At 44.7% G+C, this 72089-nt stretch overlaps 1 long non-coding RNA gene across 1 annotated transcript; it reads right to left on the minus strand.

Annotated features, from left to right (window-relative positions):
* Window positions 1–13843: 13843 nt before the first annotated feature.
* LOC310749040 lies at window positions 13844–43602 on the minus strand. The gene is made up of 5 exons (XR_014541451.1): window positions 43410–43602; window positions 34447–34630; window positions 21832–21940; window positions 17191–17253; window positions 13844–15089 (listed from the first exon to the last, which is right to left on the minus strand). It is a non-coding gene; the product is annotated as an uncharacterized lncRNA (long non-coding RNA).
* Between the last annotated feature and the right edge of the window lie 28487 nt (window positions 43603–72089).

The following is a 72089-nucleotide window of genomic DNA, read 5'->3' on the forward strand; positions in this document are numbered from 1 at the left end:
CCTGTGAATAAACAAGAGCTGTTTGAAGAATCACTGTGTCATCTGATATGTTCACCCACAACTTAACAGTTGTCCTTCCTCAACTTTGAAGGGCTAATGGGGCTGTAGGTGGGCTGATGTTTACCAAATGTGGAGCAGGATAAAATTGTTTTCTGGAGCCGCTTGAGGAGCCTGCAACATGAGATGTGGATTTGTATAATAAATTTTAGATTACTATTGGCTGTCGGGTTTCAATTACAGAAAAAACATCATTCTCACATGTAATTACCCAAGAAATTACCATAGCAGCAGATCCATTCATTGAATTACAGGACATAACTGCTCCTTCTGATTACATCTTTGGTTTATAGGACAGCAATCACATGTGTGCGCTGAGGTCTGACAATTCAGCCTTTCAGGATTAAAGCAGATGTAAAAATGGCTGATAAGGAGCCATTGATTTCTGCGTCGCCAAGAAAAGAAATGAAAGAAGTTAATTGCAGCCTGTGCACTTTGATGAGTGGCGACTCATCCAGGCAGTTTTCATGTCGGGGATGAATTTCGGGGCCAAATGTTATAACTTTATTTCATTCGTGACAGTCTCCCTGCGGATCAGATTCCAAGTGGCCCAGAAAATTTGGAGGGCATCAGGTTAGGCAAAGCTGGAGTTGGCCCACTGAAATCACAGAGAATATTCCAGGAAGAAGGATACCAAATCCCTGCTTGGCTCATGCTCAGGGGTGGAGGGGGGGCGGTGTCATCACTGAAGGGGGTGACATTCGGCGCGCTGCTCGCCCTTGACTTCCAAGCCTAACCCGAGCTGTCGGGGGAAGAGGCAGAGCTGCGCCGCCTTGCCAGCAGCCTTCCCCCCTTCCCACTTTGTTTTGACAGCTTGGGGGAGGCTTGGGAGTTGTGGGCGGGCGGTGCACCATTGCCCCCCACTCCAGGGCTGCTTCCTGGGGGGGGGGAAGCCTCCCTCGAGCTGTCAAAAGGAAGAGGGAAGGGAGGAAGGCTGCTGGCAAAAAGGCGTGGCTCCCTCCCCCCTGCTCAGGAAGCAGCCTACCATGGGCAGCTTGATCCACCCACCATGGAGCCAGTGTGGTGTAGTGTGGTTAAGAGCGGTGGACTCATAATGTGGTGAACCGGGTTCGCATCCCCGCTCCTTCACATGCAGCCTTCAAATATCTTCTAAAGGTTGCATAGTTATTCATCTCCTTGACATTGGATGGGAGGGCGTTCCACAAGGAGGGCATCACTACTGAGAAGGCCCTCTGCTTGGTTCCCTGTAACCTCACTTCTTGCAGTGTCCAAAGGCCCTTGGTGCTGGACCTCAGTGTCTGGGCCGAACGATAGGGGTGGAGATGCTCCTTCACATATGCAGGGCCAAGGCCATTTGGGGTTTTAAAGGTCAGCACCAATGCTTTGAATTGTGCTCGGAAACGTACTATTAGGTCTTTCAGGATCAGTGTTATATGGTCCCAGTGGCCGCTCCCAGTCACCAGTCTAGCTGCCACATTCTGGATTAGTTGTCATTTCTGAGTCACCTTCAAAGGTAGTCCCATGCAGAGCGCATTGCAGTAAATCAGTTTCCTATAACACTTGAAGGGTCACCAAGCTGCTCAAGGCAGCATGCATGGCTGCCCCCCTTTATCCTGTGAGGTTTATTAGTCTGAGAGGTGGTGAATGGTCCCCAACTATGAACTTCACATCCTAATCTGACTCTAACCAGGAGGCAATGCTGCTAGTTTCTTAGTTTATGGCTCCTACTTCCAAGACTGGGCACAATGTATGGTTGGGGGGATTTCCAATATGATTTAAAAACAAATGCTGTTTCTGGATCAAACCCGGGGATACAAAACCAGAACGAAAACACCATGATACGTCAAAGAAGTGGGTTAACTTAGCAAAGAATAAAGAGATGAATTAAAAGCTAAACAATGCCTTCCCCCTTTCTTTCCTGCCCTGGATTATTTCTTCTAATAATCAACAAGTCCAGAAATCCAGAGACAGTGTTAAATTAGGTTAGGATGCAGAAACTTCCACCTTTGCATGCCTTCTGAAAAATCAGTTTCTTTTCAAAAGGCCTTGGGAGATTTCTGGTGGCAGATGTGAGAGGCATCAAGAAAATGTAGGGTGGGAAAAGAACCTTCCAGATCAGTGGAGATGAAGTTTCTGAACATCAGGCACAGGGAAGAACATTCCCCCCACTGGGTTCAGTTGCCTTAGTGGGAGCTATATGGGGAACCTAATGAGGTTCATGAATTGGTAATCCATAACAATGATCCCATGATCCATAAAAACTAAGGCACCTTCCATTTCCTTCCTCCTCCTCCTCTTCTTCATTCTCTCAAATGTAAGGGAGATGGTAATGATATCTGATTTTGAGTCTCCTGATGCTGACAGGGGGATAATGAATAAAATTGGCCTTAGTTATAAAATGAGCCCCTAGAAGAAAATTATAATCAAACTCCTAAGTGGTTGTAATCGGTAAGAAGCAGAAGAGAAAGCTATTTAAATAAAGCTCCAGCTGCAAGCATTCTGAAGGGTTTACACACATTCTGGTGCCTTTGTTTCCTTACTTTGACACCATGATGATGACAAAGTGATTTTTTTTTATTATTCAAAAAATATGACTGGAATGCGCTGTTCTGACTGCAAACAAAATAAATTGTTCTGCCTCCAAAAGTGGAAAACTTGGAAATAATCTAAAATAGGGAAGGATGTCCCATTTCTGTATTCCAATCTGAGATGCTGACACAAACCCAGGCTGGATCTAGACACATCAAAAAAGCATTTTAGGAAAACGCGTTGTAAACCTCATAGTGAGAAATCACATTGGCAAAAGATGGGACTCCACAGCGCTATCTGGTGTCACGGTGTTACAATGCTTATCAAACGCTTTTTCTTTACTAATGTAGCTGAGTCCCAAGTCTTTGCAACTTCAAGAAAACATAAGAAGATGAGATCCTGCTGCATTGGGCCAATGGCCTACCTAGTTCAGCATCCTGCCATGACAGTAGCCACTCAGATGCCTGTGGGAAACCTTCAAGCAGGATTGTGCTGGTCCCGGGGGGAAGGTTACCCTTGGCGTAGTCAAAGTCCGGTCCTGGGTCACTAGCCTGGAAACAGTTCACAAGGAGCGGGGCGAGGTCCGAAGCAGAAAGCCGGGTGGGGACAGGAACACTGGAGGGTCAGGTCTGGCAGGAACAGGAACTCAACAACGACATTGCTCCCGCAACCTGGGACCGGGCTGACTGGCCTTTATCTTCTCTGAGGCCAGGGGCGGTCCCGGCCCCCAGGAGACCCGCCTCTCCTGGCCTTAAGGCGAGCACTCCTCCTGGGAGAAACCAGTTCCCTTCGCCTCTCTGCCCTGAGCCTCTGCAGTTCAGGAGAGGCTGAAGGGTTACTGGGCCCAGGGGGAGACTCACCTGTAGGCACTGAGTCCTCAACCACCTCTGGAGCCACAGTGGATTCACCTGGTGCCTGCTCCTGAGGATCTGGCACAGGTGCAGGCGCTTCAGAATCAAGGCCCTGCCCCAGTTCAGCCGGCCCTGGAGGCGGGGACTCCTGTGCAGGCTGGGATTCCTTCGGTTCAGCCTCTGAATCGGATTCCCAGGCCATCACAAGGATAGAGCCCAAGAGCACTCTGCCTTCCTTTGGTTTCCAGTAACAGGTATTCAAAAGCACACTGCCTTTGATTGTGGAGGCAGAACACAGCCATCACAAATAATAGTAAAATTTTATTTATATCCCACCCTCCCCAGCCAAAGCCAGGCTCAGAGCGACTACCAACAACAAAAGTAAGACAGCATTCTAAAATCAATTTATTTTAAAAATCAATTCAAAATCAAATTAATGGCTAGACTTTTGTGAGGATTACCAAAGGAGGGGGTCAGACTGTGCCTTGGCCAAAGGCCTGGTGGAATAGCTCTCTCTTGCAGGCCCTGCGGAAAGATGTCAAGTCCTGCAGGGCCCTAGTGACAGAGCGTTCCACCAGATCGGGGTCACAGCCGAAAAAGCCCTGGCTCTGGTTGAGGCCAGCCTAACCTCCCTGTGGCCCGGGACCTCCAAGATGTTTTTGTTTGAAGACTGTAAGTAGCCACAGACAGCCTTATCCTCCACAAATTTGTCAAATCCCATTTTAAAGCCATCCATGTCGGTGGCCATCACCGCCTCCTGTGGGAGTGAGTTGTGTATTTTAACTATGCGCTGTCAAAATTGTGTGCTCCATGGGACCACACTCTGTGCAGATGTAACCCCATTCAATTGCAAGACAAGTGCAAATGATATTTTAAGAACATAAGAGTATTCTGCTCTCTCGTGGTGGCCAATGAGATGGCTTTTGGGAAGCCCTCATGCAAAACGTGAACACAACACACTTTCCTCTCCTGTGATTCTGAGCAACTGGTATTCAGAGGCACTCTATCAGGAGGGGAGCCTCTATTGGCGGCACCATGCCAGCTGCTGCCTGATGTCAGGAGTGCTCTGATGGTGTTTCCTGCTTGGCAGGGGGTTGGACTCGATGGCCCTTGTGGTCTCTTCCAACTCTATGATTCTATGATTCTATGATTGGGACTGACCCATGACAGGGCCTTCTTGGTGGTGGCTCCCCATTTGTGAAAAGCCCTCCTTGGTGAGGCGCATCTGTTTCCATCATTACTCACGTTCAGGAGGAACTTTAAAAGATTCAAATTTGATGGCTAAGCAGCACCTTGAAATGATTAGCTCTGAGGGTATGTGATGTTTCTAAATGTATTTGGATGTTCTGAATTGATTTTAGATGATTGAAATATGCTTTTCATTTAACTTTAATTCCACTCTTTTAACATGTCGACGTTTGGCACCGTGGCTTCCTCAAGGAAGAAGAGCAAGATAGAAATGGAATAAATAATTTTAACTTGGAATTGGGAAGTGTTCTGTGTTCATTCCGGTAACTTGCACCCAAACCTACTACATTCATAACCAGCACTTAGAACCAAACTGGTAAGCGTGTGAGGCTTTTTTTTTAACCAGTAGATTTTTTTAACTCAGCTAGGTTGCTTCTGGGAATCAATAAATGTCAAATATAAGCAGAAGTTCAATAGGTTCTGAAGCAATTTTAAGCCACTCTTTCTCTGTTGTCCCTTTGGTGAATTCTTACATAACGGCATCCCCCCCCCCCGCTCCCCTCAGAAGTTGCCTTTCAGATTTTTCATTAAAATGCATTGCTTGCAGAGACATCCTGTGGGCATAAATAATAATAGCTTTTGAAAGTGAATATATCATTCCTGGATAAGTAAGCTGCAAAATAAGAAGCAGGAAATTGATCACTTCCTCTGGAAGTTGTCATGTTTTTAGCCTGAGGGGGTCTGACCTGCTTTCCATCACCCCTCATATTTGTTTGCCCCCAACTAAATTATATATAGGGCTCATCAGTGCTGTGCATTGAAAGCAGTATTACACCACTTGAAACAGCCATAGCTTCTCCCAAAGCATTCTGGGAACTGAAGCTTGTTAAGGGTGCTGAGAGTTCTTAGGAGCCCCCCCTCCCCCTCACAGATCTGCCATTTTCACTGTTCCCCACAAAGAGGGATTTATTGTTAGACCACCCTGGGAATATCTGAACGAGTCAATAAAATAGCTCCAGTGCAGCTCTTGCCTGCCTGGATGGCTGTGTTGAGCGTGTGTAGAAACAAGCCAACCTTACAAAGGTAAATAACAATTGTTGCTCCACCCACTATTGCTTCTGGCCCCACCCACTGCTGGAATATGGCCCCTGTGAGGTAGCCTAGAAAGGAATTCGGCCCTCAGACTGAAAAAGCTTTCGCCACCCTGGGCTGGTTTCTTTAGGGCTGGAGATTGATGCAACCAAACACTTGATTTCTTTACAAGTCCATGGCTACATTATCTTCACCTTCAGATAGAGCATTAAGTGTGTGTGTTGGTGTATCTATATAGATATCTATATATATATCTATATAGATTTATCTCCTTCTACAGCTGCAGATTTAGCATGCAGAAACAATTAATTATCACCTCCTTCTAATCAAGGTAAGATGCAAATTTAGGCACTGGATGGGAGGGGGGGACATTTGCCATTATCGTGTGTTGTAAGCTAATGTTGGCTGCAGGAAGCTGTCTGAAAAAGTTGCTTTTTTGGTTAAATTCCCTACAGTTCAGTTGTCTTCACAGCAGTTAGCTTTCAGAGACTTAGGGTTGCATCCAACAACATTTTCCTCAAAGCAAACCCTTTGAGATCTATGGATCCAAGTTACTGGTGTCCATTGAGGCATCTCTGTATTAGCTGCGACTGGCAAAATTCTTGCAAGGATATTAGCAAACTGTCTCCTAACTATATCTGAGGCTACCCTTCTTGAATCCCAAAATGGTTTTCGACCTTCTAGGAGAACAGAAGACATGATTTTCACTGCTTGATAGCTTCAAGAAAAATGCAGAGAGCAAAACCAACCCCTGCAAATGGTGTTTATTGACCTGATTAAGGCCTTCGACCCTAAATCATAATGCCCTGTGGACTGTCCTTCTGAAAATCAGCTGCCCAGATAAATTTGTGAACATCCTTCGTCTCCTCCATGATAATATAATAGCAACAATCGCAGATAACAATGGCTCTCGAAGTGAACCATTCACAGTGGGATCAGGTATTAAACAGGGTTGTGTTATTGCCCCAACTCTATTTATTTTTTTCATTGCCATGATCCTACACATTGTTGAAGGGAAACTCCCCACCAGGGTAGAAATCATATATTGAACAGATGAAAAGCTCCTTAAGTTGAGTAGGCTGAAAACAAAGGGTAATGTTACCATAACTTCAGTCATAGAGTTTCAATATGCTGATGACAACGTAGTGTGTGCACATTCAGAGGATGACCTCCAAACTATCCTAAATATCTTTGTAGAAGCCCATGAAAAGCTTGGCCTTTCACTCAACATCCAAAAAAACCAAAGTGCTGCACCAACAAGCACAAAATAATCCCTCTGCAGTGCCACAAATCCAACTCGATGGTGTAACATTGGAAAGTGTCAGTCACTTCTCCTACCTGGGCAGTTATCTTTCCACAAGGATGCTGAAATCCATCATTGCCTGAGCTCAGTGAGTGCAGATTTCTCTCAACTGAAGTGCAGAGTGTTTGAGAACTGGGACATTTGCAGGGAAACCAAAATGCTTGTTTACAAAGCGATTGTACTACCAACCTTACTGTATGCTTGTGAAACATGGACCACTTATAAATGCCATCTCCAACTCCTCGAAAGATTCCATGAACGGTGTCTCCAAAAAATGTGACACATCACTTGGGAAGAGAGGCGAATTAAGAAGCAAAGATCACCATTGTCAAAGCAATGATTCTTCAACATCAACTTCATTGGACTGGTCATGTTGTTCGGATGCCTGATTATCATCTTCCAAAGCAACTACTCTATTTCAAACTTAAAAATGAAAAGTATAATGCTGGTGGTCATAAAAGAGTTTTAAAGACTATCAAGGCAAATCTAAAAAAAAATGTAGTATAAACACCGACAGCTGGGAAACACTGGCCTGCGAGCGCTCCAATTGGAGAACAGCCTTTACCAAAGGTGTCATGGGCTTTGAAGACGCTCAAACTCAGAACGAAAGTGAGAAATGTGCCAAGAGGAAGGCACATTTGGCAAACCCTCACTGTGATCACCTCCTGCCCGGAAACCTATGTCCCCACTGTGGAAGGATGTGTGGATTCAGAATTGGCCTTCACAGTCACTTATGGACTCACTGTTAAGACCGTGTTCATGGAAGGCAATCTTACTTAGCTACGAGTGATTGCCAAAGAAGAAGAAGACTCTGAGTAGAACACAACCCTGAATTCAAACGTTGTGGCGACATGGGAGCTGTCACTGGAAACCTGCTTATCCTGCATGGGATATAAAGGGTGCTTATTTAGCATAGTCTGCTAAATGGGAAAGGTTTGGACTATGAAAAAAGAACATCACAATGAAATTTAATTGAGTGAGAGAATAGGACGGTGTTCGTACCGAATAGCAAAGCTGGACTTTCTCAACTTTGGTGGGAGGTTATGATACATTTCTCTTCCCACCCTGGCCTGTGATTTAATGGTCTTGCAGTGCAAGTCTATCTGGGCCTACTCAGAAGTAAATTCTATTTGGTCCAATGGGGCTTACTCCATGGGAAGCGAGTATAGGATTGCAGCTTCAATTTACCATTTGTACAACTGAGTTGTTCTGCAGCTTGGTCTCAACTCTAATTAAATTGGAATGTAATGCCTTCAACACAACTGTAATCCTGGTGTTCTTTTTTTTTTACATCGATCCGATCCCATTCTTCTGTTGAATAGAAGTTTAATTAAAATGGAATGTTCAATGCACAGACAAAGCCAAGTCTTTTGAGTGTACTGGGATTGAAACTGAACTCATTTTTTTTTTTTAAATTGAGATGCTTTTAAAGAGCATGATGATTGGCGGTACAAACGCAGAATAATGAAAGTTTGCAGCAGCAAATGTAATTCGGTTTATGTGGCCAAACTGGTGTGGCATCACTTTATGGGGAGTAACCATACCACTTTATTCTGTATTTGTAAGACCTCGTCTGTGTTAGAAAAACCACACAGATGGAATCCAGAGAGAAAAATCCTGATAACGCTTTACTGAGCAAAACTGAACAGAAACAGACTATAATTTGGGAAGAAAGGTACAAAGAGGTTTTATCTTTCTTGGCTCAGGCCTTGTACATAGAAGGGAGATATTTAACCAAACATGTAGAGGAAATACTCCCTCAGAACTACACACCCAACTATGCCACCCTGCCTGGTTGCTAAGCAACACCATCACTCATCATCTAGGCTAACACCAACAGAATTAACCCTTAAGTTGCAAGCTGAATGGTATTTGCTGTTGCACTTCTAGCCATCTGCAGTACTGTGTCCAGTTCTTGCTCTTTAAGAAACAGAGACAAATTGGAGGGCAACAGAGATGATCAGCAGCATGGGGAAAGTCCTATGGGGGAAGGTTGCAAAAAATAGGAATGCTGAGAGGACTATCATAGCACTCTTCAAAAACCCGACGGGCTGTCATAGCCTCCACTTGTCGGAGGCAGAATGTCTCTGAGTAGCAGTTGCTGGGAACTGCAAGTGGGACGAGAGCTGTTGTAGTGAGGTCCTGCTTGTCTACTTCCAATAGGCATCTGATTGGTTACTGTGAGAATGGGATGAGACTTTGGCCTAATCAAGCAGGGATCTTCTTATGTAGCAAGGGAAAGCCCACTGCTCCTCCAGGTGACTGGCTCCTTTGTCGAACTACTCTTCCCATCCAGACGTTTCACCTCATGTTCAACTGACAGGAGTTGGAGTCCCAACAATATATTGACCACCACAGTTTCCTCACTCTTGTCACAGGCTCTGTGAGCAGAGGACCAATAAATGCATTGAGGTCAGGGTACGACCTGGGCACGATCTGGATTCCACTTCCACACTGATCTCCCCTCTGTTCAGAAAATGTGAATAAATGCCACAGCAGACCCTATTTAGTTCAGCAAGCCAATGCCTCTTGCTGTCTGTTTCTTTTTTAAAGGGAGTTTAGTCTAGCAAACAAACTTCCCATGTTTTTCCACAGAAGGAAGTGAGTGACATAGGCCAATAAATATTTTCCCAACCTCAGATTTATACATCTCTACTCTGAGAGTTTGATGCAAAGCTAGGTCTATCATGCTATGTTTATTTATATGCCACAGCATATGTACAATGCATCTGGAGAGGCAAATTAACATTATCAAAATGCCAGTTGCCATATGAGGTATATTATCTAGATGGTAGGTTTTCCTTCAACTTTAATCCCATTTACTGACATTCTAAACTTTCTTTCCTCTTCTCTTTTTAATAAGAAAAAACACATTTTTTTTAAAAAAAGTTTTGACTAAGACAGCTATCTATCAAGGCTTTGAGGCTCAGTTTACAAGGCTACCCTTTTCCATGTTGAAGCCAGATTAACTTTGCCTCCTTCTTTGAGTTCCTCTTGTGAATACATCACTTCATTGAGTTGGTTTGTATGATGCTCACCCACCAACCAGTCCAGTGTGTGGAGGGAAGAAAGTGAGCTTGGGTCCCTCCCATCCACCTGGTAGCTAGAGATTTAAGAGGGCATCACTTTTCTTTCCATCCTGGATTCGTTTTTTGCCACACTGTTTCCATTCCCCTGCAGTTCATCTTCTGCCCAAAATTACATTTTTTTTTGTTGTTATTCCATAAATTACAGTGTTGGGTCCCACCTGGAGTATTGTGCTCAGTTCTGAACACCACAGTTTAAGAAGGATATTGACAAGCCGGAACATGTGCAGAGGAGGGCAACCAAGATGATCAAGGGTCTGGAAACCAAGACTTATGAGGAACAGTTGAGGGATTTGGGTATGTTGAACCTGGAGAATACATGACTGAGAGGACTCTGACCAACCAGAGGGACGAGCTAAAGAAGAGCAGCTGCAGGTAGAGGGGCAGGAAACAGTCTTAACACCACCAGCCTCAAACCAACTACATTGATAGGATCAGCTTCTCTCACTCAGCCGCCATACAGCTGAGGGGGAGGCGGTGGGCGGACCGTATGGGGCAGCGCGGAGCCTGTAGGTGCCCAAGCCACTGCGTCGCTCCCAGGAGAGACGCGTGGCTCGGGTGCACTGCAGGCCCCGAGGTGAGTGCCTTCTAGCATTTTGCCACCCCCCTTAGTGGTGACATCAGGGTGGCCCACCCCCACTGCACCCCCTTCCTCTGCCCCTGCAAGAGGAGGAGGAGGAGGAGTTTGGATGTGATATCCCATTTATCACTACCCTAAGGGGTCTCAAAGCGGCTAACAGTCTCCTTTCCCTTCCTCCCCCACAACAAACACTCTGTGAGGTGAGTGGGGCTGAGAGACTTCAGAGAAGTGTGACTAGCCCAAGGTCACCCAGCAGCTGCATGTGGAAGAGCGGGGAATCAAACCTGGTTCACCAGATTATGAGCCCACTGCTCTGAACCACTACACCACACTGGCTCACACCGAGCTAGATGGAGCCATGTCCTGGCTTAACATATGGTGCCTTCCTGGGTCCCAGTGTTCTGCATTCACATGATTATTCTGGACGCCTAGAGCAGCCGCGGCGAAAGAATTGCCGCCGAGAATCTCCGAGTTAAAAACGGGGTTTCCCCACTTATCCTCAGTCGCTGCAGTGAAGTTGTCAACCTGTCACTCTGAAGGCGGTTCCACAGCTGTAAGGACAGCGTCTCCCTGCCATGTCTTGTAATAAGCGATCCTCTTTTGGCAGGGCGGACAGCAAGCTACGAATGACCGATGAGCCATCTGAGTGATGGCATTTCAGCGTTGCCCAAAGATAATGCAAGATGAGCAGCTGTGGCCGTGTAGGAAATCGGCAGCACTCAGAACAGCCGGGAGCAAAAAAAGCGGAAGCTCAGACAGCGGAGCTAAATCAGGGGCAGAATGCAACTCCCACCACTCCTGACCATCCACAACCATTAGACTGGGTGGAATTAGATACTACCAGACACCCAATGACTGCCTTAGCTGCCTTATGCTGAATCAGACCACTGGTCCATTGCTCAGTATTGTCTACACCAGGCATAGGCAAACTCCAGCCCTCCACATGTTTGGGACTTCAATTCCCATCATCCCTAGCTAACAGGACCAGTGTTCAGGGCTTATGGGAATTGTAGTCCCAAACATCTGGAGGGCCTATACCTGGTCTACACTCACTAGAAGGAGCTGTCCAGGGAGGAATCTCTCCTAGCCCAACTTGGAGATGCTGGGATTGAACCCGGGACCTTCTGCATGCAAGGTGTGGGCTCTACCTCTGAGTCATGACATTTCCCCAAAGCATAGGAAGCTCCTTAATACTGAGTCAGACCACTGAGCTACAATCTTCTACTGAGCTACAGTCCTGCTCCATTGTTCTTGTCCCCTGTAATGTCTAAATCAGGCTTCCTCAGCCTTGGCCTGCCAGATGTTTTTGGCCTACAACTCCCATGATTCCTAGCTAGCAAGACCAGTGCTCAGGGATGATGGGAATTGTAGTCTCAAAACCTCTCGAGGTTGAGGAAGCCTGGTCTAAATTAGCACAGCTCACTGCATGAAGTTACTGAGCCATGCTTTGCCTTGTCCCCACTTCACATCCCAGATTACCAGCAGTGGAGAGGTGGGATCGTACAGCAGGATATCATGTACAGAGCCCATGAGTGTAAATTCTAACTTCAAATAAATACCGATGCGGCCTGAACTGGGGGTGACTACCAGGAAAGGGATCCAGGGGTTTGTGGTGGTGAGCTCGATTGAAAATGTTGACCCAACATGTAGCAGCAGTGACAAAAATAAGTTCTGTGTTCAGCATTGGTTAGGAAAGAGATTGTACGATATCATGATGCCTTTTAAAAATGGAACATCTAAACATGGAATATTGTGCACAGTTCTGGTCACCTCAATAGCTCAGAAAAGACATTGTAGACTAGAAATGGTGCTTCCATCGTGCTTGATTTAGAAGCTGCAGTTAGTGCAGAATGCTGCAGCACTATTGCTGACAGGAGTGAGACTCTGTCAGGATATAAAACCTTTGCTCAGAGACCTGCACTGGTTGCCCGTTCTCTATCATGCCAAATTCAAGGTGTTACTATTAGTACTTAAAGCCCTTAACAGCATAGGACAGTTTACTCGCAAGACCACCTTACCCCATATATGCCCCCTCAACTGCTTTGATCTGCAGAAGTGGCACCATTACAGGCGACACATTACACGTTTGTTAGAAATCCATCTATTTGTGTGGTAGTGGCCACACTTGGGAACTCCCTGTTTATTGATATCAGACAGGTGCCTTCACTGTACCTGCTAAAGTCATTGTTGATCAAGAAAGCCTCTCCTGCCATGTGGAATGTTGGTGTGTGTTTTAATGTGGTTTCTAGCTGATCATTGATTTTAATCATTTTGTTTTCTATAGTTGTTTGTAACAGTTCTCTACTGATAATTTGGTATCCTGAGGTTTCCCATCTCTGCTCTTGCAAGCTCCGCCGTAATAATTTAATTGCAATGCAAACAGTTTAAAAACCAAGAACATCCATTTTCCCCACACCAGAGATATTAAGACATCTTGCTTTAAAATTAAACGTGTGATTCATAATAGAGCATGGCAAAGCAGGTAGATTATGAGCTCCTGCTAAATTGCCACATATGCTAAAGACCCTCAGCTTTGATCAGGCGCGATCAAATTTTCTTAGGCACATGAGGTGCTCATTAGGCAACATATGTGTGGGGGCTATTTCAGTCACAGCAACAGCATGTAGCATGTGGAAAAAACCGAATATGTTAATCTGGAATATGTTAATCTGGGGAATGGGATTGAGCTTTCCCATTCCCCAAAATCTCTGGGGTGAACAGAAGCCAACCCCCACACCAGCATTATTTCCTGGGGTTGTATGTGATTTCCCCACCTCCTGCCCGTATGTCAATCAATGGAGAGATCTCCAGATGGCTATGGGAAACCACTGAATGATGGTTGACTTGGGGTGGGGGCAGAAATGCAAAACCACGTGGGATGGAGAATGGGATGGAAATTGATGCTAACTGACTGGAATGCTGAACAGGAACACGGCTCACTGAAAGGCTTAGCTGCAGGTCCTATTCATACACACCTTATTTTACAGTGGTACCTCAGGTTAGGAACTTAATTCGTTCTGGAGGTCCGTTCTTAACCTGAAACTGTTCTTAACCTGAAGCACCACTTTAGCTAATGGGGCCTCCCGCTGCCGCTGGGCCGCCAGAGCATGATTTCTGTTCTCATCCTGAAGCAAAGTTCTTAACCCGAGGTACTATTTCTGGGTTAGCGGAGTCTGTAACCTGAAGTGTTTGCAACCCGAGTTGTCACTGTTTAAGTTTTTACCCTCCTGTCTTAATTCTTGCTGTTTCTAGTAAATTGGTGTGGGTTCCCCCCCGCCCCAGTGCTGCAAGGTGTTCTACCATCTCTATGGCAACTGTAGTTTCAAACCATTTTTATTTCATCTACGGAAATCGTAGGGCTACATGAAGAGAAGTAAATTTTTGTGTCGAGCTTTTGTTTTTAAGAGAGCTTTGGCAATAAAAATGCTACTGAAGAGGCCCTTAATTATTTTTTTTGTCTGAAATGACAGGAATTGGCCCATTTCTGACCCTCACTCGACACCTTCCTATCCTACAGAGCAAGATAAAAATGAGTTTCATGCTGGACTTTGTTTCCTGTTGCGCGATGTGTTTGTGTTAGGTGTGAGTCAGGATGTGCCTTGGCAAGATGGCATGTGAATAGGGAAGGGATTCCTGACTCTTTGAGGCTGTCTTAATATTAAGCGTTATATAAGTACACAGGATAAATAAATATGCCCCTTGAGGTTTTAGCTGCACGGGGCCCTGTCTCTTGAAACGAGTACAAAAAGCATCTTCCCCTAGGTACACACACTACATGCATATTGCACAAAGTCTTTGCCTAAGGTGGCATCATCCTATAAACCACCCGCCCACAGTTTGCTGCCAGGGGAGCCCTAGCCCATTGTTGTTGTTTAGTCATTTAGTCATGTCCGACTCTTCGTGACCCCATGGACCAGAGCATGCCAAGCACTCCTGTCTTCCACTGCCTCCCGCAGTTTGGTCAAACTCATGCTGGTAGCTTCAAGAACACTGTCCAACCATCTCATCCTCTGTCGTCCTCTTCTCCTTGTGCCCTCCATCTTTCCCAACATCAGGGTCTTTTCCAGGGAGTCTTCTCTTCTCATGAGGTGGCCAAAATATTGGAGCCTCAGCTTCAATCTGTCCTTCCAGTGAGCACTCAGGGCTGATTTCCTTTAGAATGGATAGGTTTGATCTTCTTGCAGTCCATGGGACTCTCAAGAGTCTCCTCCAGCACCATAATTCAAAAGCGTCAATTATTCGGTGATCAGCCTTTTTTATGGTCCAGCTCTCACTTCCATACACCACTACTGGGAAAACCATAGCTTTAACTATACGGACCTTTGTTGGCAAGGTGATGTCTCCGCTTTTTAAGATGCTGTCTAGCCCATTAGGGTCCTGTATCTCATCAATCTGACCTGCACCTTGCTACGCTTTACCTGAACAGCCCCATGTACTGTATCCTGAAATAGAAAAAATACATATACATTACTGGTTACAAAAGTGATGGGGAGCCCAGTGGCAGAGCAAGGTGGGTGCAGTCCGCCCCGGGTGTCATCCCTGAGGGGTGTGTGACATCACCACAGGCAGCACCCCCCCGGGATGTTTGCCACCGCTGGCGCACCCACCTGGGAGGCTTGCCAGTTCACCCCCGCAGGTGGCTAGCCTCGCCCAGCATGTGCACCACTCCGGGTGCCAGAGCAGCTAGCTCCACCACTGGGGGAGCTTCCAGCTGATGGGCACAATCTGGCTCCAAAGACCTCTGAATCTGGCTCTGTCACTCTCCGTTATGCCCCGCCTATTCTCTCTAAGCCGCACCCCTACTAAGCCACACCGCTTTCCCCTGCCCTGCTGAGCTACAGCAGGTGAGCACTGAAGAGGCAGATTTCAGGGAGAAGAGGCTGACAGGTACAACTATGAAGATTACTTTGTGGTCCCCAATCAAGAAAACAGGGAAAGAAGGCCACTTGTTTTGAAAACTTTTGGGAGGTACTCTTTCCCACCCCTTTGTACTTTTAAATTTCAAAATAAACCCTCCTTTGTCATAAACACAAGGGACCTGATAAGATGCAGATAGCAGAGCTGAGAAGGAAGGTGCACATCAACAGCTGTCTTTGTCGCCTCCTTGTATTCTTGCGATGTGGTCGTGAATATTCTCTTTTTGCATTTAAAATTACAGAGTTTGGCACACGAAAGCTTAAAGTCTTGTGCTCATTAATGTTATTACATGTCCTGACAGCGCATTTGCTTTTTTTATATATTAAAAACTCTTCCTTGTTATTCATTCTCTAGTTGCTATTCTAAATTATAAATGTGCGTGGTTCAGCCCTTCCCTGAATTATATTGTTTCAGTGAAAAGTAAATCTCACTACAAGGAGACACTGATTTTAGGACACAGATTCCAGAAATATTTACCATGTGTTGTGTGAAAAAAAGAGACACCTATAATGAGCAGGGAAATCAATAGAAAAACAAAAATGTTAAGTTAATATAATCCGTGCTTCATTTGAAGACTGGGTTTTTAAAAGTAATTTCCTCTAAAGATGAAAGAGTTTCTAACAACGCCTATCTACTCTCAAGTTACAGGTAGGTAGCCGTGTTGGTCTGCTGTAGTCGAAACAAACAAACAAAAATTCCTTCCAGTAGCACCTTAGAGACCAACTAAGTTTGTTATTGGTATGAGCTTTCGTGTGCAAACTTAGTTGGTCTCTAAAGTGCTACTGGAAGGAATTTTGTTTGTTTGCTTGCCTTATCTACTCTCAAGTAATTCCCATTGAGGTCTGTGAGATTTACTGCCAGGAAGTAGGTTTTTGGATTGCAAAGTAAAAGAGCAATCCTAACCCACAACCCACACTGTTTCAGTAAAGTTTCTGAATAAATTTGATTTCTCTTTCTCCAGGCTCACAACTGAGTTAACAATCCTAGACCTTATTATTTCCTTCCCTTTACCTCCAATATTCACCTCCTTTGAGGCAAGGCAATCTTCATCTTCTATCCTCTTGCCACTTACTTACATTTATTGCATTTCTGTCCCACCTTTTTCTGCAAGGAGCTCAAGCTGGCGGACAAAGTCCTCCCCATCATCATTTAATCCCCACAACAAACTTGTGAGTTTAGGTTAGGCTGAGAGGCAGTGATTGGGTCCAAGGTTACCCAGTGAGTTTTATGGCTAAATATGATAAACCAGGTGAGAGGAACAAGGCACAAACCTGAAGCTTGGATCAACAAAAGAAAACAGGAAGGAACACATCCAAATTTGGGAGGACTGTGTTAAATCAGACTTCACTGATGAGGCAGGTGCTTCAAAGCTGCAGTTCTGTGACTCACCACATGGGGCAGTGGCACATAGAGGAAGTTCACCGCTCCTGACATATTGCTTTGGAAGAGATTCTGTCCTGGAAAGAGTAATGTTCTGTTCTGCTTAGAACAGCTGTTCAACATGCATCTCCATGTCACAGAGACTCTCGGGCAGCATATATCATTTTTTCCCACAATTCTCCCCCCTCTATTATTATTATTATTATTATTATTATTATTATTATTATTATTATTTTCTTCACTTACGAGGACTTTTATCCTGCTTTTCTGTTGTGAAAGCAGCCCCCCATGGTAGCTAGCAATTATATTCTGAAAGATAAGCAAGTAACATACAGTAGAAAATCAAGGAAAAGCAGAACAAACAGAAAGAAATCTAAATGCAGCAAAAAAAGCCAAACCAAAAGAAAATAAATAAGCAGCAGAACATCTCAGCTGCTGCCTTATCCTGGTTCTTAGGAGAAGGCCACGGAGCACAGCGAGGCATGGCAACACTGCAGGTCAATCATAGCACAAGGGCCTCTCTTTTTTGTTTCCAAGTTGTAAAAGGTTCATCCTACTGTGGTTCCCCAAAGGAACACCAAAAGACACAGGCTTTAAGAGAGAAATTAGGTCTTTAGTAATACAAACCTACATAGGGTCAGCCTCCTAAAAATATATAAATAAAATCAGAGGGATGCTGCCCTTTAATGATGTCAGGCACAATCCTTTTACACATCCAACTACACAGGTGGTTACCGCTTAAGCAGTCAGACAGTTACAGCAATCTTTCCCTTTCCAGTTGCACAGTCACAACATACTGTCATCATTCTTGAACCATGCAGAAATCCTTTGGCTCTTCTGACTAGCCCATCCCATCCTTCTCATGTGGATACACAGAAGCATCTATCAGTGTCTTCATTGTCTTCTGACTAATTGCTCTGTGTATTAGTGGCCTGCCAATGTCTGCATTTATTTATGTTGATATTTTTTTTCTCTTCTTGACCTAGGAATTCGTGTAATTACTATGCTTGGCCGATCTCCTAGTGTTTTGTTCTCTGTCGACACATCTTATATGTTTGCATTCAGTGGTGCTAAGAATTGTAAGGGAACACAGGCTTGCTCATATTTAAAACAGTCTGTTTGTTCTACTAGGAAAGGTTTCTGAAGGCTCATACACAGATTTCAGACTGCAAAGCTCTATCTGCACAAAATGAATCCAAAGATGAAATAAAATGGGAAAATTCTGCTACATCTCCTGATGCACTCCCTGCCCTATTTGACTGGCAATGCAGTGGAGGAGAAACTCAGACTCAGGGGAAGATGCCTGCATAGGCCCCAACTCTTATTCTTCTGGCCCTGGTGCTAAGGGAGTGAGTTCAGTTGACTTCTGCCCTCTAGCCTCTGGTTAAGTGGACTCTTTAAAGCAGGGGTGGGCAGCCTATTGCCCTCCAGCTGTTGCTGGATTCAACATTCATCTCCCTGACCATGCTGGCTAGGTTTGATGGGAGTTGTAATCTAACAAGATCTGGAGGACAACAGCTTGCCTATCACTGCCCCAGATGGTTTGAGATCAGGTTATGAGAAGGACTGCTTGACTTGTATGAGGCTGACTGGACTCCAAAATCAGCCTCTCATCTCTGATCTCCGGCCCATCAATAAGACATACTAGTTCAGGCTTCCTCAACCTCGGCCCTCCAGATGTTTTGAGACTACAATTCCCATCATCCCTGACCACTGGTCCTGCTAGCTAGGGATCATGGGAGTTGTAGGCCAAAACATCTGGAGGGCCGAGGTTGAGGAAGTCTGTAGTAGATTGACAGATGTGCTTAGGGCTTTTTCAGTGTTGGCTCATTCTTTGTGGAATGCCCTCCCCCAGAAAGTACATTGGACGTATTGCTCCCGATTTTTACAGTAACTCTTAATATTTTTTTTTATTTCAGTATGCTGTTTTATTAATTGCTGTGTCTTGGTGGAAGATTTGCGGCACATTTTAAGGAGTCTCATGTGGATTTCACTTGATAATGTTCATATTGTTGTGTGTCGTGAGGATGCTGTTGCCATCTATGTTGTTCCTGTCTCTCTGCTAGCTCAAATCAAAACACGGGTGAGCTGGAGGTGACAGGATGGGACAGGAGCAGCTGTGTAGCATTACCCAGATGCTCACAGCAGCTGCATAAAAGGCAGGATGTTGGAATGCGAGAGAGAGGTCCCAGAGAGATAGATAGATGGAACAGACAGATATTTGATGGCTTTACAGACCATGGATGGGCTACAGAGCAAGGAAAGTGAAACTAGGAGAGAGAAAATTGGATTATAAGGAGAAATAAAGGTACAGGGAGACATAAGGAAACAAGCCCAAGTTAGTAAAGTCCAGCGGCAAGCAAGGAGAGAGAAAGGGAAAAGTTCAAGGGTGGGGAAAGGAAAACTCTACAAGAGAGAACATGAGGGGCTACAGGTAGGTGGAGCTAAACTATGGAAAACATGGTAGCTTACAGATCCACCAGTTGGTGAAGATCCTACCTGGTGGTCTTTTCCCAGGAGAAGAAGGGACTTATAAACAAAAAAATAAAAATAAAATAAAATTACTTCAATGGAAACTAGGAATTCATGGCTAATATTCATTCAATGTTAATGGAAGTTAACACAGTCTGGATGCAACTTTGGGGTTATTAAGGAAATCAGAGTTCAGTTTATAGGTAAAAAACACACAAAAAACCGATTTATCAAATCAATGAAATAGAATTTGAACACAATTTTTAGAGGTGGAAAAAGTTCAAAGCAGGAAGAATATACCTTGGTAGCTTGAAATTCTACCTGGTCTCTTGGCAGGAGGCTCTAGTTATTAGATAAGAACATACAAAGAGCCTAGCTAGATCACACCAGTGGCCCATTTAGGCCAGCATCCTGTTCTCACAGTGGCCAACCAGGTTCCTCTGGGAAACTAGTAAGCAGGATCTGAGCACACCAACACTTTCCCCACTTGTGTTTCCCAGAAACTGTTATTCTGAGGCCCTCTGCCTCCAACAGAGGAGGGAGAACACACCCATTGTGGCTAATAACCACTGATAACCTTTGCTCTCACATGAGTTACGGGAAGTGTTATACTTCAGATTCCACATGGAAAAGTCAAGTGCACTTTCCCGTGTGTATGCTGAACAGTAAGCTTCATTTCATAATGAAGCTTCAAGAATAAAACTTCCTTAACCAAGATGAAACTGCAATTTCTTCATCGCGACTTCTTATTGTGTTTGTGTGCTTGTTCAGAAGAAATATTTGGCTCCCCAGGAGGCAATTTTTGGCCTGAATATTGAAATGGGTGAACATTTCACGCAGCTCTAGTAGAGTTGTACCACTCTCTGGATTGCAGCCAAGAGCTGCTTTTGAAATACAAATACCTTGGCTATTATTGAATAGCTGCCAGAAGCTTTTGACTCCCCCTCCCCTTTTCTTTCCCTGTCTGGAAATGTTACTTTCAGCTAGACTAGAATTTTTTTTTTAGTCCTTAAAGTAGATAGCCTATCATTTTTTTCTGACAGTGAAGGGTCAGCCAGCAAGGGCAAGGGAACCAGGAGCTGACATGTGGATCCATACATTAAACAAGATCATTTATTTTCTGCTTCCCATCTGAAGTTTGTTCCAAGTCTTTGGGGGACATGATTCTTTCTCTGCAGAAGGTTTTAGGAAACGCCACCAACCCAAAAGAGTCCCAATTCTTATTCTGCAACCCTCAACTTCTCTGTCCTCAAATAGGTGTTCTAAACCCAAGAATGGGGAAAATTCAGGCTAGGGGCCAAATGAAGGCCTCTGTCTCTCTGTCTGGCCCTCAGGACTCTCCCCGGTCACTAGTCATTCTCCACACCTTCCTCCAGTTCTTTTGCTAGATGAGAACATCTTCTTGAGCTATAATAATACCTTCCTTTTGCTTGCCAAAATATAGCATACCCTCCAAAGAAACTAGGGACATCTGTTCTTATCCAAAGAAACTAGGGACATCTGTTGTTGTTGTTATACCCCACTCATCTGACTGAGTTGCCCCAGCCACTCTCGGTGGCTCCCAACATATATAAAAGCATAATAAAATGCAAACATTAAAACTTCCTTATACAGGGCTGCCTTCAGATGGCTCAGGGGTTGCATAACTCCATACCCTCCAACATTTATCTGATGACAATAGGGACGTCCTAAAGAAAAGCAGAACATTCCAGGATCAAATCAGAAACCGGGAGGTCTTCTGTAAATCCAGGACTGTCCCTGGAAAACAGGGACACTTGGAGGGTCTGAAATACTGTACAAAACTAAGAGTCCCACCCATTGTTCCACCCACCCCTGTTATATGGCCCCCAGAAGGTTTCCTGCAAGGAACTACAGCTCTTGGACTGAAAAAGTTCCGCTACCACGTCTTGTGGCAACACACTCTATAGTTTAACTAAGCAGCTGTGAAGAAGGCTTTCCTTTTATTTGTTCTAAATATCCCATCCTTCAGTTTCATTGGCTGGCCCCAAATTCTCTGTCCACTTTCTCTGCACCATACATAATTATATATGTATCCATCATACTCTACCACCCAGCTAAGGCTCTTCTTCTCTTCTGTGTTTGTGTGTCATATGCTGCCAAGGGGCTCTTACCCATGTGGAAGGAGTCTATACCTGCTGGTATCCCCTTCCTCCTAAGGAGGTGTATTTGTTAAGCTTTCTGGAGAGAGGTGTGCCAGTAATTCAAGGAAGGTGTTTCAGGAAATGGAGAGCTGTGCCCACCTCAGATTGCTGCTGCTCTAAGTGAGCTGGGGGATTTGCCTATTTAAGCACACACAAACCCCAATTTCAAATAATTGCCTCATCACTAATCATGATGTCTCTATCCCCTGACCAGAGACTGAGAGTAGGGGAATGAGAGACTTTGACAACTTACCTGGATATATTATTCAGAGGACATTGAGCATGTAATCAGCAAGGGACGCCATCTTCTCATTTTTGGCAGGCTTGGATGCAATTTCTGATTGGGAAATGCCACAAAGAATCTGTATGATAAGGAAAAAATAATTCCCATGCATTGGCAAAGGGGTTAAGCAAAGTCACGGTGGATCTGATTAAAAATGATTTCACCATGCCTTCTTTTCATTTATTTTTATAAAAAAGATGATACTGCTGTATGCTTCTGTCTTCCTGGAAAGATAATATCCAGAGGCTTTTAATTCAAAGTAGAATGTCAGACAGAAGTCATATTAATTGAGCCAGGTTAAAGGGATCCAAAACATTCCGATTAGCTCAGAGTTCTGCCTTTCTTTCTTTCTTTTTTTTTTACAAAAAATATTTTATTATAATTCAGCAAATGGTATTTCAATCAGGTCCTCAACTAATTGTCTGGGGGGGGGGGGGAAGTATTTGATCCAAAAGTAAAGAATCTAAATTAAAAAAATCATCTCACTGGCCCAATCTTCCTGATCTTTTAGAAGAGTTTTTTATTTCTTAAAAAATACATTTTATATACCCATTCTTAGAAATGTCAAATATTGCTGAGTAAGAATCTGAAATAAATAAAATAATAACCTCTGGGGAGGATTCAGAATAGAACAAAGACAATATTTCCCCTTCTCTCTGATGAGTCTCTCCACTCCACAGGAAGGGAGAGAGCTGACCACTCTGCTTTCCCCTCTCTGACATCTTGAGTCACAAGGAGAGAATTTCTACTCTCCATCCCTGGGTACCAGCCTTCCAGGTTTTCATCTGCTCCTGCTCCTTCCTCCTCCTTTTCTGTCCGGGGCTGCCCATGACACCCGGGGCAGGTTACAAAAATAATATAATTATGAAAACAAGTAAAAAAACCAGTAATTCTGAACCAAAGCAGCAAGCATAGAAGAGGTGGATTCACCCCAAAACAGGGGTCAGCAACCTTTTTCAGCCGTGGGCCGGTCCACTGTCCCTCAGACCATGTGGTGGGCCGGACTATATTTTGAAAAAAACAACAATGAACGAATTCCTATGCCCCACAAATAACCCAGAGATGCATTTTAAATAAAAGGACACATTCTACTCATGTAAAAACACGCTGATTCCTGGACCGTCTGCAGGCTGGATTGAGAAGGTGTTTGGGCCGCATCCGGCCCCTGGGCCTTAGGTTGCCTACCCCTGTCCCCAAACATCTCAACTGTTGAAGACCAGGAGTAAGTGATGTGTCTTCAGCATATGGGGAGGGGGAGAGCTATATCCTATTGGTGTTCAGGCACACATTCTAGTCAAGTATAGTCATACCTCGAGTTGAATGTACTTTGGGTTGAGCGTGTTCGAGTTGTGCTCCACGGCAACACGGAAGTAACGGAGGGCGTTATTTCTGGGTTTCGCCGCTCGGGCATGCGCAGATGCTCAAAATGACGTCACACACATGCGCGGAAGCGGCAAAACGCGACCCGCACACGTGCAGATGTGCCGTCACATCTTGCATTCTGTTCGGGGTGCGAACAGGGCTCTGGAACGGATCCCGTTCGCATCCCGAGGTAGCACTGTAAAAACAACAAAGAAGGATGTGAGACAGAGCTGGAGAGTACTGTGGTCTGGGAGACTCTAGAGGGCTGCATTTGGCCCCTGGGCCTGAATTCCCACCCTGTCCACATCTTTATAGCTATTCATTCCTGGTTATGAGCACTCTTTGGGGATAAAGGAGTGTAAGGGCAGGTATATAGACTTTGAGTACTTGAAAGCAAAAAAGGTGAGCATTCATCTCAGTCTTCACCATTCTTGTTTCCTTGAGCTATCAAAATGCTTGATACAGTGAAGGAGTTTTCTCGAGAAAAGGCGCCGCCGACACAATATTAAATCTTCTGCTTCCTGTCCCATTGTTTTGTATTTGGAGGAACCGGGCTCCCCTTAATCCCTTCATATGTGATGATTGAAAGCTAATAGATAGCTCTGGTTACTTAATGTATGATTATATAAGAAGCACTGCCGGAATTGCCTGGAGATAATAATAGGAAAGAGGCAAAACACTCTGGATTTGCTAAGCAAAAGGGCCCATTTGATGTACAGCGCAATGTTTCAGATGTTAATTGCTTTGAAAGGCAGGTGTGGAACAACCGCTGCAGAGATAGCCAAAATTCTGTTCAATGGAATCATCACACTTTACTACGTGTTTTAGAAAGAAAATGGAAGTCTTTAATGTGTCTAAAAGGGGGCCTTCACTGCACTAAAGGAGTTCTATCCTTTGAGGCAGATCCTTGGTTTCTCTTTCTCTGTTAGCTGTGCAGCCTCCTTTCTCCCCAAATAGGCCATTAACAGAATAAAAAAAAGGCCCTCAATGTCTTTACAGCCACCATCATATCTGCTTCCAGAAGATGTGATGATGGCCACCAACTTGGATGGTTTTAAAGGGGCTTAGACAAATTCATGGAAGGTAAGGCTGTCTATAACCGCTAGCCATGATGGTGATATATTCTGCTTTCAGGATCAAAGGCAATTAGGGATGGGGAGAAATTTGATTCAGTTTACATTTAAAGGCAAACTTACCTAATTTACACTTTCTGAAATAATGTGTGAACCAAAACACAACCACCCTTCAAGATTCACACTCATCTGAAAGTTTCAGTGCCCTTCTCCAACCAAAGAATGTGTACAAAAAGGCATATAAGTGTGCATATTGAATGCATACATTGGCAAAATTAACATAGGAAATGCATTCTGTTAGGGAAAATTGCTTGGCAAAAATGTGTCCTGCAATGCAGTCTATGTGGGGCTACCCTTGGACCTGGTTCAGAAGGCAGCAGCCAGATTGCTGATGGGGGCATCTGACAAAGAACATGTAGCACCATTGTTAAAACAGATGTCCTGGCTGCCCATCTACTGCCGAGCCAAGTTCAAGGTCCCTGCATTAATTATCAAAACCTTGAATGACTTAGGTCCTGAGTACCTCGGGGATCCTTATATTCCAGCTTGATTGCTGAGATCATCTGCAGAAGCGCCATTGGTCATTTCCTGAGTTGGTGAGTCTCGTTTGACAAAAACAAGAAGCTAAGTGAAATATACTCAGAGTCGAGAGTGGATTCCATGCTCTTTATTCAGCTCATAGTGGTGAGGAGGAATGGAAGTTCCCCTACAATATCTGCTTTATATACATTATTTACACAATGGGCTGCACGTGATTGGCTAATTCCGGGATTCTCCTGTCGGCCAATCAGGTTATGGATTCACTTCCACCTGGAGCTGGATTGGGTGGCTCCTGCGGACCAATCATACTGCTGCATTGTTCTAGGACCAATCAGACTGCTGCATTCTGAATCCTATTGTTCTAGGACCAATCAGACTGCTGCATTTTGGATCCTATTCAACTCAGTACATAACACTGAGCTTCTAGTGTCTTCAGCCCACTAATGAATTGAGAAGGAATTCTATTAGGCAGGGAACCTCCTCTACAGAGAAGCTGTGGCAGTGCAACCAGGAGTAACAGAGGAAATAAAACTTACGAACAGATGGGATTGATGATGACAAAGAGCATCCATGCTTGTGAGAGTAAGAGTCTCACTAGGTGGTCTCTGAAAGCAAGAGACACCCTGCATTCTGATGATCCTTCAAATTGGCAGGAAGCCAGGTTGGGTATAACAGCAGCTGGCCAGGGGTTCAGACTGCAGCCTTTAACAGTGAAAAATGTACCAATAGTGGGCTTTCTTGTCATTTTGAGATTATTTCCGTCCTTGTATGGAATCAAATGTTTGTTTTTGAATTTAAAGGCCTGCCGGTGATTGGTAAAACTGGAACAGAATAGAACAGGGGTCTGCAACCCGCGGCTCCGGAGCCGCATGTGGCTCTTTTACACCTTTGCCGTGGCTCCGGGGTGGATACTAGTGAGGGGAGGAGGCGCATGGTGCGCCCCGACACTCCCCACTGTGGCGGGCGCTGTACTGGCTGTGACGTCGCATGGGGGCAGTGTGTGCGTTAGTCACGCACCGTCCCGACGTCACCTTCCCGCCCGCTACATTGTAAGGGGCATGTACGCTGGTCACTGCATTGAAAGGGGGCATGTACGCTGGTCACTGTTTTGAAGGGGAGTGAAGAACACACACACACACACAAGGTAACTTGTTAATTTAACATTTATTTCTATGAGGAGGAGTAATTCTGAGGGGTCAAACAAAGAAATACTAAAAAAGTGACAAAAAAGTTATTTTTATAATGATGAGTTTTGCGACTCCCAGTTTTTTTTTCTTCGGAAACGGGTCCAAGTGGCTCTTTTTGTCTTAAAGGTTGCAGACCCCTGGAATAGAACATTGTCCTTGTAACCTGTGTTTCCCGATCTCAGTTTCTTCATATCTACCAAACTGTGCATAATGATTCCATTGTCTCAGATTGAAGCAGCCATGGAGATTACTTGGAGACAGATAAAATCACTACCTTCTTTGTTCAAGAGACGTTCTTAATAGAGCCCATCCTCTTTAGACACAGCCTGTATTTCAGCAGGCTCCGTATAAAAAAAACAAAAAACAAACCAGATTTAAAAGAGATAATTAATGAAATGCACCTACACAGGGAGTAGGCTTAATTCACTGATCAATACCCACTAAAAAATCAAGTAAAATGGATAATTGTGGATTTTTTTGGGTTGGTGGGTGAGTATTTTGTGAGATTTCTTTAATAACAAGAAGGACCATCACTCCCTATCCCTAACTGGCTTTTAAAAAATCTCTAGATTTTAAATCTAAAAAATAAAGAATTCAATTCACACCTATTGCAAACAGCACCAGACAGTGTGAAATAGGCAAAAATGAGGAGTCAGGGGCTCTCCACAAAATTCATCCTCAGACCTCAATAGAACAACTAGCAAGGTCCACAGTGTAAAAGGTCAAAACAAAAAAATTTTTTTCCTTCCAGTAGCACCTTAAAGACCAACTAAGTTAGTTCTTGGTATGAGCTTTCGTGTGCATGCACACTTCTTCAGATACCAAAAAGCTCATACCAAGAACTAACTTAGTTGGTCTTTAAGGTGCTACTGGAAGGAAAATTTTTTTTTTGTTTTGACTATGGCAGACCAACACGGCTACCTATCTGTAAGTGTAAAAGGTGGAAGGGTGGATGCTTAATGAAGAAGGGGAAAGAGTGAGGCAGGTAGCCCTTTAAATAGCCAGATAACTGTCTCTTCCCACATTGGACAAATCTGTCCCACATGCCACAGCATGCTCCACCCCAGACTAAACCATTTATCCTCTTTCTGTAGGGGTGGAGGGTATGGCAAATCTGCTCCCCCCCCCCAAGAGGGTAAGTGGCATTGTGAAAGTATATTTAGGCAGGCATGCCATTTATATTTCTGTTGGATTGCAAGGAACTGGGGAGCAAGGGAAACGATGAATTTAACACTTCATGCCTTCATTCTTTCCTGTTCTCATTTAGCACGTTTGTACGAAAAATTCTTGCATGGAAAGTGATTGCAATTGTTTTGTCTTCTGCTGGATTTTATATTACATATGATTTTAGTGCTTTTTGTCATTTTCTTTTGTCTGTATGTAAATTTCCCCCTCTCTTGTTACAATTTACAAATTTTAATAAAAATAGATTTTTTAAAAATAAAAAAATCAAGTAGCATTGATATAAACTGGGAAACAGAGTAACAGGCAGGCTGCTGATCCAAAGCTGTGAATATACATGCACACATATTTTTGATTAAATAATTTACTCTTAATGACAACACTTGAGTTCTGTGCCTGTGTGGGACTAGATTTCTGAAATGTGCAATAATAGCTCAGCTTGTTTTCCTTTCCTATTTCTCCTAAACAGCAGAAGACTTTCTTTGCAACTGAAAATTACTCATAATTTGACAAAATTACTGTATTTAAAGATACTTTGTGACAACACTGAAATCTACTATTGCTTTCCTATTTAAATAAGTTCATGCATGTGATGGTTGCTAGAACTGTGACCTGGTATATGGGCTCTCTACAATGTCCCTGAGAGTCCACCTATGGCTCTCTGGGAAAATCTATGCATTTCTCTGAAGGAGCTCTGGTGTTTAATAGGAATATTTCACTTCTCAGTGTTGATATAAATTGGTGGAAAGTAAGGTAAAGGACCACTGGACGGTTAAGTCCAGTCAAAGGTGACTATGGGGTTGCGGCGCTCATCTAGCTTTCAGGCTGAGGGAGCCAGTGTTTGTCCACAGACAGTTTTCCATGTCATGTGGCCAGCATGTCTAAACCGCTACTGGCACACAGAGGACCGTGACGAGTGCCAGAGCGTACGGAAATGCCTTTTACCTAGTTTAGCTAGTGGGAAATACTAGCTGCAGAAGATGGACACATTGGCTGTGTTGAGGTGTAATGCTAAACCAGAAAATATGGTGCCCTCCATATGTCAGTGCACTCCGACTCCCATCATCTCTGACCATTGGCCTTGCTAGCTTGGACTGATGAGAACTGGAGCCTGCAACCTCTGGAACGCATTGTGCTGGCTACCCCTGTAAATGGGCCCAACTTTCCCCAGGCATGTGCGAGTTTCCTTTTTTTCTTTGACATGACCATGAGGAATATGATGGAAGCTTCTGCTTCTCTTTTGAATTAATCACAATTTCACATGTCACCCAAACACTAAACTGTGGTCCATCTTGACTATGATTAATGAAAGCAAGTCAACTTTTTAAACCACAGTTTGATGCTGGCCGGTTTCCATAGTTAAAATTAACCACAGTTTGTCAAGGTCTGGGTGATCTGACAAACTGTGGTTAACCTAAAATGGAGCCCAGGGAGAGGCTAGGCTTATGCTTATGCTGCCCAGATATACCGTAACCCATGAGTCCTTTAGATTTGGCCAATGGCCTCTCCTCAGCCTCCTCACATGGCAAGTAGGCTTTGAAAAAAAGTTTCTATTTGTGTGAATGGGACATCCCCCACATTTCTGTATTGTGGGAGTGCTGAAAACAGACAGAATAAATCCACCATGATCCTCCCACCTATAACCTGGTAGGTGACTGCTGAGGAAGGATCATGGTGGATTTATTCTCTCAGCTTAGTTCCATTGCAGTGAGGGCTAGAAACTTGCCAACATGTAAACAGGAAAGATGGGATTCTCAGTTGCCTGTCAGCGATCAGGGCCAAAGGTTAGAATTTGGTGTGATTGTGAAACTATTGCTACCACGCCATGAATTTTATGTTCAAGCAACTGACAGAGCTATAAACTTGTAGATGCCCTGACAGTCACCCATGTCTTCATGAGAACACATTACTCACTAAAGTTGTAATGCAAGTTTTAGACTATTAATAGGAATTGGCTAAGGAATGGGTCCGGGGTGTGGACATTAGACACACAAGCCTTTGAAGAGAGTGGGGCATTTTATTGTTTTAAATCTTTGCACCAGCAGCAAAGAATTTCTGCTGGGAAATTTCCATACTGAAAATCAATTATCCAAAGGTCACCCTTCATTTGTTTTTGTTTTATACATACAGTGATTAAAAGACAGAAAACACAATTAGATCAATTTTAAAGCAGCCTTAAAGCTTTTCAACTGTGTTGGAACTGAACATGTTTTCTTTTCTTTTCCTTTTCTTTAAAAATAAAATCAATGAAGAAAGTCAAGCTTTGGAGGAATGCCAAGGAAAAATAATCCTGTCAGGAGGAAACCTAAATACAGTCATGTATTTTTAAAAACACACAACTTCGTTTCCCTCCCCAAAAAGACATTCTTATACCACTTCAACAGTCATTGCTTCCTGCCAAGAATCTTGGGAACTGTAGTTTTTTTTTGAGTGCTGGGAGTCATGATCGAAGAACAATCCTTGCTGAGGCAGAACCAGCATGGTTTCTGCAAGGGTGAGTCCTGTCTCACTAACATTAGAGTTTTTTGAGAGTGTCAACAGGCATATGGATAGAGATGACCCAGTTGATATCATGCACTTGGACTTTCAAAAAGCTTTCAACCAAGTACCCGAGAAAGCTTAGCAGTCCTGGACTAAGAGATCCTCTTGTGAAACAGAAGTGGCAAGTAGGAATAAATGGGCAGATTGGAAATTCCTTCCTCCTGTTAGCTCCATTGAGGGTACAAAGGGTTAGGCACCTGGGCTACTAGGAGGACAGAATGCTGGATGAGATAGCCATTGGCTTGAGTCAGGAGGCTCTTTTTACATTCTTATCAGGGAAGAGTACAGTAGCAAATGGAGGTAACAAGCATAGATGATGCAAAAATATGTATTTAAAAGCTGCTGGAGATAGCTATGTAACTGCATGTAACAAGTTGTTACACCATTGTTTTAAAACTTTCCTGGTCCCCGCCCCCCCCCCCCGCCCAATCTATTCTTGTGAATTATAATTTCAAAGGTACATCAAGTCTTGGCACTTCTGTAGAAAAAGCCATGCGTTTCCCAGTAAACCTGACATTTCCTGTTACGTTTAAGAGTCTTCATGGTGCTGCTCAGGATATGAAAGAAAAAAAATAATTCTCATTCAAACACAATCCTTTTGATAACACTTTTATCTCAACATGAGGAATGATTAGAAACACAGTACTGACATAATTATGGAATTTTTTTTTTTTTAACATTGCACAAAGGCTTTCTTTTCAGTTATTAATTTCCTATTCCTGGGTAGTTAACCTTTCTTTTTTCTTCCTTTTTTTTCTGTGTAAGATGGCAAGTGGCAATAATTCAGTGGCATCGTCCACCCAGATGAGCTTTGCAGCTGAACCCCAATTAGCAAGCCACCTTTTAAATCTGCATACATCTGCCTTTTCCTGCAAGACTTATACAGCCAGCACACTAAGGGGCAAGAACCACACTTTGTTCTCATTAGAGCTTCAGGGTTAAGGATCAGCACCTGGTATCAATAGTGAGTTGCCACGTCTCCATTAGTCAACAGCCAGAGGACCCTCTTAATTTCACCTCTCCCAACTCAGCATTGCAGGTGCCAGGTGGCTAGACCTAGCAAATCCGCTCCACTTCCCAGTGGGGAGGAGTTGCGGTGGACCACATGGCCACCCACTCCCCTCCAGGGGCAGGGAATGAAGTCTTGCATCACCCGGAGGTTCCTGGCCATGTCATTGTCCCCACTGGCTGGGGAGGTGTGGCCAGGCCCCATTTAAACTGAGGCGCAAGTTGGAGAGCTTATTCTTGGCTCGTTTCCTCAATCTCCCTCCCTAATTTCCAGGTTTTGACATTGGCCTTGCTATGGACCTCGGTTGGTCACCATTGAGGGGCCTGGTAGGAATTTCCCCACTTGTCAAATTGGCACGGGCCATTTGGCATACCTTGTAGCAATCGTCACAACTTTGTAAGGTTTGGTGGTTAGGCTTTGGTTGATCTTATGTTGGGGGAGGTGTGGCCATCACCTGCCCCTCCAAGCTTAAGGGTATTCCGTTAAAGAAATCCGGGGGTGTGGATCTTGTCCGAAGCCTGGGGCAGGGCTAGGGCCATGCCACAACCCCATCAGGAACCCCGGGGGAGCTTGAGTTGGTTTGCATCAATGGGGCTCCCCCTACTGGTGGTTGACCCTTACTGGACTCCCTGTGTGATGGGCAGGAGTCAGATATAGTCGGGTCAATTCCAATGCCTAAGCCAATACTGCTCACATTCTGTAACCAATAAAGTTGTGGCCTAAATTTGCCCAATACAGTGGTACCTCTGGTTACATACTTAATTCGTTCTGGAGGTCCGTTCTTAACCAGAAACTGTTCTTAACCTGAAGCACCACTTTAGCTAATGGGGCCTCCTGCTGCTGCCGCACTGCCGTTGTGCAATTTCTGTTCTCATCCTGAAGCAAAGTTCTTAACCTGAAGTACTATTTCTGGGTTAGCGGAGTCTGTAACCTGAAGCCTATGTAACCCGAGGTACCACTGTAACATTAACCTAATATCCATCTCCTTGTGTCTTATTCATCAACGAAGGAGTGGTTTGGGGGTCTCGACACACAACTCCCATTATCCTGGCCATTGGCCTTGCTTGCTAGGGCTGTGGGTTGTTGGTGTTCAGCAACACCTGGAAGGTTGCACCTGTTCTGCAGTGTCTGGCGATGGGAAGTGCCTCATGGAGATCCTGCATAGTGATGGTTGTTATGTATGTTCTTGAGTGTTCCCTGCTCTAAGCGAAAAAGGTCTGATTTATATACACTTCAGCCAGCGCCTGTTGACACCCATCTTGTGCCTGACCGGATGTTTTGTGTCAGGGCAGCACATCACAATGCAGGCTTCAGAAGCCTGGCCTGCATTGTTATATGGACTCAAGCCAAGAGCAGGGGGTACTTAGGAATGTGCATAACAATAGTGTTCTTTGATCTGGCCAAGTCTTCCTAGGAAATTCATCCCTTGGATTTAGAGTGCTTCTAACACAGTTAATGTTTACTGCTCATTAGAGCTTGTTACACAAGGGAGATTACAATGTGATGTTCTTCCCAGTTCAGCTTCTGAGTGTACCTAAGTTACTGGCAGCTGTCAAGTCTGCGTGGAACCAAGTCACTTATGTAGGACAATATAAATATTCATGTTATCATACAGAGAAGCACACGCATAACCTCACCCCCCCCCCACGTTGCTCTATATATTTCTATTACAGGTGTTTGTATTTTAAAGGGCTTGTTCTAACTGTAAAAAAACTAACAGGCAAACCATTATCATGTTTCTGTTCTCCTGAGTGCCCCAGGAGCAAAATACACACTTGAGGGACCTGGACAAAATTCCCATCAACTTGGTCATAGCTTGAGCAGTTTTGTGGATTGTTTGCTGGATCTGTAGTAGAAGGATCTTCCTTGAAATATCAACATTAGGATCCATTCTCATGGTAAATCTTCCAGCAATATTATTATAATGTATTGAATTTATATACTGCTCTATACCCAGAGGTCTCAAGGCAGTTCACAGGACATTAAAAATTAAGGCACACTGGAAACAGTTTCTACAATGTCCATGTTGTTTACATTTATATCTCGCCTTTTCTCAAGGAGCTCAAGATGGCGTACATGTTTCTCCCCCACTTTATGTTGTCCTCACATCAACGTTTTGAGATAGCTTAGGCTCAGAGAAGGTGACTAACCCATAGTCACCAGTAAGCTACATGGCTGAGTAGGGGAATATTGGGCTCTCTCATCCCCATGTTTTGTTTTGTTTTATGAATGAGATAAGGGCGACGAAACACTCTGCTACTGGACTGGTAATGCATTTGGGATGAACATCCATTCTGCTCATTTTTCTTCTTCTAAAGATAACCTCAATGGTCATTCATCCCCATAATGTAACCCTCCTGCCCTCCCCCCATACTGTTACATTTCTAAATTGGTTTGCCTCGTTACAAGGATCTATCATATTACAAGCAATTAAGCCCTTGATAATAAATTGTTTGTCAGTCTGCAGATGATGTACTGTAAGTGATTGCTCCTGCAGGTATTAATCAGCTGGTGCAATTGCCAGCAATATAGATCTACTCCAGGCTGATTGAATTTCTTTCCAGAAGGTGCAATGAAGCAAAAGGAACTTTTCTTTCTTTCTTAAAACACACTCAACACACCTAAATGTTAAAAGGAAACCTTTCGTTTGAGATCTACCAGTTTGAAACTGGCTCATTCCCATGACTGTGTCCCTGGCTCAGGACAGTGAAAAACAGTCTCTTAGACCCTGATGAAGTTTAATCAAAGGCAGGGGGGAGTGGCAAGTGGGAGCCTTCCATGGTCTTTTAAAAAAAAATTTAGTTAATCTGCCATAGGAACTTCCGTAGTTTTAATCTAGCAAGGAGTTTAGGGCAAAAGGACTGCCAAACATATTTGTTTATTTTATACTGGCTGGGTCCCAAGAGGGAGCTGCTAGAAGAACATAAGAAGAACTTGCAGGATCAGGCCAGTGGCCCATCTAAGTCCATAATCCCATTTTTACAGTGCCTAAGCAGATTTTCCCAGTAGTGATGTATGGAAGTGAGAGCTGGACCATAAAGAAGGCTGATCGCCGAAGAATTGATGCTTTCAAATTATGGTCCTGGAGGAGACTCTTGAGAGTCCCATGGACTGCAAGAAGATCAAACCTATCCATTCTGAAGGAAATCAGCCCTGAGTGCTCACTGGAAGGACAGATCCTGAATCTGAGGCTCCAATACTTTGGCCACCTCATGAGAAGAGAAGACTCCCTGGAAAAGACCCTGATGTTGGGAAAGATGGAGGGCACAAGGAGAAGGGGACGACAGAGGACGAGATGGTTGGACAGTGTTCTTGAAGCTACCAGCATGAGTTTGACCAAACTGCGGGAGGCAGTGGAAGACAGGAGTGCCTGGCGTGCTCTGGTCCATGGGGTCACGAAGAGTCGGACACGACTAAACGACTAAAGAACAACAAAGCAGATGCCCACCAGCACAAATCTCATACACTCCTGCATGTTGTGAATCACAAGAGAGACTCTCCAGCAAAATGTAACATCTGATCCTATCCTCACAGTAATGAGCACTCCCCTGAGCTTCCCATTACTCCTTGTATAAGATTCTTATAAACATCAGAAGAGCTTTGCTGGCCCATCTAGTCCAGCGTCCTGTTCTCAAAGTGGGCAGTCAGATACCTATGGGAAGCCTGTAACAAGGACCTGAGTGCAACATACCTTGGGATGGGGCTTATTTCAGTCACATTGGCAACTCCAGGCAGTGACACCCCCTGTATATATGATGGTCTCAGGTAGGCATCTGCAGTAGACCTTGCCAACCTGCTGGGATCACAGGAGCTGCCTGAGGGCTGGCGAATGGTGAGTAATAGGAGGCCTGATTCCAGCATTTCTTGTAGCTGGTCTGCTTTGAGAACGAGAATGCAACAGAATTCTTCTTGTATGGTGGAATTGAGGCAAGCTGTACACTTGACACCACTTGCCCAGATCTCATACAAAGACTTTCATTAGAGTGACATGCCCATGCTGCTCCTTCCACACTCAAATTACAGTGATTCTGAATGAAGTGTGAGATAATGGCTATAGTAAAAAAAAAAAAAAAGAAAAGAAAAGAAAAAAAGAAAGAAAGAAAGAAAAAAGGGAAAGGGAAAAAGGAGTCCAGAATATTATTTAAAATGGAGAACTTTGGCATCAGTTCACCCTGGGAGATATGTCCCATCTTGATAGGTTACCTTTTCATGTTTTAAAAAGCCTGGTGAAGAAATCCTCAAAGTCTTCAAAGGGAAAGAAAACCCTTCCAGGCTGAAAGTAACCAATCCAGGGTAAAAGTGAACGCAGTCTTCCTTTCCTTTAGATTCCCACCTGCCATTCCCACAGTTGTGCTCATGTGAATTCACCCAGAAGGAAGCAATTATCCATGTGTGCAATTTAATTCACTTAAAAGGCATGTAAATTAAGGGGAAGGGCCGTAGCTCAGGGGCAGAGCATCTGCTATGCAGATAGAAGGTCCCAGGTCCATTCCTTGGCATCTCCTGGTAGGAGTTGGAATACCCCCAAACAGAAGCCTTGGAAAGACTAGCCCAGGGGTCAGCAAACGTTTTCAGCAGGAGGCTGGTCCACTGTCCCTCAGACCTTGTGGGGGGCTGGACTATATATATGGGGGGGGGGGAATGGAAGAATTCCTATGCCCCACAAATAACCCAGAGATGCATTTTAAATAAAAGGACACATTCTACTTATGTAAAAATACGCTGATTTCTGGACCATCCATGGGCTGGATTGAGAAGGCTATTGGGCCTTAGTTTGCCTACACATGGACTAGCCAGTCAGTGCAGACACTATTGAACTAGATCAACTAAGGGTTTGACTCTGTGTAAAGTAGAACGTGATCCAATCACAATCCGCAGCATTCGCAACCCTCAGCACCGCATCTGCGCACGCGCGGGTCGCGATTTGGTGCTTCTGCGCATGCTCAAAGTGCGATTTAGCGCTTCTGCACATGCACGAGCGCCGAAACCCTGAAGTAACCTATTCCAGTACTTCTGGGTTCAGCGCAGTGTGCAACCCGAAAACGCACAACCTGAAGCATCTGTAACCCGAGGTATGACTGTACTTTGCACACAGAAGGTCACAAATCATCCTGCTCCAGTTCCATGGAGGAGCCTACAGTAGTAAAAGCCTGTTTCAACACCATGGAGAGCTCCAGGTGCACAAGTTGCCCCAAGAAGGATTGGATGTGAACAGAGAACTTTAAAGCCTTAGCCTCCAGGCCCCTTCTCCTAGACGGTGCCCCCCTTTTGGAGAACCATAGCCTCTTAAAAGGTAAGCCCTCTGGCCTAAAGCTGGGCACTTGGTACATTCCCTTTTCTGTTGGACTTGCAAGGTAGTAACCCAGACCCAGGGAAAAGTGTCCATGAAGGTTCTGGCTTGGGAGGCTCCTGCCTGCCAATCCTGGGTTCAATAGTCCCTGGATCAGCAGCATCAAGTTCAGAGTCAAGAAGTCTAGCTCCTTAGCTGGTGACTCTAGTCTCTGACCAGGTGTTCTTGTCACAACTAGACCCTGGGATCATCTCACAGATTCAGTCCCTAATATCTCAGTTTACTATTTTAGGAGATGAGGGAGGGTAGGGTGAGCTGCTGTCCACCAGAGTGGACAATTCAGGGCTATCATCCCTTGTTGTTTGAAGCTCAAGCTCCCTACATTACCTGATTATGGGATCCAACCAATGATGCTCACAAATTTTGAGTTTTTGTAATACCACTGCTGTTGGAAGAAGCAGGGAAGTGGGAGGTGCAGAGGCTTGTTATTTTTGTATTGTTATTGTTTTCTTTATAACAATTTTTTAAATAGAAACAAAACCCACGATGAGGTACAGCTAATGGTTTTTTGAAGTTTGCAATGATGTATCTCCAAGTGAATCTGTGATGCTCTGTAATGCAATGCCTTCTTATGTTTAATAATCATTTTACTGGCTTTTTCTGTTTGATTTTAAATGCCCTTTCCTTTACCAAGAGGGGAGAAAAAGAGAATATTATTCAATAACCAAGGCTGCTGTGGTGCTTGTGATGTGATCTGAATAGTCTTTTCATTACGGGATGTCTCAGAAATGTCCTCAGATAATGGATAACAAGAAAAGCAATTAAGGCTTTACCCCCAAGTAATATTAAAGGGCTCGGAATAATAACAGGGGATGCATAAATGCATGTTTTTATCTTGTACGTTGTTCTAAATTAATTCTCTGGGAACTGCGGGAGGCATTATTTGGGCAGAAACTCTAGCCACACTTGAGGACAAGATGTAGAATCCTGTGGACATTGTTTTTCTATTGGCTAGGACTGGACCAGAGACCTTTAAGTTTGAAGCCCTAGCCAAGAGGAGTATGGAAACCCTGGAATGGCACTAAACCTGGGGCACTGTGGGGGATTACAAAATGGCAGCCAGGCTGCTACTGCTTTCACTAGCAGTAGTGCTGATGGGGACCTTAATGAAAAAAGATGAAAGCCATGCTAGTGCAATGGCTAATGATAACTCTTGCCCTCAAGAAACCATTAGGGAATATCTCTTCCCAGGGCTGGTGTCAGTGGTGCGCCCCCATTCCCAACACATACACATTCCAATTGAGGACCTAGCTTTGCTTGTGCAGGTGGCCACCACCAACTTCCTTGACCACCACAACTGCTTGGGCAGCAGTGGCAATCACCCACCCTGTACTGAACCCCTGGAGACACCCTGCATCGGTGGACTGGTGATGATGCTTTTGAATGGGAACTAAGTTAGCTCCCATGCATGGTGGCTGTCTGCCATTTACACAAAATGCAATGCGGGTAGCCACCATGCATGGAAGCTGACTTTTGCTAGTCTTCCAAGTGGCACAGAGATGGTGGTGACTAGATATGCACCTGTGATGCATCAAGGAGGGGTCCTTCCAAGCCCCCAGAGTCCTTGGCCTGTGCCTGTCCTGGCCAAGCAGTGGTCTTTCCTCCCCCATAAAAATTAGATAAATTCCCCTGCCCCCCAAAATAAATTCTCTTTCCACAAACATCATGGAGAATGTTCTTTTTTAAAGCTTTAAAACTTTTTATTAACAATGTTGAAGTCTAAAATATACCCCCAAAGCACATTATACACCTTTAGCATATAATTACTGAGAACACAGGATAGATTCTAGTTCACATATCCTTCCGTTAAGTAAAATGAAAATGACACAGCCCAAGATTGAGAATTTTGAAGGGCCTTTGTCCCAAGTACCAGTGAACACGACCTCCAGCACTTGAGGTTCAAGTGCCTACACCAGGCAGAAGATGAAACGAAGAGAAGTTTTAATTTAAGGCACCAGAATCTCAAAGCATAATAATTACTCAGGCCAGCTTGCAAATATTGTTTCAGTTTTAATGTGTGTGTGTGTGTGTGTGTGTGTGTGTGTGTGTGAGAGAGAGAGAGAGAGAGAGAGAGAGAGAGAGAGGCGCTTGAGAAAAGGATGACTAACTTCTAAAAGAGAAGAACTCAGTGCATTTTGTCTCAAAACAACAAAAGACTTCATCAGTTCATGGCTCTTGGAGAGAATCCTAATTTCTGACATGAAGCACTTCTGACTCATGCTTCGGAACTCGGCAGATCAAGGGAGGAGCATGGAACTGGCAGCCCCCTCCCTCCAGTGGAAAGGTACAGAATGAGAAGAACTAATCATGCCCAAGTGTCATATTCTTTTGCAGTTGACTTTAAAAAAGGTAGCGAGAGATGAAGCAGATCAAAAATTCAACCTGCTTTTGTTTCTGATCTTCCTCTTTGTCAGGGAATGCTACTCTAATGTGAAAACTTTTCATGCAAAAATTCAAGCTCAAGCTAGATAATGAAATACCAGGGAAAGCTCTGGAAACAGGGTGGGGGGTGGGTCTTCTTAATAGCAGTCATCAAATAAAGTTAAGGAAGCAAATCAAAGCAGAGGTGATGGTGCCATCGACGTTCTCCTCTCATTGACACTCAGCTTTCCCATTGGGTTGTGTCCAGTGCTAGTCCTACTCAGAGTAGGCACGGTGAAATTAACAGGTATGAATAACTCAGGTCCAGTAATTTCAGTGGGTCTATGCTGAATATAATGTTCATGCCATTGTTTCTATGAAAGCTCCTTTGGTGGGGGGCGGGGGGCGGAAACAGTCAAACAAGGTGAATTGTTTTGTCACTGACACTGACCTTTTTTGGGTGGAAGCTTGAGAGAGAAATGCTACCTTTAGTGCAAGACAGGGAAATTTAAATATTCTAGGTAGTGTCCCATTTTAGAGTAGAGTCATTGAAATTGATGGGCATAAGGCTGCACTCAGACAGCACTTTATTCCACTTTTCACAGTGCCCCCTTACCTGATAATTTAAACATTTTATGTGATCTTTCGTACTATGTAAAAGCTACTTTTGGAAAACAAGCAGAAATTTAATGCTCATTTCCGTGCCCCTTCCTTCCTGCTTTCCTTATTTTCCAAGTTGGTGACTATCACTGCCTCTTGCTGGAACAGATTCCATTTTTTGTGTGTGGGGGGAAATTCGATCATTCTTTTTGTCTGATGGATTGGTCCAATGGCCCAATTAGCCAAGCATTCTGTTCTCACAGTGTCCAGCCAGATGCCTGCAAGCTGGACATGAGTGCAACAGAACTTTCCCCTTTTGTAAATTCTAGCAGGTGATATTTCGAGGCATAATGCCCCTGTCAGTGGAGGTAGAACATAGCCATTGTAGGTTTGGGCTTTGTATGTTTATCTCCATGCTTGGCAACATTTCTCTTTCCTTCTCCTTTCCTTTCCTTTTTGTTCAGCCAGAATAAGTGTTCCAAAGAGCTCAAAAAAGTTGCTGCCTCTCTACTTATTTCTGTAAAATTTGAGCCAGTCTTATAAAAGTATTTGCCCTACTACTGCTTTTGAATATTGGCAGGTTCTCCGGTTCCAACGTATCCTTTGCAGTGGGGCTCAGTAGGACAGCCAGGGCACATCACTCAGATATTTGGCATAATATCTCAGGGCGTTCTTTCAGCCGAGCCTTGAAACAGCCGTTGAATCTCAGCCAACATTCACCCTGCGTTCGATGCGAATGCCACCCACGTTGACACTGGTCTGAAGGCTGAACGTGCATGGAATCCTTGGCAAATTTATTCGCAAGACCCAGTGGCGTGTGGATCCCTGCTGCAAAGGGGGTAGGGGAAGAAGTTCGGGGGTGGAAATCTGCTTCCCATTGAACCTGCAAGATTATCAGTCAAAGGCCTGCCTACTAATTTGAGATGCTCAAGGAACAGAAGCTGACATTTAGAGAAATCTCACTGATAATTCCCCCAGGTCAGAAAAAGCACAAGGGGGATGACTCTGAGCAAATCGAAAGAGTCAATACACATCTCCTTTTCAATATTTATGATTCCCTACTTCTTGTGGAGTTCTCTGACAGACCACAGTAACAGAAATATATGCATGGAAGAAGACAAACCAGCGGCTTTACAAGCCTCTATTCATGTGCAAAATATAATGAGCTACTGGCATTTTAATGCTCCCCCCCCCCAAAAAAAAACCTTCCCACAGTGTTGCCTCCCAAAGCAAGTGTAATAAAAAGCCATTATGTGTTCACATCAGGTCTAAGGTTGCAAGTTAATGTATTTTGGTTTCACCACTCCTTGTTACAAGAGCAAACCCAGAACAATATTTAATATAAGCTAGACAATAACCTTTTCTCCCCCTCCCCCCATAACACAATCACCCATGAAGATCCAATGAAACGGAAAGGCGGAAGATTCTGGACAGCCAAAAGGAAGTACATGTGGCACATCGTTCAACCATGGAACTCAGTCCCACAGGAGACAGTGGTGGCCCACCAACCCGGATTGCTTGAAAAGAGGATTAGACAAATTCACAGAGGATAAGGCTATTGATGACTGCTAGCTGTGATGGCTCTGCCTCCACAGATGGAAGCACAAATGCTTCTGAATACCATTTGCTGGAAACCACAGGATGGGCGAGTGCTCTTGCGCTTGAATCCTGCTTGCTGGTTTCCCACAGGCACCTGGTTGGGCACGGTGAAAACAGGATGCTAGACTAGATGAGCCACTGGCCTTCTTACTCTTCTTATGTCCTTAATGTCTCATATTGCTTAACAAGAGAGGGGACAGATTTAGGAGAGCACGACTGGTTCCCCCACACAGGCTGCCTCGCTGAAGGAGTGCCTTCCTGCCTCCTTTCCAAAGTCTAGTAAGTGGGAGTAGGCATGTGCTGAGCGTGGTTTTGGGGGTCCTAATCCTGCCCACCTAGCAGTTCAAAAGCACGTCAAAGTGTAAGTAGATAAATAGGTACTGCTCTGGCGAGAAGGTAGATGGTGTTTCCGTGTGCTGCTCTGGTTCACCAGAAGTGGCTTAGTCATGCTGGCTACATGACCCGGAAGCTGTACGCCGGCTCCCTTGGCCAGTAAAGCGAGATGAGCGCCACAACCCCAGAGTCGTCCGCGGCTAGACCTAATGGTCAGGGGTCCCTTTACCTTTAATCCTGAACTGATCTGGGAATTTTGCCCCTCCTTCAGGGCAGTCAGGGCAAATGGAAACCTCCCTCCGCTCCCTTCTTCTGAGACCGACAGTTGGCAAGGTCCTGTGAAGACTATGGGAGTAAGAAATAAAAGGGTTGGTATGGATCCACTGAGAGCTGGTGCAGATTGCTGTGTAGCCATATTGATTTACTGAACCTCAGCCGAAAGCTATTACGAAGTGATCACAGGCAGGGAAAGAACTGCAAATGACATTATAGGATTTCCCCACAGGAGGGTGGGGGGGAAAAAGAGATCTTATCAGGTTTACCAACTGTTATATAATTAAAGAAGGCTGAAGAGCTGTCTTATTACTGCAGGCTGGCAAGGAAGCTGAAAGGAAGTCACCTTCTCATTTCCACCTGCTTTAAAACTGAGTTCTGGCTGGAAGTTCTGATGATTCTTTTGTCTCCCTGTACACTGAGCATGGGATGGCTAGGCAGACAGACAGACAGACAGACAAACAAACAAACAAACAAACAGGCAGATGCTACAAAGCAGGGGTGGGCAACCCTTTTCAGCCTGAAGGTCACATGGCCACAGTGGGCAGGGTCAGAGGAAAACATGGGCAGAACAATGAGTATAATTTTTACCTGTGTACAATAGCATCCTTTCTATGCACACATGACCCTCTCTAGTCTCCGTCCAGCAAGTAAGAGACACTATCGGAATTCAAGGACATGTTCCAGCCGGCATCAATTGCTGATTTGGCATAATTTGGCTGCTTGGCATTTAGTGCAGGCCAGGAAAGAAAAGAAAAGAAAAGGTTTAAATTCACTGCCACCCTGAGGCATTATAAGGGCACACTCTTGGGGTGCCTGTAGAGCCTGGTCCGTGCACCATGGTGAATGCTAGACAGCGGAGTCTGGCATCTTGGGCATCACTTAGCTGATTCCCCCAGAACAAGGAGACCTTCTCCCAGTACTTCGCTGGGGAGCAATTAACTCACTGTCTTACATGTCCAGTGGGGGTGAAGGGTGGTTCCTTTTTATGTAATCATTGATTTTCCCCAATTGTACTTAGGTATTTGGCTAATTGACAGATCCTCTCATCAGTTAAAATTTAATAAATAGAACCTTTTTTTTTACCATTGAATATGTTGTCTTGCATCTTTTTTCTGCTTGTGGGGGCGAATGAACTGGAAAACACTGCAGTTGGCAAAGCACTGGCCTTATGTGACTGCAACACCTAGTCCCAATTGCAGTTTCTGAAACATCTTCAAAGACGGGCCCATATATTGCAGCAGTCAAATTTGAAGTTTACCAGGAAATAGATTGCCAAGGCCAGGGTATCTCTATCCAGGCTGGAGCAGCAGCCTAAGCTGGTTGAATGCACCTGTCCCATTGAGGCAACCTGGACCTCCTAGGATAAAGATGGTTCAACGAACACTTTCAGATAGAGTATTTGAAACTCATCTAGTGCAATATGAACACCACTACCTAGATAAATAAGAACATAAAAATAGAAGAGGAGCTTTGGGGATTCCCATGGGCCTCTGTTTGGCTGCGGTAAGAACAGGATGTTGGACTAGATGGGCCAGCAGGGCTCATTTTATTTTCTTAAGAACCTCCCACAATGAGCAATGGGGAGTTCAGGGAGCGCAGAACTCATTACTGTGTTGACAAGATGTTAGTTTCCCTCTACCCTACTTGGAGTTGCTGGTATTGAACCTGCGACCTTCTACATGCAAGGCACATGCTCTGCCACTGAGCTATAGCCCATCCTCAAATCTTTGTTAACAAGGTTGATATAGGAACATAGGAAGCTGCCTTATACCGACTTAGGAGTGTTGGACCATCCAGTATTCTGCACTGACTATTAATGGCTCTTCAGGGTTTCAGGCAGGATTCTCTCCTGGCCTGACCTGGAGATACCAGGGATTGAACTTGGAATCTTCTGGATGCAAAGCAGATGCTCTACCACTGAGCTATAGCCTCGTCAGGGCCAAGCTAGGGCATTGGAAACAGGCTCTGAAACTGAGCCATGTCTCAAATTGAAGGATGAGATTGCCAGAGCAATATAAAATTGAGAAAAGTAACATCTGTCCAACTCTAGGGGGGGGGGCGCAGAATCCACAGGGACGTGTTCAGCAAGGGAACAATTCCTCGGGGAGAAATGTAACAAGTAAACAAGTCCTTACCATGCGGAGCAACCTTATCTTCGTCTTCATCCTCTCTCTCTCTCCCTCTTGGCAATAAGCTTTATTTAACAGAGGCAGGAAATTTGGTAGCCAGTGGACTTTGTCAGCTCAGCTTATTTAAGAACTTTGAGCACAGTGCTGAGATGCCAATGATTAAAAGCTTTGGACGCACCAGTCCTTTCCACGCTGAGGATCTTGTTATCTGAAGCCAATGTGTGAAGGACACGTCGTGGGTTCAGATATTTTAAGCAGGGCTCTAGGAATTTGAGAAGCCATCTGGGTAGGCTTTGATGTATTACTGGGGGGCGGGGGGACAAAGATCCTTTGCCAGGCAAATCTACTGTGAAAAGGATGATGCTAGCAATATGACATTTTAATTTTTTAAAAAATTCTGATTGGCAATGGTCACATCATAAGAAGGATGAAAAGAAGGTCAGGACAGCAGCCAACTCCCCTGCCTAGGGGCAGAATGATTCACTCGCTCTTTGCAGATCAAGAGAGGCAGCCTACTGTGACATAACTAGGAATGTAAAAGCTTAGTTTTCCATTCTGCTCTGCCTAGCTCACACGCAGCACTGTTTCTGTTCCACTGCACTGCTCCTTCCACCAAAAAACTATGTTCTTCATCTCACTGTCTGCTAAGTTAGTAAGGAAGCACTCTGTGGTGCTTGTAGTGCGGGCTTTGAGTCCCAGGAGTTCCCTCTCTGCTTGAGAGCCAGTGTGGTGTGGTGGTTAGACTCAGGGAGTGGGTGGTGCTGTGGTCTAAACCACTGAGCCTCTTGGGCTTGCTGATCAGAGGGTCAGCGGTTCGAATCCACACAACAGAGTGAGTTCCTGTTGCTCTTTCCCAGCTTCTGCCAACCTAGCAGTTCAAAAGCACGTCAAAGTGCAAGTAGATAAATAGGTTCCGCTGTGGCAGGAAGGGAAATGGCATTTCCGTGCGCTCTGGTTTCTGTCACAGTGTTCTGTTGTCCAGAAGCAGTTTAGTCATGCTGGCCACATGACCCGGAAAGCTGTCTCCATCGGCCTGAAGCGAGATGAGCGCTGCACCCCATAGTCGCCTTTGACTGGACTTAACTGTCCAGGGTCCTTTACCTTTCACCTTTAGTGGTTAGAGTGCTGGACTAGGACCTAGGAGATGGGGTTCGAATCCCCACCCAGCCATGAAGCTCACTGGGTGGCTTTGGGCCAGTCAGCAGCTCTCAGTTTAACCTACCTCAGAGGGTTGTTGTGAGGATAAAATGGGACGAGGGACAGAATCATATATGCCACGTTGAGCTCCTCCTCATTCCTGGTCATTCTGCTTCAGTACAGAACCCATAAGCATATATGTGAAATTCAGATGTTATGTCCCAACATACATGACTTTACACTTGTAAATCAGTGGACACATTTTGAATTTTGAGAGGGTACTGGGGGCATCAATCACAAAATAGCTACTATGGGGAGGGGGTTTGGCTTAATACAAAATTAGAGAGATAGCAACCCCTGGAACCTAAAGCTTAACATGGGAATTTGGTTTTGTCCTACTGGTCCTGACTGTGGAGATCACACAATATTGATCTTATGCACACACACACACGCACACGCACACACACACGCACACACACACAGAGTGAGAGTTGTTGTCTAGTAATAGGGGATAATGTACAAGGTAGCTACACCACGCACAATCTCACTTCACACAAAGATACCTGAACATTTTGCCCCATAATCTTCTTTCTAGGAAGGCTAGAGACTTCCTTTAAAAAAAACATCCGGGGCACCCGTGGAAGCTTTTGTGGGTACCATGTTGCTTGCAGGTGCCAGGTGGATGACCTCTGTCCTAAGCTTTCACAGACATCAGTCCACTTTGTCATATGCATAAAGCATTATCTGTTCTTCAGGCATCTGATGAAGTGGCTGTAGTTCATGAGCGCTCGCTCTATAATAAATTTGTTAGCCTTTCTGTTGCTATAAGACTTATGCTATAAATTACTGACATTCTCCCACATGCATGGAGGGAAAATATCAATTTACTTCGAAAGCTCTGCACCATTAACATTTGGATTCTTGCTCATTTTGTGGATCCCCCCTCCCCCTCTTTTTTTTTTTTAATAAGAAAATACAAACCACGGTTGATTCATTGTAGTCGTTGATTTGCGAGAATCTTAGGCACATCAGTGACAAAACAGATTGGCATCTGGCATCTAACAGCTCTCTGTTATGGATTGGGAACATCCATTAGAGTCACATTGAGTAGGCTTGACTGACACTCACTAAAAGTGATTAACCACAGAATGACATGCCAGAACCTTAGAGTGAAAAAAGAGAGTCCCCTTTGCTTGAGACCAATCATTCACTGCTTGGCAGCACAACTGCATATTTACAGCTGAATGGAGTTCATCTGCCAAACTATCAGAATAACAGCAAGGAACCATTGCCAGATCTCAAGATGGCAGGTGGCACAGGTGGAGAGAGAGAGGCAAGGGATCAAACAGTTGGGAAGGCATGCATAATCTGAACCAAACGCCCTGCGGGGATTTTTTCAGATGTGGATGTGAGTTGCTGAAGGGGAACATCGCTCGTGGCTGAAGAAACAGGTCAATTTCCCCATATTGTGAAAGGTGAGGGTCCGCCATTTGACTGAGACAAAAACAAAGTTGCTGTACAAGCTACAATGTTTGGGATCATGATCTCCGGTAGTGCAGGATAATTGGTCCCACAGAAGGCTTCATGGATGCAGAAGGCGGAATATGAGCCTAAATCACATGCCTTTCTACACATAACTGTTTACAAACAGAAGGTCTTCAGCAGAAACCTGCTGGTCCAGGGCAAAGACCTGCTGCATGTAGTACAGCATTCTGTTTAGCCACAGTGGATGACCAGATGCTTTGGGAATCCAACAAACAGAACGTTAATGCCATAGTGCTGCCTGCCTGGTACTGGGAGTCCTGTTGCATCTTATCCTGGAAGTAGCATATACAGGTGAAACTCAGAAAATTAGAATATCGTGGAAAAGTTCATTTATTTCAGTAATTCAACTTAAAAGGTGAAACTAATATATGAGATAGACTCGTGACATGCAAAGCGAGATATGTCAAGCCTTTATTTGTTATAATTGTGATGATCATGGTGTACAGCTGATGAAAACCCCAAATTAACAACCTCTGAAAATTAGAATATTAAATGAAATCAGCAAAACAAGGATTGCAAATAGAGCAATATTGGACGTCTGCGAAGTAGAAGCATGCATATGTACTCAGTACTTGTTTTTGGCCCCTTTTGCATCAATTACAGCCTCAATGCGGCATGGCGTGGATGCTGTCAGCCTGTGGCACTGCTGAGGTGTTATGGAAGACCAGGATGCTTCAATAGCAGCCTCCAGGTCTTCTGCATTGCTTGGTCTCATGTCTCTCATCTTTCTCTTGGCAATGCCCCATAGATTCTCTATGGGGTTCAGGTCAGGCGAGTTTGATGGCCAATCAAGCACAGTAATCCCATCGGCACTGAACCAGTTTTTGGTACATTTGGCAGTGTGGGCAGGTGCCAAAGTCCTGCTGGAAAGTGAAATCAGCATTCCCATAAAGCTCGTCTGCGGAAGGAAGCATGAAGTGCTCCAAAATCTGATGACTGATGACATGGCTCCCCAAATCAACACAGACTGTGGAAACGTCACACTGGACTTCAAGCATCTGGCACTGTGTGCCTCCCCATTCTTCCTCCAGACTCTGGGTCCTTAGTTTCCAAATGAGATGCAAAAGCTGCTCTCATCAGAAAAGAGATTTCGGGAGCCATGTCATCAGCTGGTGTTGTTCCACTGTGCTTCATTAAGTCCAGGGTCAACGTAGCCGTCTACCAGGAGATTTTGGAGCACTTCACGCTTCCTTCCGCAGACGAGCTTTATGGGGATGCTGACTTCATTTTCCAGCAGGACTTTGGCACCTGCCCACACTGCCAAAAGTACTAAAACCTGGTTCAATGCCCATGGGATTACTGTCCTTGGAAGTTTTTAAGCAGAGGTTGGATGGCCATCTGTCATGTATGATCTAGTTGAGATTCCTGCATTGCAGGAAGTTGGACAAGATGACACATGAAGTTCCTACCAACTCTACAATTCTATGATTCATCTTGTCTGCTCTGAATCGTCCAGTTTCATTCGTTAACAAGTTCGGGATAACAAGTTGGATAACAAGTTTTAATTCTATTACAATTTAATTACTTTGGATGATTATCTTTTTATATGCTTTTAGCTTTCTGTATTTAATCTGTCTTGTTTTTAATTTGTGTCAGCTCCCTTGAGTCCCAGTCTGGGAAAAATTATCACAAATCATAGATTACAGAATTGCAGAGTTGGAAGGGACTGTGAGGATCATCTAGTCCAACCCCTTGCAATGCAGGAATCTTTCATCCATAGTGGGGCTCAAACCCATAACCCTGAGATTAGCATCAACGACAACTACAAGACCACCACCAGCAGCAAGTGACCTAATCCATAGCTCCTAGACTGATGAAATTATTTCTCACTTTTTGTACCATTCTTGATTTTAAAAATGCAACAAAATACATTATATCATGTGTATTTTGAGAAACAATAATAAAATATGCACTTAAATGTGATTCTGCGGAAAGTTTAAGGCACAGATTAATGCAGAAATGGAATGGAATGGTTTTATGGATGAATGTCTGCAACAAAGACACAGACTGGATATAGAGTGAGTCTTTCATCCCTACAGGAGATGCAGCAGCCTTAGCAAACCAAAGAGTTGGGAAAAATGAAGGTCACTGGGAGGAAAACAAAAGACTGAAAGAGAGGGGAGAGGAAGGCTTTGGAGATGGCTTGATGATAGGGGTTGACAATGTAGGACACTGTAAATATTGCTGGACTACAGATCCTATAATCTATGACCATTGGCAGTGCTGGCTGAAGCTGATGGAAATTGGAGCCCGACAACATCTGGGAGCCCACCGGTTCCCTGCCCATAAAAAAGTGATGGTTACTCATAAATTCTAATAGTTTTTGTCCTTGCTTATTAAAATGATAATCTCTAGAGACATGCCCAAATGGAAGGATTTTCTCCTAGGGAATTCCCATCTGATGATCCAACTCCTGCACTGAAGTCTCCCATAATTAAGACTCCAGCTGCCAGATATTTCTGCTCTATATATTCCAATAAATTAGTCAAATCTCTCCAAATGCTTCCTGTTCCCAGTGAAGTCCTGCTTGAAGGCAAATATACATTAATACATATACAAAAAAATGTATGAATACAAACCAAAACCCTCCAACGTTTGTTTTGGCTTATGACAGGCAGAGCAATATGCTTGGCTGTTTTAATATCGGTGGAAACAGAAGGTGGTTCTCATGCCTTAGAACGTCAATAGAAACTGCAGTTCTTGAAGAGCGAGAGAAAAAAACTGAAATCTAGCTGTGAGCTTGGGGAAAAACTTGGGGAGCAGGGTGCTCCCATCTCAGAATGGCAACTACCACACCACCCATCCGTAGAAGGAACAGGATTTTTCTATGCACCGAAACAATGTTTGCTCATTTTTGCAAGCCGTTTCCCTAATAAAATACTTTTTGTATGTGTGCTGTTTTCACTAATATGCACTTTTGGGGCTGCAGTTGTTTTCATTTTAAAATTTTATGTCCCACTTTTCTTGCAAAGAGCCAAAGGTGGTGTACATAGTTCTCCTCCTTCCTGTTTTATTCCCACAACTACCCTGTGAGGTAGGCTGGGCTGAGAGTGATTGCCTGCTCAAGGTCGCCCAGTGAGTTACATGGCTTAGTGGGGATTTGAACTCTGGTCTCCTAGGTCTTTGCCCAACGCTCTAACCACTACACCACACTGGCTGTTGGATAACTGCAGCACAGAAGTTGGTGAAGTGCAAATTTTGAAGGATAAGCCGTAAGAGGCAGATTTGTGCTTGAGAGACATGTCTTACAGCAGTATCTTCTGCAAGAAGGAAAGGCAGCATATGACTCAGAGATCAGCCTGAGGTTCCCTTATAATAGAAAACCTTGAAGACACCTGTGTGGCTTCTTTCGCTCCATTTGCAGAGGTCTTCAGGACTTTCGTGATTGACACAATTGGATTAATAATTTACGGCTGGGGGGCAGGCAGGAAGTTTCATCTGTGTGTTCCTGGGGGAAAGGAATCTGACTCATCGGCAATGCTTCACCTTAATAATATTGAAACAAATTGGAGGAATGAGTTTGAAAGCAGAAAATGTCCTGATAAAGAGATAGGCACAGTGCTGGATTCACGTATAAGCTAAACAAGCTATAGCTTAGGGCCCCACTCTCTTGGGGGCCCCCTAAAAAATTAAAGAAAAAACAACTGGATGTACATTTCCAAAATAGAAGATAAAAAACAAATAAAATAAAACCTACATACAGCAACAGTGTTTTGTAGGCTCCTATGATGTAAGTGATGGTGAGCTCCCATTGCTCGGTCCCTGCTCTTGCCAACCTAGCAGTTCGAAGGCACACAGTGCAAGTAGATAAATAGGTACCGCTCTGGCGGGAAGGTAAACGGTGTTTCTGTGCGCTGCTCTGGTTTGCCAGAAGCGGCTTAGCCATGCTGGTCACATGACCCGGAAGCTCTACACTGACTCCCTCAGCCAGTAAAGCGAGATGAGCACCACAACCCCAGAGTCGTTCGCGACTGGACCTAATGGTCAGGAGTCCCTTTATCTTTACCTATGATGTAAGTACTGGGGTCCCCCCTGATAGCCTGCTCCCTAAAATATCACTGGTTTGCTCATTTCTATATATAGGGTGCCTACATTCTGCATGTGCAATTGGCTTTAGATACCTATTAGGTCTATAAATTACCATGTATCATATATTCAACACAAAATAACAGCAACAATTTGTTGTTGACAAAGGACAGCTGGACATATAAAGGGCCCCATTACCTCCAGTTGCTTAGGGAATCATCAAACCTAAAACTGGCCCTGGGTAGGCATCTGATGTAAGGTTATTCTCCCCTTCCCCAGTGCACAGCAATATTTTTTGGGGATGTGTGTGGCAAGAAATAAGGTCCCCACAGACTAGTGTTTGGGAGATCATTAACTGTTTTGATTTCCATTCTATTTCATTACCAAATTATAACATTCGTTTGGTTGGAGACAGGGTCAATAATATGCTATGGAACCACTGATACTTTTTCTTAATATGAGAAATAAAATTGCTTCCTGGGAGAAAGAAACAAAGCTACTTTCAGCCAGAGGTTTCTAGGCATGATCCAGTGCATTCTCTCTCTCCATTCAGGCAGTCAAGAGGCATCCATTATCATAGTTCAATAAGACACCAAAGTACTCAAGGAGGGTACGGATGAGAGCCGGGGTCCTAGGAAAGGGATGTGACCTAGGCAGAATTTCAAGATAGAGAGGTATGGAGGGCCACATGCATTGTCAACCCAGATAGCTCAGTTGGTTAGAGGGCATAGTGCTGATAATGCCAAGGTTGTAAGTTCAATCCCCGTATGGGGCAGCTGCACATTCCAAGAGGAAGACATTTCTCCCAGTCCTTGACTAGGGAGCAATACTGTGCCAACTCACATGCCCAAAGGGTGCAGGATGCACCCCTCTTATGCAATCGCTGGTTTCCCCACTTTGGCTAATTGGCAGTCTCCATTTCATTAAAATTTAACAGATTTTATTTTTAAAAACCATTTAACAAGTGATTTTATTTATTTATTTAACGGCTCTTCTTTCCAGGTGTGGGGCAAAAGTGCTCTGCAAAAATGTGTATATTAGGCAAAATTGCACATAAAATGGTGTCTATTATGAGAAATAGGCACAAAAATGCTGATAAATTGACATAAGGGTTTTTTTTTTAAAATTGAAAAATTGCAGGCTGATGTTGAAATATCGAGAACTGAAGTTGGAAGGATGAGAAATTGAACTGTTGCTGGGTGGGTAGAGGAGGTGCTGATGTTTTTACTGTCCTGAACAGGACAATGGGCATCTTTCGTTGAGTGTCCCAAAGCCTTAATATGCCTGAACAGTCCTGGTGATGTGACAGACTCTGTAATGGGCACACATCAATATTAAACGGTTTTCATTCAAATGCCATGTCTGAGGTTTCTCTCTAAATGAGGAATGAATGCTACACGGCATGCAGCATTGTGAATGTTTTCAGGCAGAGTTACAAAGATGTTTAGCTATTGTGTACATAAGAATTTCTATTTTTTGTGGCGGGGAGTGTGGGGGAAATGGCACTTAGGACTGCTGGAGAGGCAAAGTCTTCAAGGGGGAGGGAATGTCTGAAATCGGTCCTACTGGGAGGTGAAATAAAAATGAACAAGTGTCTCACACCTGAAGAGAATTGGATAAAGTGTTGGGCTCTATCCATATAACATTGCACATGGTTACATATGGGTGTGCGCAACATGCATGCACCCACTCTGCCCCATATATTTGAGCACAAGACTTGTCACATACACACCACTTGAATGGCAATGGCCCGACTGCACTGGCAGCCAATTAGTTACTGGGCCCAATTCATAGTGTTGGCTTTGACCTGTAAAGCCTTAAATGACTCAGGACCTCAATGCGTGAAGGACTGCCTCTCCCCATATAAACTGTCCCGGACTCTGCGTTCATCATCTGAGGCCCTTTTTCGTGTGCTTCCTCCATGTGAGGTCCAGAGGGCCTTTTCTGTAGTGGCTCCCCATTTGTGGAATGTTCTCCTTGTCGGAACTCCGCTCGGCCAAGCCGATAAGGCCTCATCTTCCTCCGAGCTCAGCCTTTGAAATTGCCTCCGACGTGTTTAATGACCTGAGCCTTTGATAAGGCCTCAAGCACATTCTATCCAGCAGGGTTCCCAGGGAAGAGACGAGAGGTTTGGCTACACTGTAAAGAGTTTTATTTCTAAACTACGCAGAACAGAAAAGAGAAGACATCCTCTCTCTATGAAAGCAGAGAGCAACTGAAACAAAGGAACAAAGGAGACAGGAAACCACTAACGTCACATCCCGTCTCCCTTTCCTATGAGACTGCAAGGTCTCTGGAATATAAACAGAGTCCTGTGACTCCACGCAGCTGCTCAGTGAGAAATAGAAATTAACACTTCTCAGGGAGGTTCACCTGACACCTTCATTATATATTTTAGGCACCAGGTGAAAACATTCCTCTTCAACCAGGCCTTTGGCTGATTAATATTCTAAAGCCTTTTAAATTTGTCGGGGGCGGGGCGTGTTAAGTTGTGGGTGAACATATCAGACGACACAGCGATTCTTCAAACAGCTCTTGTTTATTCACAGGCCCAGAATAGAACAGAACAGAACTGAAGGGTTCAGCCAACCTGCTTATATAGAGCTCCACTACAAGGCAACAGTAACAACTTTCTGTAACTATCCAATCACTGAACGTCACTTTCAATCCCTTATTTGCATATGTGGACCTGAGTGAAAACTATCTACAGTATCCCCCTGCTGGCCCAGGGTGAGAACTTCAGTACATAACAGGGCAGGTTATTGTTTTGCTGTTTTGTTTTTAATCTTGTATTTTATTCTGTGAACCACCCTGAGGTCTTCTGATGAGGGGAGGTATATAAATCTAACAAACAAACATTGAGGGGAGCGGCCCCCTCAAGTATTTTATGGGGGCAGGCAAAGGGACTTCGGCCTCTAGGAGTTGCCTTCTATGCTTGGCTTGAGGGATGAATGATCTGACTTGATATGAGGCAGCTCCTGATGTTCTTGCCTGTGAAAAGTGCTATTATCTTCTAAGTGAACCAGTCGTTGGATTAAACCAAACACTGTTAATAGGCCTGACTTGGATTCTCTCCTCCTCTTTGTGTTATGCTTTTAGAATCTCTAACATTTCCACCAAAATGACTAATATACAAAAAGCAGAATCTGATCTTGAGTTGTGGCAGCCCCAGCAAATAAAACAGAGATTGCCTGGCCTTTCATAAATGCTTTCAAATATGCCACTTAAAGGCTGCACACCGAATGCTCGTTATCGGAACAGATTAGATACCATGGTGATAGGAGCTTTTAAAGTACCTTTAAATGGTATACAGATTAGGTAGACAATAACCCCGACTGTAGCAAAGTCTTTAGCTTTTTTTCCTGGAGAAGGTAGGCTCTATTATTGCGAATTGCTTTAGACTGTTTCCCCCCCCTGCTTTAGGGTGGGTGTCGTATTGTACTTTGCCAACAGACTGAACCGAGTGTAAGAAGAACTACAGAAGTATTATGTGATTTCACTTTGTTGCATGTGCTCAATGAAAGGTAGGTAACAAAATGAGCAAACATTTTGAGACCTTACGGAGATACACAAACTCCCTCCCAGTGCCAGGGCTCCTGTTACAGTCAAACCTCGGTTGTCAAATGTAATCAGTTCTGGAAGCCCGTTCGGCTTCCGATTGGTTCGACAACCAAGGCACGGCTTCCGATTGGCTGCAGGAGTCTCCTACACTCAAGCTGCGTCAGACATTTGGCTTCCGAAAAATGTTTGAAAACCGGAGCGTTTACTTCCGGGTTTTCATCGTTTGGGAGCCGAAACGTTCCAAAACGGAGGTGTTTGGGAGCTGAGGTTTGACTGTATTATAAACAGAGGGACAGAACTTTGTCCATCCGCTTGGTTATATATTTGTTTCCTTTCACTACATATTAGGGGGGAAGCCCTAGCTCAGTGATAGAGCGCTGCATGCAGCCATACCTTCCAACGTTTCTCTGATGAAAATAGGGACAACCTAAGGAAAAGCAGGACGTTCCGGGATCAAATTAGAAACTGGGACCACTTCTGTAAATCCAGGACTGTCACTGGAAAATAGGGACACTTGGAGGGTCTGATGCTGCATGTCCTAGGTTCAAGCCCAGACATCTCCAGGTAAGGGCTAGGATTACCCCTGTCTGAAACCCTGGGGAGTTGCTGCCAGTCAATACTGAGCTAATTGGGCCAAGGATCTGACTCAGTGTGTGTGTGTGTGTGTGTGTGTGTGTGTGTGTGTGTGTGTGTATCTATACACACACACACACATATAATAATTTTTATTAATTTTCCATTTAAACATATATAATCACATCAATATTATCCACTTTACTTCTTTGGCTCTTTAGAGCCTGTCAACTTCCTTCCCTCCCACCTCTTGGCTTTCAAAACTAACATTTATATCACAGCATTTTATATATTTTCCAATTCTGATATAACTCATTACGAAATACCTCATAGCTTAAATATAGAAAGGAAAAAAAATTCTCATTACAAGTTTTCAGATAACCCTATTAATGTTGTTAATTGCTTACAATGATCTTTCAAATATTGTATAAATTTACTCCAGTCTTTTTGGAATACTTGATCTTGCTGGTTTCGGATTTTCCCCGTCAGCTTCGCCAGTTCCGCAAAGTCCATCATTTTCATCTGCCACTCTTCTTTTGTTGGTACTTCTTGTTGTTTCCATTTTGGGGCTAAAAGAGTTCTTGCTGCCGTTGTTGCATACATGAACAGTCTTTTATCTTTTTTTGTATCTCTTCACCTACTACACCCAATAAAAAGGCTTCCGTTTTTTTTTAACAAAAGTGTTTTTAAACATTTTCTTTAACTCATTATATATAATTTCCCAGAAAGCCTTTACCTCTTTACAAGTCCACCAACATATGGTAAAAGATACCTTCCTTTTCTTTGCATTTCCAACACTCATTAGATCTTGTCTTATACATTTTAGCAAGTTTTGATGGTGTTAAATACCATCTCTACATAATTTTCACCACAATTTCTTTAAGTGCACTGTATGCAGTAAAATTAATACCTTCATTCCACAGCCTTTCCCACGATTCTAACTGAATATTATATCCAAAATCTTTAGCACATTGTATCATCACCCCTTTAACCTCTTCATCTTTAACATGCCACTCCAAAAGTAATTTGTACATTTTCCTCTTATCATCCAATAAATCTGTCTCCAACCTAGATCTTACTGTATCAAAACCATTTTTCTTTTTATCTCCCTTAAACACCTCATTTAAATGGTGGTGTTGCAACCAATCCATCAATAATTCAAGAATCTGACTCGGTATAAGCTGCCTCCAGGAAGGGCTGAAGTCCCACAGCAGAGGATTTGTTTTGTATTAGAAAGTCACAGGTTCAATCCCTCACGTCCTGAGGCAGGGCCAGCAAAAGGCTCCCTGCCCAGAACCCCAGAGAGATGCTGCCAGTGCAGTCCATGCTGTGGGGCAGAGCTATGGGGCTGCCTACCGGAACACAAGTGTCCTTGAGGCATGCTGGCATCACCATAGTTCAAAAATGCATTCCAGCCAGGCCAAAACAGAGGAGGTGAAAAGCAAGGGCCAATAAAGGGTGCCATTTTTCTAAGAGGGTATGTGGCCTGCAAAGAGACCCGAGGACCAGATAGAGACCAGACATTTGGTCCCTGGGAATCATAGTTCCCTATCCATGTAATAAAGCCCCTCTGGCCTGTTCTGCCCTGAATTCCAGTTTAATTAGGGGGATTTTGTAAGAATAATACAGTGATACCTCATGTTACGTTTGCTTCATGTTACATTTTTTCAGGATGCGTCTCGCAGCGACCCAGAAGTACTGGTTTTTGCCACTCGCGCATGCGCATAAGTGCTAAATCGCACTTCGCGCATGCACACAAGACCAAATCGCACCACGCACCTGCGCAGATACGGCACATCAGGTTGCACGCTTTTCATGTTGTGAGCGGGCCTCCGGAATGGATCCCATTCGCAACCAGAGGTACCACGGTAACAGTATGCACAGTTAGCTTCCAGGCACACAGCTACATTGTTTTTTTTAAAAAAGCATTTTAAATGTGTTATAAAACTGACACCAGATGGCACTGTGGAGTTCTGTCTTTCAGCAACCCGATTCCTCATTATGAGGTTTACAACGCATTTTCCTGAAATGTTTTTTTAAATATGTCTAGATCCAGCCCAGGTCCATCATTATACTCTACTGATTAATGCCAGGCAAAGACACTCAGAGAAAATGTAGAAGCAAGGCCATTGGGAGATGTGGCCTGGGGGAGAGAGGGTGGGGCTTCAGAGGGGTGTGGCCTGTGAAATGCTCAAGGGGCCAATTAGAAAGGCAGGGAGGGGTGTATTTGTCCTGAGGTCCCCCACCCCTGTTACAACAAGGAATACATGCAAGGAATGGCACCAGGACTTGTCAGGCGAGGTGGTTCTTTGAAGCATCCAAAACACAAATTAAAATTGCATAGGGAACACACAGTTTTTGTGTACCAAAACTTTTGTGTACCAAAAGGAAACATGTTCTGGAGCGGGAACTTCCTCCGCAAGTGCTTTGCCCCTAGACATCTTGATGTTCCCTTTTAAAAAAAATTGATGTGAATACCAGTGCTACTTATCCATGAATTATAATGCCACATCAGAACAATACTTAACCCTGTCCTTTAGGTGGGCTCAGCTGAGGACTGAATGACCCTCCCCACAAGTTACACATCACTGCCTGAGTTCACAGACATCTGGAGAGAGTGAGAAAAGATAAGATTAGTAGCACTAACTATCTAGCAAAAATAGGGAAGATGGGGAAGGGGGAGTAAATGTAGGAAAAGGTGGGGTTTGAAGGAAGGGTTCATACCATACCCTCCAGGTGTCCTGATTTTCCAGGGACAGTCCCAGAACTATGAAATCCATCCCAGCTTCCGATTTGATCCCGGAATGTCCCTATTTCCCCTGCTAGTGCTGCTGCCACCAAACTCAGGGAGGAGGATAGATTGGTGCTTCTCCTGAGCTGAGGCAAGTGAGCATCTCTGTTGCCTCTCTGTGTCATGGTCCAGTTTACGGGCGGTCGAAGTCCTGGCAGAGGACGTTGGGACCGGGGGCAAGATAGCGGGGTGGGAGCAGGAATGGGAGTCCGGAAGCCAGGAGGCCAAGGGTCCGAGGGTCCGAGAGCCGAGAGTCAAGGGTCCGAGAATCAGAAAGCAAGGAGTCAAGAAGCCAAACGCAGCAAGGCAGGAAGCATTTGCTGTGGCAAAGAGTCAAAGGGAAATGCTGACCTTATATCCCTTCCCGGCTCTTGCCACCAGGTGCTGTGAGTTACCAAGTGGCCTCACCAGTGCGGCCGTGCCTTGGCTCTTCAGAATAAACTTAGGAAAACCCCAGTCCTGCGAAGGCCTACCAGTCACAGGGCCTGGCTCCTGCATGCACTCCTGACACTCTGCTGCTGCTGGCCTCCTCCCTTGGGCTCCTGGAGAGCAGGAGGAGGAGAGGCTGCCACCACTGAGGCCCTGCCCTGTGTAGTACACTGGCTTTGAGGGGTCGGCAGAAGACAAGGTGACATTAAGTACATGGTATGAATGTGGCCTTGTACTGAGTTAGACTACTGGTCCTTTTAGCACAGCATTGCCTAGGCTGACTGGTGGTGGTTCCCCAAGTTTTCACGCAGGGGAACATTGTTCCTACCTGAAGATGCCAAGGATTGAATCTGGGACCTTCTGCATGCAAGGCAGTTGCTCCACCACTAGGGCCCTTCTCCTGTGTCATCTTCTACATCAGGCTTCCTCAACCTCGGCCCTCCAAATGTTTTTGACCTACAACTCCCATGATCCCTAGCCAACAGGATCAGTGGTCAGGGATGATGGGAATCGTAGTCTCAAACATCTGGAGGGCCGAGGTTGAGGAAGCCTGTTCTACATCATCTTAAGCCAGCATTGGCCAAACTTGGGTCTCCAGCTGCTTTTGGACTACAACTTCCATCATCCCTAGCTAACAGGACCAGTGGTCAGGGATGATGGGAATTGTAGTCCCCAAACAGCTGGAGACACCAAGTTTGGCCAACACTGTCTTAAGCAGCCAAATGCCGCTGGTTGTGCAACGCATCTGTTTGCAGCATGCTGGGAGGATCTGAAAAACAGATTGATGGGGATAGTATCAGGATGGTCGTGCATCTGAGGCCAGACGTTAAACCGCACAGCCCTGTTCCAGTTGTGTGGTTCTGCCTTGAAAAGCGAGGGAGGCTCTTTTGCAGCTCATGCTTGGAATTTCCAAGTGAGGCAGATGAGCCAACAGGCTGCAGAGCTGTCAATAAATTGGCCTTGGTCTGAGATGGTTTGTGTGCAATTGCGCTCAGAGAGCGCACTGCCTGTCCCTCTCCCCTCTCTGCCCAGCGTCTCGGCATCACTGCCATCTGGCACCACACAGCTTTAGCCCCAGGCCAAGAAGTGTGGCGCACCACTCACATCTGGCCTGCCTTATTATCTTCGTGCATGGCAGTAATGTAATTACACATCCATTTTGCCCAGCAAATGTAACATGAATACCTCCATTCTTAAAGGCTTCTCTTTCTCGGTTTCCCAGTCTGCAGACCCGGCGGGAGCTTAAAGCGGCTTAGAAGGGATGGGGAGGCGGAAGAGGGGGAAGCAGCAATTAGGAGGGAAATGATCCTGCCTGGTCCAGGTGGGATAGGGCCTTCATATCCTCAAGGCCTATTTATTAGCACGAAGAAGGAAAAAAGTAAAATAAAATTAACCTGTCTTTCATGCTCTAGAAAAATCACTTCGGTATGTACAGAACAGGCCAGTATATTTTATTTTATTTTATTTTATTTTAATCCCTCCTTTTTCTTCTAAGAACCTCAAGGTGACATACATGGTTCTCCCTCTCCTTAATTAATCCACACAATTAAAACCTGTGAGGTAGGTTAAGCTGAGAGGCAGTGATTGACTGGTCCAAGGCCACTCAGTGAGCTTCATGGCTGATTTGGGGCTTTTCACCCTGCTCTCTTCAACACTCCAACCACTACACTACACTGGCTCTTTTTTATTTGCAAACTTTTAGCTCACAATGATTATACTGGGTACTGACATCTAGAATCCTCTTCCTGCTCACTTGTACTGGGCCTCCTCATGCTGTGTGGCTGGATCTGCGAGATGACATTTTGAATTTCTCAGAATGCTCTCTATGTAGCATCATTCTGTTGCATAGTGGGAAATGAAAATGGCAGCCCCAGGTGGGATCCAGTCCCCAGGATTCCTTGGGAGGAAGCTATGACTGTTCAAAGTGGTATGATGCTGCTTTATATGAATAGTGCAGATGGGGCCTCTGTCTGTGCATCAATGTGACTTACAAGAATCGTGATCCAATGACATGCTTCCATGCTCTTCATCTGATTTCTCCCAAGATTCTGAAATTCCAAAAGACTTGGTCCAGTTTTCAAAGAGGAACAGGAAGTGTTAGGAACCTCATTTCCCCCCCTTAATATTCCAGATCTTGTACAATGACTGAGCATCCACCAACCTTCATCTCACTGATGACCTCCAGATGTTTCAGAATTCAACTCTCATCAGCCCCAGCAAGCACCAGGGCTGATGGGAATTCTAGTCCAAAACATATGGAGGGCACTAGGTTGGCTTACACAAGGGAAATCTGCTATTAATTTCTTTACCTCACTTGTCTTCTCTCCCCTATCTGTGGTGGGCATGCAAAGGAGTAAAAAATTAGTAGTAGTAGTAGTTTGGATTTGATATCCAGCTTTATCACTACCCGAAGGGGTCTCAAAGCGGCTAACATTCTCCTTTCCCTTCCTCCCCCACAACAAACACTCTGTGAGGTGAGTGAGGCTGAGAGACTTCAGAGAAGTGTGACTGGCCCAAGGTCACCCAGCAGCTGCATGTGGAGGAGCGGAGACGTGAACCCGGTTCCCCAGATTACGAGTCTACCACTCTTAACCACTACACCACACTGGCTCTCCCCAAAAGAGGGCACAGACCCAGTCTTAAAGTGATCCTCCATATAAGAACACCAACATTCATTTGACAATGTTTAACAAGTGCACATGAGTGCTACACATCCATTCAACACTGCGCATGGAGAGTCTTGATGCAATAGTTGCAGGGGTCAGCAAACGTTTTCAGCAGGGGGCTGGTACACTGTTCCTAGGACCTTGTGGCGGGCTGGACTATATTTTTTGGGGAAAATGAACGAATTCCTATGCCCCACAAATAACCCAGAGATGCATTTTAAATAAAAAGACACATTCTACTCATATAAAAACACACTGATTCCCAGACAGTCCGCGGGCTGGATTTAGAAGGTGATTGGGCCAGATCCGGTCCCTGGGCCTTAGTTTGCTACACATGCAATAGTGCATAAAGGTGAAAGGCAGGTGATAATAATAATAATAATAATAATAATAATAATAATAATAATAATAATACAGTGGTACTTCTACTTACATTCACCTCCGGTTACGTATCCTTTGGGATACATACATGGCAAACCCAGAAGTATTTTTGCAGGTTTTTCCATGTGTGCATGCGCAGAAGCACTTTACCACACCATTCTCATGCGCAGAAGCGGTCTACTGTCTGTCGCTGTGCGTGCATGCGCAGAAGCGGTCCCTCCGGTTACGGAAACCTCGGGATCCAACCAGAGCTCCAGAACAGATCCTGTCCACAACTGGAGGTACCACTGTAATTATTATTATTATTATTATTGTTGTTAATTCAATGGGTCTGCTCTGAATACCATACAATATTTTTGAACTTCTAAAGGATTTTGGTTTTTTTAGGGTGAAACAGAGTCAGCACACAGCCCTTAAGACCGATTCTGAAGTCTGCCATTGACCTAATCTTGGTCACAATCTGCCCAGATCAGATCAGGCGAATCTGCTTTGGAATCTGAGTAGAGCAGCCCTCAGCCTTGGAGCCCACCCTGTACCCACTGTTGTTGTGACAAGATCAACAGTGCTCACCAAGCGCCTTGCAGGTTAATGCACTATTAATGATATATGACGATATATCTCAGCTCCTTCCACGGTGATGCTTTCCCTCCACTGTAAATCATTAAATAGCATGCTCCTTGTTGAGAGTAACAAATGTCTCTCTGGCTGTGCAATTAGAGCTCAGCTAAAAAACAGATGTACAAAAGGTATGCATGTAGAAACACTCATATTTTGCTTCATGCTCGGCATTATCCTGGAGAGTGACATTTTTTAAAAATAAAATGGCCTCAGGCTGATTTTAAGGAAGCGTAAACATATGCTGTTGCTCACTTCTAAATGTATAATGTTTTCACTCTCTTGGGGATTGTAATGATTCACTATCTGCTTCACAATGCTCAGTACTCACAGCAAACTCATTTGCTAAAGGCCGATTCTTCTGTAGCCCAAACTGCAGAAGTTTGCCTGAGCAAAGGGCAACATGGTGTACCCATTCGCCATACAGAAGCCAACTGGACCAGCCGCTGAATCTTACTTCAAGACAGGCAATGTGTCCTCTGCTGCCCCCCTCCGCCACAGCTGAGGGCAGCCGGCTAGTTATGGGGTCTCAGGACAGGCCAAGTGGCAGACAGACATGTGTGCAAGTGTGAAAAGCCAGCACAAAGAGGTGCATATTCAACATATTAATTTGGAAGCTGTATAATTAAGATGCCAGACGTAACCCTGCGGGGAGAGAGTTCCATAGCTTAGGAGCTGCTACCGAGAGTACCCTTTCTCCAGGCACCCCTCAAGCCTCTGAGGTTGGAGGAACTACCAAGAGGGCCCCATCCACCAATCTCAGGATGCTGTAGAGAAGGAGGCATTAATTCAGATACTTGGGGCCTGAGTTGGCTATGTTCTACCTACACTTTTAGAGGTATTTTGAAATTTGAAATACTTTATTGGCACTTGTACAACTTGTATACAGTGAGATTACACGAGCACCCCCCACTCAGCTCTCTTAGTCTCAATTCCCCTCGTTTACTGACGCACACCCACCAAACCCAAAAGTCAGTTGCCCTGTTGTTATCTTTTCATTCAGCAGCCTAACAGCCCACGGATAGAAGCTGTTCTTTACCCTGTTGGTGCGACTAATCATGCTTCTATATCTTCTGCCTGAGGGCAGGAGATCAAGAAAGTGCCGGCCAGGGTGTGAATCATCCCTGAGAATTTTCCTCACTCTCCTGAGGCAACGTTCTTCCGCTATTTCATCCAGTGGATTCACAGGACAGCCCATAATATATTGTGCTGTATTCACCACCTTCTGTAGGCACTTCCTATCAGTTGATGTCAAACCAGCGTACCACACCGTGATGCAGTATGAAAGGACACTTTCTATTGTGGACCGGTAGAAGGAGATCATCAAATGTTGATTGACATTGTTCTTTTGCAATACTCTGAGGAGATGGCATCTCTGTTGGGCTTTCTTAACCACTTGGGTTGTATTTATTTTCCAAGTAAGGTCTTCACGGAGATAAACTCCTAGGAATTTAAAGGAAGAGACTCTCTCCACACAGCCCTCCCCAATGTACAGCGGGGCTAGTTCTCCTCTCTTCCTCCAAAAGTCCAACACCATTTCCTTTGTCTTGCTGATATTAAGGTGCAAGTTGTATTATGCCTCTGAATAGCAGCTGTTGGGAATCATAGGTGTACAGAATGTTGTTGGGCTCATGTCTAGCTTGCAGGCTTCCCACAAGCATCTGGTCAGCCACCGTGAGAACAGATTGCTGGACTAGATGGGCCATGGACTGATCCAGCAGGTTCATCTTATGCTTTTATGGGTTGGAGCCAGTGTCAGTTAACTACCAGTCTGACTAGCTTCTGTGTGGGGTTCTTGAGCTTCACTTCATGCAGCAAGATGTCCTGGGTTGGGTTCTGCCTGCAGTGTTGAGCCTGCAAGCTGTCTATTGGACTATATGGACACAGTTTATTTCAGGCAGAAGTCAAGGACCAGAGCAATGGCTAAATACCAGGCGGTCAGTGATGGAGGAAGGCAGTTTTAGGCTTGCAACATAATGATCTTAGCCTCCACAGCTAGTACATACAGTTCACTTGGAACTGTCCAAGGTCCTACACCTCTTGGCTTCTGCTTGAGGTCAGGACATAACACATGGCTTTGAAATTGGGTTTCTCTGCTGCTGCTCTGAAACCCAACATTACATCCGAGATTTGGTGTTTAATATTAAGGACTACCAAAAAAACCGGCAGAGAGGACTGAAGAGAAATTTAAGAGCCTCGGATGTGAGGTCACCAGGCTGACAGCAGATAGACTGATGGACATTTGTTGGAGCTTGAAACCGGGAAAGGCGGGGAGTGGGGTTTTGGGTATCCAAAGGCTGTACAATTATATTTTGTTTTTATATACTTTGTTCTGTTACTTATATTAAAATGGGGAACTCGTGAAAGGGAATTGGGGTCGATCTTAGAAAAGATATTAAGAATAAGTACTGATGTATAAAGACTGAGGTTTATGTTAAAATTGGTTAACCAAAAGGATTTAAATATAATAAGGTAAAATTTGGGGATAAGAACTTGCTGAACTAAAAATTGAATTGGAATACAAGAAGGGGAGGTGTGGGGAAGTCAAGGAAATATGTTATTGAAAGAAAGGATTGTAATCATATGTGTGTTTCTTTTGTTTTTTGTTTTCTTTTTATTTTTTGAAAATTTCAATAAATATCTCTTAAAAAAAAAAAAGAAACCCAACATTACACTATACCAACATTATTCCATAAGCAGAATTTGTTGCTTCGCACTGCTATTCCATAGAATACTCTGAGCTGGAATATATTCCCTGCCTGCTAAAATTTCATTTTAAAAGCTAAAGGGTGACATGAGGAAATCCTGTATTATGTGAAATGAAGGAACTGTGAATAAGAGGTGAGCAAACACATAACAAGATGTTGTATTCAACCCATCTGTTGGTATCCTGAGATTCGGGGCAAACACTGATAGAAAAAAAATAGTATTTTTTTTTAAAAAACGGATGGATCTCGCTTTTTCAATTCCTTCATATAAAAATAAATAAATAACTATAATTAGCTAAAGACATCCATATGGTGACTTTTACAATCCCAGATGGGTTTCTGTCATCTTGTGCATGATCTTTGCTTCTCTATCAAGGAGAAATGAGTAATCTTGGAAATATTAATCTGACTTTGACTATATTTATCCTTTGTACAACAGCAAAGATGGCACACGTTGGCCTCCTTTCTTGGCATTGGATGGCATGAGCTGGCAGGGAGGTCTAGAGTTTGCTATCATTTATGATGGGAAGAAGACAAATCGCTGGAGAGTTTGGCTCAGAAGCTGACTCTCTAGAGGAGCTTAGCACTCAGTGTTGGCCAAGGCAATCTGATGCGAGGAGCTGGGCACCACTGTCAGACCGAAGGCCTCATTTCCTCCTAGGCAGCTTTTTGGGGGCCACATGCCAGTGGTGGGTGGAGTTGAAGGCAAAAGTGGGCAGAGCAAGAGATGTTAATCTTACTTTTTTTCCAGGGACTGGGCAATGGTGGAAACTGCCTCCCCAGTCTGACCCTTCCTGGGAGGAGGAAGTAGAAGACAGTATAGATTTACAGCAGGGGTTTGAGGGAGGTTGCAGTTCAGAGGCAAATGAGGGGGGAAGTTGGGAAATCACGGGAGAGTCAGAGCAACACCTAAACATACCTTCAACTGTTCCTCATAAGGTTTGGCTTCCAGATCCTTTATCATCTTAGTCGCCCTCCTCGGCAAACGTTCCAGCTGGTCAATATGCTTCTTAAATTCTGATGCCAAGAACTGGACACAGTATTCCAGGTGGGGTCTGACCAAAGCAGAATAGAGGGGTACTATTACTTCCCTTGATTGGGACGCAATACTTCTGTTGATGCAACCTAGAATAGCATTAGCTTATTCTGCTGCTTATTCTGGACTATTAAGAAGGCTGATTGCCGAAGAATTGATGCTTTTGAATTATGGTGCTGGAGGAGACTCTTGAGAGTCCCATGGACTGCAAGAAGATCAAATGTATCCATTCTTAAGGAAATCAGCCCTGAGTGCTCACTGGAAGGACAGATCGTGAAGCTGAGGCTCCAATACTTTGGCCACCTCATGAGAAGAGAAGACTCCCTGGAAAAGATCCTGATGCTGGGAAAGATTGAGGGCACAAAAAGAAGGGGACGACAGAGGACGAGATGGTTGGACAGTGTTCTCGAAGCTACCAGCATGAGTTTGACCAAACTGCGGGAGGCAGTGGAAGACAGGAGTGCCTGGCGTGCTCTGGTCCATGGGGTCATGAAGAGTCGGACACAACTAAATGACTAAACAACAACAACAACAACAACATTCTGCTGCTGCACCACACTGTTGAAAATACCCAATAAAACAAGACATTCCCATTCATGCCTGCCTTTTTTCAGCTACGCATCACAGTAATGACCATATTTTGAAATGCTGAAATCTTAAAATATACAAACTCAGAAACAAAGTCTGGACAAGGAGGAATAATTTAGCAGGCCCCTGGAGGTGTCCAAGGAACCAGTGTCCCAACATCATGTCCCACACGTCATCTTTCAAGGTGCTTAGGAAGCATTTGATTGAGAATTGCAACTCGGGGATTTGAAAGGAAGGGTGCAATTAATGTCAGCAAGTAACAAATTAATTATACAAAGACTAATGCTCCATTATTTTATTGTGTCTAATTTGCTCCCATCACATTTGTGTCACCCAAATGCATTTTGAATCTCCATTACCGATGAATTCATTTTACAGCCCTCTATTCCTCTTGGCCCGTTTGCTTAGCATGCTGGTACATGACTCTTGTTGAAATCTAAAAAATGGGCGGTTTGGGACTTCTTTCTCTCCCTCTTATATTTCTTTGTAGGCCAATCGTTTGAGACGAAGCACCAGGAAAATAACCATTGAATTTTCTGTAGCTTCTCAAAATGGCAAATGTAGTTAACTTTTCTTCTGCAGCATTTTTCAGGTATCAAATGGGAGATGGACCATAGCTTAGAGGTAATGCATCTGCTTTGCATGCAGATGGTCCCAGGTTTGATACCTTGCATCTCCAGGTAGGACTCAGAATTCCCTCTTCTGAAACCCTGGAGAGCTGTTGCCAGTCAGTTTACACCAGGGTTTCCTAAATTTGGGTTTCCAGCTGTTGTTGGACTACAACTCCTATCATCCCTAACTAGCAGGATCAGTGGTCAGGGATGATGGGAACTGTAGTCCAAAATCAGCTGGAGACCCAAGTTTGGTTTCAACATTACTGAGCTAGATGGACCAATGGTCTGATGTTGTAAAAGGCAGCTTTCTCGGGTCACTCGGGTGGTGCTGTGGGTTAAACCACAGAGCCTAGGACTTGCCGATCAGAAGGTCAGCGGTTCGAATCCCCACGATGGGGTGAGCTCCCGTTGCTCGGTCCCTGCTCCTGCCAACCTAGCAGTTCGAAAGCACGTCAGTAGATAAATAGGTACCGCTCCAGCGGGAAGGTAAACGGCATTTCCGTGCGCTGCTCTGGTTCGCAACATGACCCGGAAGCTGTACGTTGGCTCCCTTGGCCAATAAAGTGAGATGAGCGCCGCAACCCCAGAGTCGGTCACGACTGGACCTAATGGTCAGGGGTCCCTTTACCTTTAGGACTTGGTGTAAGTGTGCTAGATGAACACAGAAATCTGCCTTAGTCAGCTGTTCCTCATAATTTAGGCATTAGGTTATCTCCCCCCCCCGCCTGCCCTATCCCTCTGGTTATTATGACCCTGGGGTCAGATTCCTTTTCATTGGGGCTTGAGCACTCCTAGCCAAAAGGGGGAAGGGTATGCAGCATCCAGACCCAGAAGTGCTTCTACCAGAGGAGCCTGTGCACCAAGTACTCCTCTGGACCAAGGATGTGGTTCGGCTTACCCCATGGACTTGGATGACTCCTTTACAGAAATCCCACTGAGACCAGAGTATCCCCTGCTCTGTCATAGTAGACCACTGAAATGGGTTGGGCCCCTTTAACTGAAGGGTGGTGCTAAAAACTGGGTATCTCAGGTTTTTTTTTTTTTGGCTTTTATCCAACTAGGTTTTCCACAGAGTAGGCCCACTGGAATTAATGGACCTAAGTTAGTTATGTTTGTTAATTTTAATAGGTCTCTGGGTAGGAGTAGCTTTGGATACAAAGCCTTTGTATTCTATAGCATGGTCTAAGTCTCACCAGCAGCCTGAGCCTGTCACAGTGTGCTATGGCAAGCAGAGGTACTGCAGTCTCCCTGGTTGTCATTGGTTTACTTGCTGTGATGTTACAAATAGGCAGGCTGAGGTGAAACGGACAAATGCTAACAATGACCTGTGTACCATCAAATGAAATCTTCATATATCTTACTATACAATAAAATTGTAGGGTTGTCATCACGCTGCAGTTTGTTGGCAGCTGCAGGAACTCCAGCAAGATGACAAACCAAGAGACAGGTAAGCAAGCAGCATGAGCAGGGTGGGGGCAGGTGAGATGTTTAAAGGTGAGTGGGAGGTGCTTCAGAGAGTGGTTTTCCAAGCAGGCATGGCAGCCCCCCCCCCCCGTGGGGCATCTGTTGAGTAGTCTTATCATTTTACTGGAGAGCTGTTGGCTAAAGAGAGAAAAGCAAACTGCTTTTGGAAACGTGATGGATATAATTTCAAGGACCAGGTATCTTTCATGCAGGAGTGGACAAAAGATGTCCACAAGTGCCATCCAGAATTTCAAGAGAAGGAAAGTCGCAAAAGAAGGAAGTCATTCCTTCCTGCTATTTTGCTCGAGCCACTTTGCTGCTAAATTCAGCATCAGGTTAGGAAGGAAACGGATATGCAGTTTCAGCTTAACTCTTTATCCTTTCAATGTCATTGTCAGAAAGTGGGTGACGATTGACAAATCAGTTGTTAAAGGTAACATCTGTGACTCAGCGAGCTTCAGAAACCACAGCCAAATTATGACATGGCATGGTATCTGCACACATTCCCTCTCTTCTTCTCTCGCCTTCTTTTTGAAAGACCGTTTCTAGGTTCTGACTGTGCCTTCTTTGTAGCTTTTTTCCGTCCAGTGTCGGTCCTTTTGCGTGGAGTCTTAAATCTCAGAACAACCAATGGGTGGGTGGGTATGATCACAGCAGCAGGCCCTGTCACTGACCTCCATACATAGTTAGTATAGAACTTCTTACACATAACTTTTTGATATTTACGTCAAGCATTGATTTCAAGTGTATTTGAAGTTTTACGTTTTGTCCTATTCCTATATCTTTTGTTTTGCTTCTAAGCTGCTTAGGGGAAGGGCTGTAGCTCAGTGGCAGATCAGCTAATTTGCATGCAGGAGGTCTCGGGTTTGGTTTCCCACCATCTCCAAGTAGGGCTGGGAGAGACCCCTCCATGAAATCTGGGAGCGCTGCTTCCAGTCAGTGAAGGCAATACTGAGCTAGGTGGTCTGACTCAGGGTATGTCAGCCTTCTATGGTCATATGCCTAGATAAATGGCTTTAAAATATTTTAAACAAATGAAAGTACAATCTGTTCACACCAGTCTCTGTTCATGCAATTGGTATGCTATATAAATTGCGTGCCCAGGCGGAGTCCCCCCCCGACCCCTGAGAGACCACCAGGAAGAAAGAATACCGTATTTTTTGCTCTATAAGACTCACGTTTTCCCTCCTAAAAAGTAAGGGGAAACGTGTGTGCGTCTTATGGAGCAAATGCAGGCTGTGCAGCTATCCCAGAAGCCAGAACAGCAAGAGGGATTGCTGCGCAGTGAAAGCAGCAATCCCTCTTGCTGTTGTGGCTTCTGAGATTCAGAATATTTTTTTTTCTTGTTTTCCTGCTCCAAAAACTAGGTGCGTCTTGTGGTCTGGTGCGTCTTATAGAGCAAAAAATACGGTAATTCATGACAACGTGTTATGGGATTAAATTGGCCACAACTTTATTAACTCTTTCAGGTGTAGGAAAGACCTTGGCTCAGGCATTGGGCGTGTATCCCTCCCAGCCCCCCAGCTGAGGGACTGAGGCTCATCAGGGTTAATCGGATCTGGGGTGGGGGCACTGCAAGACAGTATACAAGCAGCCCACACGCTTTTCCGTGCAACACAGGGGAGTTCACTAACAACTAACTGAGTGCTCTGTTGTAGGCTCTGCCCCCTACTAAACATCATGAGCAGACCGGAATGAAGCCTGCTCACTGATGACCCACTTGGCTGGCCCCGCCTCCACCAATACCACTGATTGGATAATTTAAATTGAGGTTTGGCAGGAATCCCTGATGGCTGCGGCATCAGAGAGGTGGGTCAGCACAACCGGCTGGTAAGTCCCATGAGGCTTGGGGTGCTGCGCGCAGTCCCACAAAGGGCGCCCACAGTCAGAGGAGTGAGTGTTCATTATAGGGCACACACGCACATTCATATGCACCCACCCACACATTAGGGGTTCTTTATTTTAGGGGCAATGTAAGCCAAGGGGTTGCTATGCATAACAAACATGCATGTTCACCAGGCTTTGTGGACAATGTGTACATAGTCATCTACAAAGTGGGAATCGTGCACATTTCCTGGTTAGTATCCATAATCTCCAACAGGCCTTGGGGAAAGTGCACATCTCAGCTGCATTTTGCACATTTTCCAGCCGTTATGCAAAAATGTGTACGACAGACAAAAATGCATGCATAAATGGGCAGAAATTTGCAGTAAACAACCAATGAATTTACATGAGGCCTTAAAAAAAATAGCAAGACAAACTGATTTGAAATATGGAGAGTTGAACTTCAAACTGGAAAAAAATGAGAGACTGAAACTGATAGATTCTATGACGTCATTATGGGCTCATGAGAGCCAGATCTCCCCACATTCCATTATCTTCCACCTCTAATTTTCAGGGCACATTTTGCAATGTGTTTCTCAGAAACATTCGTAAGCGCTCTTTCTGGCCACAAAGGAATTTTGAGGCATGATCCCCAGTGTGTAACACTTAAATAACTTGATGTTCCACAAAAAGTATGACACTCGTCATATAAGATGAGTAAGCCATCTCAGCTGCCCTGTCGGTTTTTACTTTTGAAGAGTTTATGATATCTAGATAGGAAGGTGGCACATCTAGTCCAGCAACAGCACTCTGCCTACTTCTGATACTCAGGGGCATACTAGAGTTAGAAGCAGGGGCGGAGGAAGGGGGTGCGGTGGCGGCGGGCTGCCCCGTGTGTCACCACTGAGGGGGGGCTTTGACAAAATGCCGGGTGGCACTCACCACGGGGCCTACAGTGCGCCCGAGCCATGCGTCTCTCCTGGGAGTGACACGGTGGCTTGGGCACCCTCAGGCTCCATGCTGCACCAAACGGTCTGCCCTCCACCTCCCGCCCAGCTGTAGGGCATCTGAGCAGATTCCTTGGAGGCCCTGCAGAGTGTCCTGCCCCAGCTCTCCCTGCCCTGTGGGCTGCTGGCCCTGCCTCTGGGCACGATCGGCTTGCTCTGCTGCTGGGTAAAACTGTGGCTAGTAGCCATCGAAATACACTATACAGTCATACCTCGGCTTAAAGTTGCTTTAGGTTGAGGATTTTCAGGTTACGTTCCGTGGTGACCCGGAAGTAATGGAACCACTTGCGCATGCGCAGACGCTCAAAATGATGCCATGCACATGTGCAGAAGCGGTGAATCATGACCCGCACACGCACAGACGTGGGTCGCGTTCTGCTCTGGATGCAAATGGGACTCCAGAACAGATCCCGTTCACATCTAGAGGTACCACTGTAAAACAATTCCATGGAAACCATTCATGAAGGGCAGGAGCCAAAAGGCCTCCTTATCTGGTGAAGCAGCACTGCTTCTCAATCTCAGTCAGTAGAGAGGTTCTGCATCCCATCTCTTCCTCTACTGCAGTCAGATAGGATGGCTGACAGCAGATGGCAATAGAGAGAGAGGTGGAGCCGGATCACTGTTGGTCTCCAAGCTGAGTGACTGCGTGGGCCCTGTCCCATCACTCTCTCTGCAGCACAAAGGTGGAATGGCTACCTGGGTTTCATTTCATTTGGAGGAAAGAGAGCAATGGATAGTTCTGACGTTCCTACAAGGCAGCGGATCCGTTCTCACACACCAGGCACCCAGGGAGATGCCCTTCCCTTTCAGCCTTACACCAGCCCTCTGCTCTTTACCTGCCTCTTCCAATCTGCAAACCACTTCCCCACACAAAAACACCCCTTTCCTGAGTTGAAAGGGTCCTGCCTTTGAAGGATCTTTCATTCAGACTCCACTATTAGCCATGACAAGTATGTTCTACCTCCATCACCAGAGGAAGAATACTAGTTGCTGAGGAGCATGCTGCTGTGCTCAGGTTCCGTTTGTAGGCTTTCCATGGGCTTATCTTATGTTCTTCATTTCCAGCTACTTCCTATAACCTAACTGGCTGATGGGAGCTAAACGGCCTCGGTCCAATATATCTGAAGGAGCGTCTCCACCCCCATTGTTCTACCCGGATACTGAGGTCCAGCACCGAGGGCCTTCTGGCGGTTCCCTCATTGCGAGAAGCCAAGTTACAGGGAACCAGGCAGAGGGCCTTCTCGGTAGCGGCACCCGCCCTGTGGAATGCCCTCCCACCAGATGTCAAAGAGAAAAACAATTACCAGACTTTTAGAAGACATCTGAAGGCAGCCCTGTTTAGGGAAGCTTTTAATGTCTGATGCATTACTGTATTTTAATATTATGTTGCAAGCTGCCCAGGGTGGCTGGGCAAGCCCAGCCAGATGGGCAGGGTATAAATAAATTATTATTATTATTATTATTATTATTATTATTATTATTATTATTGGAGGTCAACTTACCAACGTATCCAGTATACCAGTGTTTCTCAACCTTGGGTCTCCAGCTGTTTTCAGACTACAATTCCCATCATCCCTGACCACTGGTCTTGCTAGCTAGGGATGATGGGAGTTGTAGTCCCAAAACAGCTGGGGACCCAAGCCAGGGAAACACTGCAGTATCCAGTATCTCATAAAAGGAATGGTTAGTTGGCTACCTGTAACCATACCAGTTAACCAACT

This window comes from Podarcis filfolensis (genome assembly GCF_964270895.1).
Source record: "Podarcis filfolensis genome assembly, chromosome: 14".
NCBI lineage: Eukaryota > Metazoa > Chordata > Lepidosauria > Squamata > Lacertidae > Podarcis > Podarcis filfolensis.